This window comes from Lutra lutra, chromosome 2 (assembly GCF_902655055.1).
Source record: "Lutra lutra chromosome 2, mLutLut1.2, whole genome shotgun sequence".
Lineage (NCBI taxonomy): Eukaryota > Metazoa > Chordata > Mammalia > Carnivora > Mustelidae > Lutra > Lutra lutra.
Genome location: NC_062279.1, coordinates 119,852,539 through 119,924,627, shown reverse-complemented (window position 1 = coordinate 119,924,627; position 72,089 = coordinate 119,852,539). Strand labels below are relative to the sequence as shown.

At 38.8% G+C, this 72,089-nt stretch overlaps 1 protein-coding gene across 1 annotated transcript; it reads left to right on the top strand.

The window, feature by feature from the left end:
• Nucleotides 1–26,326: 26,326 nt before the first annotated feature.
• NDNF (neuron derived neurotrophic factor) lies at nt 26,327–68,833 on the top strand. Its single transcript, XM_047718344.1, has 4 exons — nt 26,327–26,878; nt 53,630–53,818; nt 62,540–62,664; nt 64,749–68,833. Exons 2-4 carry the CDS (start codon nt 53,631–53,633, stop codon nt 66,140–66,142), a joined length of 1,707 nt encoding a protein of 568 aa, XP_047574300.1. The 5' UTR covers nt 26,327–26,878; nt 53,630; the 3' UTR covers nt 66,143–68,833.
• The last annotated feature ends 3,256 nt before the right edge of the window (nt 68,834–72,089 follow it).

Genomic DNA, 72,089 nt, shown 5'->3' with positions numbered 1-72,089 from the left:
TAAGGCATTTTAACACAGCAACTGTGTGTGAAAGAGGATTAAGTTTGCTGAGGAGAAGAGACCATTGGTAGAAGTCGGCTTGGCCAAGATGGCGCCATGGCTTCATCATTGTTCGTGTGTTCTGAGTGTTCCGACCCACCTCCAATTCCACCTCCCACTCCCTGCTTTGCACATCACTTCCACCCTTGGCACACCCCATGCCTCTGTGCAAGCTACAAAAGAAAGTGATTCCTTTGAGCAGACCAATGATGAAAAGATACACAGGACAGACATTCTGCAAAGGGGCCCTACCAAATGAACAAAACAGGTGACTCTTCCTTCAGGTTAAGGTAGTCCTCAGGACTCAGGAAGTGAGGTAAGGGCTGGATTTCAAGCCCCCTTGCCACCACCACCTGTACTCAAACTTTGTTTCATGCTAACACTGCACAACCCAACCCATGGTGCTCTTGTCTTTTTCCCCATTACTTACTGCTCTCTCTGAAGCTGTGGTTCCCAAAGTATAATTCTTGGGCCAGGGCACTATCACCTAGAAATAGGTTAGAAAGACTAATTCTCGAACTGAGTTATAGACCTTCTGCCTCAGCAAACAGCAATCTGTGTTTCCATAAGCTCTCCAGATGATTCTGATGCACTCCTGACTTTGGACACACTAGAAGACACCTGGTATTTTCTATCACTACTGCATGACAGGTACTCAGTAAATGCATAGTGTGTTTATTGGTTGGGTGAATAAATAAATTTTCCATCAAAATTAAACTCGAGCATCCCCCCACCACCGCCCTTGAGAATAGCCTCCTTCAGCCTCCATCTTATCTGGCCGTGCCCCTTCACAGGGTTCTGTATCACTGTGTGATGAGATGTAAAGCACTGTAGAAAATCATTAGCTTACTTGGTTCTTTCCATGGCTTCAAATGGCACTACTTGAGGTAGGAACTGTGTTTCTTGACTTCATTTCTGTACCTTCAGCCCAGTGTTTGCTCCACAATAGTAACTCAATTCTCATGAAAAGAAGCAAAGGAGGAAGACACAAAGAAACAACCAGGCAGAGAGTAAAGTAGTCACCAGCCAGGAATTGGTGCCTCCCCAAAGGGTCCTGGACTAGCTGTTTTCTTTGTAAAAAATTCCAGTCAATTCAAAAACTCATGCTTGAAAAGGTCTTTTCTTATTATGCCTGAAATAATGTGCCCTTTCCTCTTGTTCAGTGGTTTTGCTTACTCTTAATTAAATAATAAAATTTGTTTATTAAAATATTTAAGCCCCCTGTGATTTGTCAAGGGCAGCATTTGCTTCCGTTTCTAGATCTACTTGGGAATAGGATAAAGGAATGAAGATGGCTGAACGTTTGAGATGCTAATCCAGTCAGCAGCAGGAGTCTAAGGGTACTGGAAAGTTGGCCTTATATGGGCGAAACTCTATAGAGTAAGAATGTGTGACACTTGCAGAAAATGGTCCCAGCACTTTCCTCTTCAGACAACTGCCTCTCAAGTCACCCAAAGGCCATTCTTATTAGCGTTATGGCCCTTCATTTCCCCTTCCATGGCCCTCTTCAGCACAGCATGTGAAGGATTAGCTCCTACATCTCTACAAGTATTCTACCATAGACCAACAATACCCCAAGAAACAAGGTTTCTTTACTTGTTTTAGTCCACTAGGGCCATCATAGCAAAACACATCAGAAATGCATTTTCTCAGAGTTCTGAAGATGAATGTGTCCATATGTTTGGTTTCTTCTTGGTTTGCAGATGGCCACCTTCTCTTTGTGGCCTCACATTGTCCTGCCTCTGGTATGTGAGCATCCCTGGTATCTCTTTGTGTGTCCAAATTTTCTTTGCTTATAAGGATACTAGATTGGATTAGGGTCCACTACAGTGACCTCAATTTAAATTAATCTCCTCTTTAAAAATCTTATCTCCACATACATTCATATTCTGAGGTACTTACTGGAGGTCAGGGCTTCACCTTATGAATTGAGGGGGAAGGGGAACATAATTCAGCCAATAACGCAGCCAAAAGCAGTATACCATTTCTCCTGTTCCTGGATTGAGTTGGAAGCAGGTTCAGCTATTAATAAGGATCTTAACAGGCAAATCAATACACTTTCTTAGGTAGATTGATGCCCTATTTGTCTACTCTTTTCCCTTTGATTATCTGTACTCAGACTTGGCTGAATCCTTGGATCCCAGCTCAGTCCCCAAAATTTTCAAGCTCTATCCTCTGACTTTTCTGGATATGTTACAAGTGCATAGTTTGCTCCAGTCCACTGCTCCTAATTTTATTTGAAATCTTTGACCATTCCTCAAAACTCCTTCATCGTCAATTAAGACTTTTATGTTTTTGTATGTTTGTTTGTTTGTTTTTTCTTTTCTTTTCTTTTCTTTTTTTTCCTAGAGAGAGAGTAGGCAAGCAGGGTGGGGGGTGCCGTGGGGCTAAGGGAGGGCAAGAGAGAATCTTAAGCAGGCTCCACACTCAGCATGGCACCCTACACAGGGCTGGATCTCACAACCAAAAGATCATGACCTGAGACAAAATCAAGCTTAACCAACTGAGCCACCCAGGTGCTCTTCTCTTTCATCTTAATTATAATAAAATACACATAACATAAAATTTACCATGTTAACATTTTTTAGTATTCAGTGTCATTAAGGACATCCACAATGCTATATAACCATCACCACTATCTATTTCCAGAATTGTTTCTATTAACCCAAACTGTACTCATTAAACAATAATTTCCTGTATCTCCCCATTCCCCAGCCTCTGGCAACCTCAATTCTGCTTTCAGTATTTGTGAATCTGCCTATTCTAGGTTCCTCAATAAGTAGAATCATATAATATTTGTCCTTTTGTATCTGGCTTAATTCACATCATGTTTTCAAAGTTCATACCTATTGTAGCATAAGCCAGAACTTCAGTCCTTAAAAAAAAAAAAAAAAAAAGAAAGAAAGAAAGTACTTCACTCATTTTAAAGGCTGAATAACATTCCATTGTATGTACATTCCACATTTGTCTATCCATTCACCTGTTGATGGACACTTAGATCATTTCCACCTTTTGGCTATTGTGAATTATGCTGCTGTGAATAGTAAAACTTTTTCTGAATAGAGTACTGCAGTGGTTTCAACTGCTTTCCATGAATTTCCATTAGTTTTATATATCAGCATTTCATTTGAGGGTGAAAATAATAGTTTCATTGGTAAAGCAGAGCAAACTAAGGATTTGGAGTGAGACAGGAAATGCCGTTCTGCCTCCTATTTTCTGTGTGAACTTGGGAGAGTAATGTAATTCCTATAGGCCTCAAGTTTTTTATCTGTTAAATGGATCAATGTAATAATTTCTGTTGCCCAGAGTGTCGTGAAATGAAGAAGACAACATATGGAAGTACCTGCTAGAATGTTTGGTGCCAAGTAAGGTAAGAGTGACTGGTAGTCATTGGTTTTCTTTCCAAATGGCCCTATACTCCAGTCCTTACATTTCTAAACTAACCTAGCTGCTTCCTTTATCCCATTGCCACAGGTTGGAGCTTTGTTCTCACTTTTTTCTCTCATCGCTCTTAAGAGTTTGATTTCAGTCTCTTGCATAGATCACAATAACACTCCTTAATTTTCTAACCTGTTTACCATTTCATTAAAAGGTCTAGCCAGCATGTTTATCTTCAAGTCTAGTTTATAAATTCCACTATAGAGAAAGATCATTAGAGAATATATTATAGAGATTCAAGACCATTCATGTCTGTCTGAATTATTTTGAGGCTCATATACTGAAAGGTACTTCTGTGGTATCAAAGACAGTTGGTAAGACTCCCTCCATCCTGGTGAAAGGGCAAAGATAGTTAACTTCTGAGACCCAGAGGGAAGACTTCCAAGGACCAAATCCCTAAACCACTGTTTTACAATTGCAAAGTGGCATTTTGTCACCACACAAATATATGGGAATCCCAGGAGGGCTACAAGCTCACATGCCTAAATTGAGAAAAACATCAGGAGGCCCTGGGATTGGTTCCAATGTGAACAAAAGAGGTACAGAAACACTACTTAACCTAAGACTACCTTGGTGCTCAGTTTGTCTGCTCTGGGTTGAGCCAGTGATAGTTAAGTCATAGAAGGGATAAAAGGGAGCCAGAAATGCCCTGCCTTAATGCAAAGAGCCTTGCACCTGAAAATACAATCTGCACATTTTAAAAGGTTTACTCAGACCTTAATCATTTTAATTTTTAAACCAAGCTAAAAGTAAATAATGATTCAATCAACCGTTTTGGTCTTTTGAAATGAAATTCATGATAGGTCTATTCACAGCCATTCCCAGAAGAGTCAGGTTTTAAGTTCAGCAGGAAAACAATGACAAGAACCGTGACTTCAGGCTCACTTTATTCCAAGTGCTTCGAAGTTTACTCTTAGGCCTTCAGTCAGCTTTTGGAGATCATGGAACTAACTAGAAGTGACACTGCCAGATCAATTAAAAAACCCAACGGTGTTAATACTTAAGAATACGTCTAGATGATTAATATTCAAATGAACCATCTAAATAAATTGGATATTTTGCTATTGTGTTGCAAATTAAGCCATTCTCAGAGGTCAAGTTTTTATATGCCCAGTGGTTTGTAGTGCCAATGATATTGGTAGGTAGACCCTCTCGTGCCCTAGGACTAAAGCAGGGGTCGGTATCCCAGGTGCTAGAAAGGGACCAGCACCTACCTGAAGTGGAAGCCAATAAATGCTGTTGCTGAAATGAATAAATTAATGAACAATCTCCATTGTTTTACGTTTGAAAGCTCTTGTACCAAACTCATCTCAGTCACTCCAGTGCTATCGAGCTCAGTCTTCTACACTGTTTAAATGAGTCCAGTCTTTCCTGGATTTCTCTTGTGTTCTTAAACACAGGAGAGTGTTTTCTTTACAAGTTAGACATTTTTGTTTTCCAACGTAATATTTGGTTTCTAGTTCATTGCTTGTGGATTTAAGGTTTTAAAACAAAGTATCTCTGCTATTATTCCAGTTATTTTCTTCTAATGCTGATCTTGTTAAAAGGGAAAACAAAAACAAAACCCAACATTTGGAATTAAAGGTTTGTTGCTAAGTAAAATGTCCACTAGATGGAACTATTGCTTCAAAAGAATGAGAGCAATGCCTAGAAAAGAGCCCATTTCTAAAAACTTTCTCACTGAAAGTTACATCATAAAAACTGATAATGCCCATTCTTTTAATTTTTTTAAACTGTTTTTTAAACAAAAACGACATTAGCACTTAAAATGAATGCTGTTTGACAGCTTAGCTCTGAAAACCTTTGCATCTGTAAGACTTTTTTAGTTAAGATGTCTCAATACTGAGTTCTATTTTTTTTTTCCCATATATTTCACCGGTTTAATGGAAATATCTTGGTTGTAAAATCTGTCTTAAAATAAGAAGCCTGGGAACTTGCTTAATGAGTCAGAAATAATTCACAGAGCTTAAATAAAAACGCTAAAGCTAAAGGGCTTGCAAAAATATATATATATATAAAACCCCTCAAGTGTGGGAACACACACACACACACACAGATTAAATGCGAGTGTCTATTAGGTATGTCTGTCAAGTGCTCAAAAACACAGTATTGTGCATTCACATACTCTTGTCCAGATTACACAACTGTATTTAAAGGGCCTATTTTACTATTTGCTAATGCAAATGGCATAGTAAATTGCAAATTATTTGTCCACTCCTGTTTGCAGTTGCTGACATGAATATAAAAATTCTCTTTATTAACTGAAATTTGTCATGATTTGCCCTTAGTTTAGTATACTTAAGGCAGCTTCCAAAGCATTTTTGTTATTTTCTTACTACAATTTTTATGACCAATATTTTTAAAGCATTTGCTTACTGTCTTATGGCATATTATGTGTTATATTTAAACATAGCTTTTTGGGTTAATTATTAACTTCTCTTTAAGAAGTGTAATTTGAAGGAAGCCAAGTTGTGATGCCATAGAAAAGCATTTTAGTTTGAGGCTTCAAACCTCCAACTTAATGACAAGCTTCCTCTACATGTCACCCCATAAGTGTAATACTTTCAACAATTGATAAAGAGAAATCAATCAGTCCCTCCACAAACTCTTTATAATCAGAAATATCAAAGACAGCAAGTCTGAGTCACCATGATGTCATTGAAAATAGTTTGGTTCTTTTTTCTCTAGGAAGGCAGAAGGAAGTTTTTTTAAAAAATTAAACTCAAATAGTTAGAATACCTTCTTTTTTTTTTTTTTAAGATTTTATTTATTTATTTGACAGACAGAGATCACATGTAGGCAGAGAGGCAGGCAGAGAGAGAGAGAGAGAGGAGGAAGCAGGCTCTCCACTGAGCAGAGAGCCCGATGCGGGGCTCGATCCCAGGACCCTGAGATCATGACCTGAGCCGAAGGCAGAGGCTTTAACCCACTGAGCCACCCAGGTGCCCCTAGAATACCTTCTTAAAGGGTTTTTCAAGACCCTCACTACTGAAAAATATCTTTAACGTTTTAAGAGTAAATATTCTTCCTTGGATAATTTACTTGACAGTAAAATTTAGTAAAGAAATGAAGGTTCTCAAAAACTAATATAGTAATTTTATATCCTTCACTTAAATCATTCGTCAAAATGAAGTTTCAAATATTAGGTTTTGATTATTATATGCACAAATACAAAAGCAGTTCACACTTAATTAAATTTACTTTTGAAACATTTAGAAGCTTATTTTCCAATCCTAAGACTAGCAAACTAAATTCACTTATGAGGGGATTGTGGGCCAATTTGTTATAGAAATGACTGCACGCCGTTGATGTTTGGTTTAAATAGTAGACATAGAGCTGAAGGCAGCCTCCTCACATGATTTTTAGTTATAAGTTCAAAACCACACACCCTTGATTTCAGTGTTTGAATAACTGCATTCCCTTACCTGTTGAAACTCGCAATCAGCCCTTCATTTGTTAGTCAATATTTCTCAAATTCCTAATATATCTCCTTTAGCATTCAACGTTTTACGTGTCTATTTTTAGTATGCTGTCATACCTTTCCAATATGATTTCCAAATATTCTACTTTTTAAACACTAAAATAAATATATCTTCTGTAACTTCCCACCGCTCACTGAAAACAAGTCCAACTTGGGTCTGATGTGAGTGGCTTTCTCCCACTTATATTTTGAGATTTATCACCTACTATGCGATGTATCTTACATTTCACTCAAATATTATCTACTCATTGTTCTCTAAACACTACCTTCACTTTATTGACATTTCCCTTTCCTTAAACTCTTCTCTTGCTAGCTAAGGGTCTACACCTCTGAGTTTCTTGCATACTTCCAGACGTATCTTAGATTTTACTTCCTCTATGAGGTTCTAGTCCATCCCAAATCAGAAGCAACTTTTTCAGTCTCTGAGCTACCATTCATTGCCTTAAGTAATTCATGTCATGTATCACTTTCTCCTTAATAACAGGTTTATTTGCATATGTTTTATCTCCTTCTTCTAACCTGAGAGAGGACTGAGATCTTGGCAAATTCATCTTTGTGTCTTGAAAGCTTTTACTACACTATCCTTTGTTACCCAACCATCTGGACTATCATCATTCCTTTCTCCTGCTACTTGGAGGGGATTGCCTCTTTGTGGTAGAGGCTAAAGCTTCCACCACCATCTCATACCCTCCCTCCCACTTTTTAGGGATCTCCTGCCACTGGCTATTCTCTTCTTTGCTGGCTTCTTTGCAATGGCATATATTTATGCTTAAGTCTTTCCTAAGCCTTCTTTTCAACCTCATACACACTTTCAACTAGCACTCTATCTCTCTTCTCTCCCTAAAAGTCAAACTTCTTGAGAGGCATTTCTACACATGCTGTCCCCATGATTACAGCCCCCACTCAGTTCTGAATCCTATGTGATCTGGCTTCCATCCCCATCACTCAGGTGAAAATGTTCCCACAGGAGAAACTGGTGACCTTCTGGTTCCTAAATCCAATGGATACTTCTCAAATCCTTCTTCATTTGGCCACTCTAGATCACCTAACACTATTGGCCATTCCTTCCTCTTTCAAGTGCCCTCTTACCTTGAATTTCTGTGACATTTTATGTTTCTGGATTTCCTCTTGTGTCTTAACCCATCTCTTAAAATGTGGACTTCAGTCAGTGTGCTGTCCTTGGTCTTCTGTTCTAAGCCTACACACTTTTCCTGAATGGTCATCTAATCCACAGCCTCAGGGGCTAGATTGGTGATTTGTGTATCTTTGTCTGACCTCCATCTTAGTCTTTTCTTCTGTGCTTTATACTCTCATAAAGTCTGCTGGATTTTTCTGTTTGAATGGTCCATATGCACCCAAAGTACATGTTCTAAGACAAACTCATCAAATTTTCTCCTTCACCCAAATCTATTGCTTATTTTTTGTTCCTAATTTCATTGAAAGGCCGTACCAATTATCAAGCTTCTCAAGCCAGAAACCAGAGTATCTTCCCTGGAGTCTTCCTCTCTTTTATTCCAAAAACTCTACCAAACACTAAGCCATACTAATTCTACCAAGTATAAAACTTTTGAATATGGCCCCGCTTCTCCAATCTCTCTCCCATTACCCTGGTTAAGACAACCATAATTTCTTACCTGGATTTTTACCATGTCTTCTAACTCACTCTGCCTCTCGTCTTAGTTTCCGACAATGCATTTTCCACACTGAAGGTTCAGTAAACCTGACAAATACAAATCTGATTATCTCCCCTGGTTAAACACATCAATCACTCTAATGACTCCTAGAACAAAATCCAACTTCCTCAAAATCGTTTATAATAGTGTCCATAACCTGAGCACTGCTCACTTCTCTGGCCTCATCTGTCGCCATACCCTTTCAAACCCAACATTCCAACTCTTCTAAGGTCTCCAAGTTCCCTCAATATACCATGCTCTCTCACCTCGGGCCCTTTCCACGTTCTGTTCCTTATGTCTAGATCACCATTATTCTTACCTCTTAACCTCTTCGAAAGGCTAATTCCTTCCCATCTATCAAGACTTTCACCTTATACATCTCTTCCCCCAGAACATCTCCATTTACCTACCACACCTGGGTCATACCTCCAACAGCATCTTACACTTTATAGATTATACTTAATTGTTCTTGCCTATTTACAAACACTGGTATGCTCAGAAATTGGTATGTAGGGGCGGTGTCTTATTTTTTGTACTGTCCTAACCATAGCGCCTGATATGGTACCTGGAACAGGCAGTGAATAATACATATTGAAGTGATTGTAGGTGCTCAATAATGTATATATGTACGAATTCTGAAAAGTAATCAAACCTACCACGCTGGGGAGAAAAAGGACATCTGTCGTTGGTTAATAGTTTTTGTGTGTGTGTGTTGCATTATTTGTTGTTGTTGCTGTTGTTGTTGTTTGCCATATGACTATCACTAGGAAAACAATGGTGATTTCATCTAAGAGGTCAACTACATGGTCATACACATAAGCTCCATCACAGAATAGTAGGGCAATTCTATCAACCTATACTTTGACAAGTACATAGATGGGCAGCTCCTACACAGGTTGCCACATCATAATATGTGGGTCATCCTATCATAATCAATAATGACCTCTAAGAGGATCAAAATAAATGAATTGGCTACGAGACAGTCTGTACACCCCATAAATTCAAACCCAGCCTGTGTATGCATTTATATATACTAAGATTTGTATTAAAGAAGCAATTTGTACAGGTTATACTGAATTACTGGAGAAATCACTTTACTTTGTGCTGGATGATTCTAACCATTCACAAATTAAAAGTGAATTCTTCAGCACATAGATTCACATGAAATCTAACATTTTTAACTATCTAAAATAGCTAACTGTATAAAAGAAGTAAATAAGTAACAGTGTGTTTTAATCCCAGAAAGTATTCAATACTTAATTTGCAATAGCTGGACAAGAAAGGGTCATCTTTCTCAATTTTCTCACTGTATAGATGAGGAGAAAGGAGTCCCAAGAGGTCAGATTTCATCATCCAGGTCACACCACCACATAGGAGCAAATCCCCATCCTGTTAGTAGGATCACAGTGGAAACCACTGTCACACCTTCCTACACAGGGCTTTTTCCATCACACTGTGCAATTGCTGACCTCCCTCATTTCCCTTCATTTGCGCCTCATGTGAATGCCCTCCTCCTGGCTCAGAATTTCTAAGTCTTGCAACATTGAGATATGTATTGCAATGACATATGTTGTCTAGCTGGGTTTGTAAAGAAATACTATTGCTACTAACAATAAAATCTTATCTGAAACCACAATGAAAAAAAAAAAAAACACAGATAAGATCAATGGATAAGTTTTCCATTTAAATCTTCACACTGTGCAATTTAAATCTTCATTGTGGAATCCCTGAAGCCTTTTCAAAGGTCTGAAAATATCTAGAGAGCAGAGTTGGAAAACTATTCTGGCCTAAGGGAAGTGGATATTTGGCAACAGGAGTTCTGAATTCTGCCATTCTCCTTGAGCTTGAAGAGAGCCCGCTAACATAGCAATTTGGCATTCTTATGTGCCTTAATAGTGTTGAGGGTTGTTGTGTTTTCTTTTGTTTTTATCACAAGCAAGCACTAAATAATTAACACAATAAAATATTAATACAACTCAGAGCTCATCCAAGACAAAATAATAGAAATTTGGGGGAGAGGGGCTCTCATGCTTTCTTTTCTTTCTTTGTAGCCTTACATGCAGTCATTCAACATTTTTCTAAAATTATGTTTGTTTGTTTGTTTGGTAGTCTTTTCCCCTAAGGGGGCTTGATTCCTAGCATCTCGGCTATTACTCCTGCCACTTAGAGACCTGACCTTGGTGAACCAACAGACAAATTTTTCTTTTTATTAACATAGTTTATGTTTCAGGCACTGGCCAGCCATAAAAACATTCACACACGTCATCGGCAATGCGTCACTTTCCTCCTATTCATGACTCCAAGTCCACTCCATATTTCAATTTCTCAGTCATTCTTCAACGCTTATTTTGCATTCCTAGCTCTCTCATGAAGCCATGTCCAACACACCCAAAGGAGGCTGAGATCGCTTCATCCTTTTTACCCCATGGCATTTTGCTCAGACTCCTTTTATCATATTTGGGTTCATCACACAGCTTTCCCAGTACTTGTCTTCTCTCTGCTCTGCCATCCACTCCTCTCCACAATGCTCACTTCTATTTTTTTTAAGATTTATTTATTTATTTGACAGAGAGAGAGAGCATGAAGAGGGGAGGGGAGGAGCAAGAGGAGAGAGAGAAGCAGACTCCCCGCTGAGCAACGAGCCCAATGTGGGACTGGATACTGGGACCCAGGGATCTGTGGCTAGTGGAAGGCAGAGGCTCAAACCAACTGAGCCACCCAGGCGGCCTGTACACTTCTAAGACAGTTGTGGTGTCACTTACCTATGCATCCACCAAAGCAACTAGCCCAGTGCTTTGAAAACAGAATGGGCTTTAGGAAAGACAAAATCCTAGCCTAAAGACAAATCCTAGCCTTATATATTTTTTTAACCTCATCTGTTGGTGATATAACTTTTCTGTATCTCAATTTCCCCAACTACAAAATGGGGAGAAGAGCTATTTATAATACTTTGGCTAAGACAGCAAATAATACATGTAAGGCATATCATTATTTACTACATCATTGGTTTAATTCACATAGTATGGAGCTTTGGTCTCCTTTCTGGCCTTTAGGTTACTGTGGTTGCAGTAACAGTCTTCCCTCCAGGCATCGATGGATATGTGGCCCAGAGATTGGCCTATAAACTCTGGTTTATAAAGGCAGATTTTTTTTTTTTTCTATCCAATATGTTTTTTTAATCCTTTGCACACCTAAGTCAGTGCAATATGATGGAAAGAACAATTTAGAGCAAGAAACCCTTGCTTTTAACCTAAGCTTTAACTGACTGCATGATGCTGAGGAAGTCAGACATTTGCATTAGTTAAAATGAGGAGAATCCTGCCATATTTACTTCACAGGCTTTTTGCAAAGAGCAGAGAGAATTAAGGAAGTTGGAGCCATTTGAAAACTGTAGAAAGCAATACAAATATGAATTAATTTTTTTTTTTAATTTTGAATAGGTAATATAAACCTTGCATAAAAATACAAATTCACAGTGACAGGCAAGTCCTCTCCCAGTCTTGTTTCCAGCCACTAGGATCTCTCATTCAGGATAAGAGATGTCTTCAGTTTTTAATTTATACTCCCACAGATATTATATTTATATGAAATTTATTATGTACCTTTTAATAAACTCTTCAACTGCCCCCCACACCTTTCTCCAACCTAAGGTTCCACTTAACACCTTTAAAGCCAGCAACACCCAGGACTGACACCTACAATTGGCCGACTTGCTCTGTTAACTGTATTTACTACTAAGAGTCACTCAGTCACTGAGAAAAATTCTGTCACAAGTCTGAAAAGACCATCAATTCTTGGCACACAATCCCCACAGGGAACACAGGGCCCAGTGAAGCCCAAAGTTGCTACCTCTTCTGTTCAGAATGGTAACAACTTAAATGGTCCCTATTCTCACACATTCCAACTGAAGCTGCAATCCACTGGAAATCAATTGTTTTACTTCTCTTCTACATGCCCTTGCTTAACTTAGATGTATATGAAATTATTTATTTGGATTATCCCCTCTATTCACTTGAAACAAGTATACCTGAAACCATCCCAGTCTTTGGCAGACACGTATGTGATATACCTCCTACCATATTCACAAGATTATTGTACTGATGAGCTGATTTAAGTGTCCCTATTACAGAGCGCTTCCAAACCTTGAGGTGAGAGGTCTGTATTATGTTATATAGTTTTCATATCAGAGGGTCTCCCTAATCTTAACCTACTCCAAAGGTGGTAAACCCTGAAACTTCTTCAAGATTGTATTCTTTAAAGCCTTCTGGGGGGTACATCCTGAACTGCAAAGATCATGCCTCAAATGATCAAGATTACTGTTATATTGTTATTTTATCATCTATGTTACCCTTCAGTCATTACCCTTCAGTCACATTACTGACAAAATTTCTTCAATAAGAATGGAGCCAATATAAAAATTTGAATTTCTTTTCAACCAAGTAATAATAATATGTGTCAATCAAGGTCCATCAGAAAACAGAAGTCAGATCTGAGAGAATTTAATATAGCCAAGTATGAAAGAATTGGAAAGGGCACACTAAGGGCAAAAAAAGGGGGGGGGGGACACCTAAGACTCAGGTGGCAAAAGAGAAAGCAGTGGGCTCTTATGGGCCCAAAGGGAAGAGGTGGAATTCTCAAAGCCAAGAGCCTGGAGTTGAAGTGGGGAGGCACGCCAAGCTATGGAAATGCCCACTCTGAGGGCGAGGCCCAATCAGGCTCACGCTGCCGTCATTGACAGATGGGAGAGAACGGCCTGCGAACCCTACTGAACCCGGACCCCCAGTCCCTGAGGACCCGCGGCGCTGGTGTCCCTGAGGGGGTGTCACAAGTCTGCCTCTATGGGCTAGGAACACCGTTACCTAGGACCAAGGGTTGCTACTGCAAAATCTGGCCACTGCCAAGGCGGGGCGGGGGGTGGGGGGATAGGGGGTGTTGCGCAGGCAGGAAGTGGTCTGGATGAGGCACGGAGGCACAGGAAGGAAAGCAGCAGGGGAGTAAAACAGGAAGCATTGAGGAAGGAATGTGCTCCTTCTCTCCCTTTCAGCTTTGCATGATCCCCCCCATCACTAAGCCGCTGGCAAAGCAGAAGTGGGTTATGCAGGGTCCCAGCCTCAACACCACAAAACGGGAGGGGGGGGTGTACAAAATGGAGTGAAAAGAATTTAATACCAGACACAAAATGATACATAAGCAACATACACACATATATTTGAAAGGGAGCCTCATCTATGTTTAGACTTCAGGAAAAGCATCATTTCCAAGCCGTAGCAATAAGGTAAAAAAATGAAAGTTCTCTCATTGTTTTAGGAAGATTTGTGAACTTTCCGCTGCTTCTTAAATATTGATCAATGGAATGTGTAAATTACTCTCTTCTCCACTTTTGAGGTAACAATAATATTCTAGAGGTGTTCAATAAAACACTACAATATTACTCTTAGTTAAGAATTAAGTGGAATGTAAATCCTTTCTCCATCTCCACTCGGAAGTGGAACTATTCTTCTACCTTAAATGAATGTTTGTTTCTTTAAATGCTTGAATTAGGTGTTTCACCCACAGAAAGATGTCATATAAAAACAAGCCACTTTGTTTTTCCTTTAGATTAAAATAAATTAAGTTAGCCTTTAATTTGGTTCTTCCCATTCATATTAGAAAAATGATTTTCTAATTCGGTGGAACAAAGATAGTGCAAGAAATCTGCAATACACCTGGAGGGGTGCGTGTTTACGTGAGTGTGTGTATTTATGTCCAACAGAATTTATGAGACTTGGCATCCCAAAATAAGAGCAAGAATTAGAATAAAACTGTCCATCCATAAAAACAAAAACAAAAACAAACAAAAAAACTGTCCATCCATTCCTCTACTTGACCTAATCCTGTAAAAGTCAGCCCCAAACATATCCCCAAAAACATGAAAATGAATTTCCAGATTCATATCACCTCTTTTGAATTATGTTGATGACTCTGTTTTTTGAGCCTGTGATTGAGTCAAGATGGATTAGAAATGGCCACAAATTCTTTACAGTTCATCCCACAAGGAATGGAGTCTACTTCCTCATTTCTTGACTCCCCAGTGGCTTTGTGAGGTGCTTTTATCAACAGAATGAGGCAGAAGTGACAGTGTGAGAGAGACCTCCATTCCAGATGTCAAGGGCCTTTTCCTCACTTCTGCCCCTTTTCTTCCAGGCCTTGGGGTTCACTGCCTATTGTTTTCCTATATTTCCTGTCTCTTTAGGATCTTTCAGGAACTTCCCAACACTGTGGATTAGACAAGATTTCCTCCTGCTTTCTTCTCAGCCTAGGACTATCTCATTTCACGTGCATGCAAAGCAGCAATGGCATGAGATATTACTTTAGACTGGTTCTATGACAAATATTTTATTTTTTTAATGTGTATGAGAAAAGAAGAACATAACCAGTATATGAAACAGATATTACTGTTTAGGTTGCTAATTTCCCTTTTAAATAAGCTATTTAGTAAAAAAGAAGGTCTGCAGTTTAAACAAATCAAGTAATAGTAGAAGTTATGTTTAAATACAGAAAACTTTGGGGAAATTCTGCTTTAAGGCAGATTGGCTCAAATCCCACTTGTTGCAAATATACAATCTAAATTACTTTCTCTCCTTTTCCTAAGAGGACTCCTCTACCTTCAAGATCTTGCCTGCTTCAGCTTTCTATCCTTTTCTCTTTCACTCAGATGGAAATCAAGCTCTTCTTTGAAGCTTTCCTAACTGGCAAGGAGATAGAAATTCTTGAAGTATAGTACCTTGCCCACACCCACCACCAGTAAATGTCATTGTCCCTACTTCATTTTGTTTTCCATTGTATAAATATTGGCACTATGATGTCACTCTAGATTTGGTTCTCAGTTACTCGATTTGGTGCTAGATTTTTTCTTCTTGGATTTCTCCACTCCTCTGATACATTCGCTCTTTATTTTCTTGCCTTCTTTACCTATTAAATCTTCTGCCTCTGAGCCCTCTACTACTGTCCTTCACCTTAACCATTTTGCTACCTGACTTTACTTTCTCCTGACTCTCTATTTTAAACTCTTAACCACTACCTCTTCTTCTCTTCACTGCTCCCTCTGCTCTATCCCTATTTCCCCACTGCCTTCCTTCTCCTTTCTTCTCCTACATGTGTCTTGCTGGACTCGCCTCAAAATAGAGAGGACGAGCAAGTAGGAGGCTCATAAATGTGTTTGTTCATGCAAAGATAGAGTCAGGCATTTTAGCACTTTTGAAGGTCTTTCTGCACTTGGATCCTGCTGGATTTGTATCACTTATTCCCTTAAGAACTTTCTCAGTCAAATTACGAACATTCTGGTCTAGAATTGATTGGATATAAGATTATCTTTAGTTTTTGAATGAGACTCAGTGTTTAACACAAATTACATATTCCTCATAGGTCAGTGTGCAATTTCCCACATAGATAAGGTCATTGAGAAGTTCTTTCAAAATCAGAATGATATTCCTATGTTTTGACAGATGCACAAATTAGTTTTTTGGAGTTTAGAAGTTCAAGTGACCTCTGAATTTCCAACCTATTTGAATGTTCATGATGTTATTTTCTTCTAATTGCAGAAAAGTGCTCAACCCTTCAGCTGCAGTTTCTTCATAATAGGAATTCCCTCCGATTTTGACTGAGCACTGTCAGGTTTAGGAACTGAAACGGATACAGCGCCATTATGATTATCACGCTAAGAGAGATATATGTACTTAGAATACAGACAGCTACTGACAAAAGGCTAGAAAGACAAAAGAGAAAAATTCAAGATTCTATATTGTTTATATTCTATGGGGGAAAATGTCATATAAGGATTAATCTGAAGAATGAAGATTATTTAGGTTAAATTACCTAAGCTTACATAAGCAAAAATCAGAATTTTCCTTTAGAACACCAGTTTCAGAGTCACATTGGGAGTCCATTGGAATGAAAGCTGTTTTCCCAAAATAATTCCAGTGATTCAATTACAATTTATTATCCAGAAAAAATGGCTTAACTCCTTTTACATGACCTGAAATAATTCAATCTTTTTCTTCAATAGAGCATAATGAGAGTTGAGAAGTTATGCTCAGAAAATGAGAACCGCCTCTGTTTCTCATTACCTTGAACATACAGATTTTCAATTTTACAGAGTAGTGATTCATATTTGATCTAGTTTTACAACAGAATCTGATTTGGCACACTGAAGGAAATATTAATACATTTCTTTCCTAGACATGGTGTTTAAAACGAGAAATGTGACAAAATCCAGCCTTAACTGCTCTAATCCAATAAGGAATTTAGTGTATCTGAGTCTGATAACACACACAAAGAAGCTTAATGGAATTTTTAAATAATGCTATCCTATTCAAGAAAAGTTTTATTTTCTCAAAGAGAACATATTTATAAGAAATAGCTGAAAATGGATGTGGATATAACTGGAGTTGACTTATTCTTTAATTATTTAGTTCATTCCCCACATTTGGGAGGCACCACCTCGAATCTATTCCAAAAAGGGAGAGGACAGTGTCATAGAAGAAATTGCTGACTGGGTTCCAATTTCTTCTTGGCAAGAAATACAACAAATTCTGACAGCCTCAGTAGCCACTTCTCTAAAATGGGCATCATGATATTACCTCTGGAAGATGGCTCTTGGGAGACTAGTGAGCAGTAACAGTAGAGGCATGTAGACACCACTCAGTTAATACAAGGTTTAGACAGTCAAAGGTTAATGAGGAGAGACCTTTTCTTTTTTTCTTTTTAAGTAATTGAGCTCTAGGGTTAACAAATCACTAGTAATGAAAACTGGTTGAATCAAAGGTATGTAAATCATATTTCTATTTTTTCTTATGAGCTGCACATGTTAAAATTTTTTAAATTTTATTAGGCCTCCTATCCATCCCATTTTTCATAGACAAGCTCATTTGCTAAGTACCCTGAGGGAAGGTCCTACACTGTGTCAGTTGGATGGAGTTTAAATGGTTGTCTAGTGAAAAGCTCAGGCGGCTAACTCAGTCTGGACTACTCCACCTCCGTCTGGTTTAATCTTCTAGACTTGGGACCTGAGAAGTTTGACACCAACTGATAAACTGGGAAACTTTTGTGAAGAGTATGTGTGGTTACATTTGCTCTTATGGAGTGCCAACAAGGAGCCGCCAGATCAAATGCTGTGGTGAGACCCTCTTCTAAAAACTGCCCATTAACCTGACAGCACCAAAAGGAGAAAAATGAATCTGAAAATAGTTGCCACAAAAGGCTCCAAATAATATAACAGCCTGGAGAGTTGGTTAAGTACAGAAGCTTTGGACCAGCCCCCAGCCTAGCCACTTGTGCCTCTAACTCTTCTTCCTCAGCTGAGAAATATGGAAAATTATGTCCTTTTCACTGGCTATTTTAAAGAATAGACTAGAAAGAATTTATAAAGGGAAGGGTACTAGGTAGAGTACATTTTGTCAAACACAAATCACTCATTTTGGTCATCCTAATGAGCAGGTTCTGAATGTTCCTTTCATGTTATTTTTTTCACTTAAAAAATGGCCTTCTGATTAGGTAGAGGCAAAGGATTTATGTAAATTGAATTTAAATATAAAGTGAATTTAATCCAGGGAGTAAGAACTGCCAATTATTTAGTATGTATTCTTGTATCAGGTACTTTACATATTTAAAACAGTCTAATTCTGACAACAACCCTATCAGAGAAATTTTATTATCCCCATTTTACAGATAAGAAAACAGAGCCTCAGAGGGATCAAATAATTTTCCAAGTTCACACAGTGACAGAGTTATTAAGAGGCAATGTAGGAAATCATACCCAAGACCTCTGACTCAGAAGCCTCTGTTTTTTCCACTCTATCTCATGCCATTTAAAAAATAACCAGGCTTTGTGTCTATGTGGCCTTAAGGCAGTATGATATCACTGGCATGGAACTATATGGTTGTTGGGTCAAACTGCCCGCATGAAAAAGTCTTCTTTTTAGCTGTGCCTAAACAAGCCATGAGATATAGAAAATAAAACAATTTTTAAACAATCCCACATTATAGGAACATATTAATCACATACCCCTGACTCCCTGTTATAGCTAAGACATTCAATAAATATTTATCTGCCAGATCCTGAGGATATGTTATTAAAAAGACAGAAGGTACCCATTTCTTTCAGCCCTTTTTATACTCCAGATTTTCTCTTCTATTTTTGTTTGCATGGACCTTTAGTATCCTTACAATGTTTCTGCGAGCCGAGGCTTGAGCTGTTTGTCACCGCTATATAATTTATCTGGTGCAGGGTGCTGAAAACAGCTATCCATGCTGATTTGGTCAAACAGCCTGGACCAAAGAACAGTGATAGGATACCACAGGCTGAGACTCAATGTCATGAGTAGATTTCTTCTTCTAGAACATAGGAGGTTCTCAGGAAATGTTTTCTGGATTGACATTAAAAAAATATTTTAGTTTTTCCAGTACATAACTAGTAAATATATCAGAAATGTTCCTTTTACTAATTGATATATTAAAATATATATTAAAATGCAAGGGTATATTGAAGTGCAATGAATGAACAGATATACACTTTGAAGTGAGACAAATAGGGGATTTTTTGTAAGAGGAACTCATCTACTATGATCAAAAGAAAGTGTCTTTTACAAACCAGGAGTGTTTTTTTTACAAACCAGGAGTGTTTTTAAGTGTAGCAAACGGTGCTTGCTTTAATGTTTTATTTATTTAAGTCTTCCTCATTGCCAAGAGGATCAAGTCCAAACCTCTTCTAACATGGCCACTCCAATCTGTCCAACCTATGTATCTAATTTTTCTGTATTAATTCCATTAGCCAAATCCATCCTAACCAAACTGTTCTCTTCCCCGCCTCTTAATGCCTCTTGGTATTTCCTTCCTCTGATCCTTTGCTGACGACATTCTGTGACTTCGATACTCTCACCCTCTTCTCCATCAATCCAAACCTTTCCCAAGGTGAGTAAGTTCTGTTTTATGATGTTTATTACTCCCTTGGCAATTACTCCCTTGGTGTCTGATGTTGTGACCGAAATTTGAAAACTAACTTATTTGGCATTATTGTGCTATAAGCTCTCTAAGGGCAGGGCTCACTTCTGTCTTTTTAATAACATATCCTCAGGATCTGGCAGATAAATATTTATTGAATGTCTAAGGAAAGGAAAGAAAAAAGTCTGAACTCTTCTTACAGAGTTGTCCTGGGCAAATATTATTCTATGTATGTTTTAGTATCTCTTTCAGTGGTGACCACAGTGCCTTGAACAAAGTAAGAATAAATTTTCTTTTCCATGTACTAAATTAATCTTTGAAAATCCATGCAAAACTATGTTTGAGGTTTTTAACAAAATTTCAATTTTTTTTTAGTCCAGTGATGCTTTTATAAGATAATGGTGATTCTGATTTAAGTTAATGTATTTAAATGTATTATAGCAATTTTTAAATATACCATTTTACTTCTCAAACAAACTAAAACACAAGGAAATTATGTTGATCAATATCTACACCTTTATAATTAAAGTGATTTAATTAAGGCAATTTTCTCTAGTAATGGCTTCTTTGTAACATTCCCTATATATGTCACTTCCTAAAGTAACTTAAGTCCCCAATAGGTAACATTCCCTCGATACGTTCTTTCTGTTCTTTCTTCCTTCGAAACTTCATTGACTTCACAGCCCTGTTCTGTAGCCCAAGATAACTGATCTATCTTTTGGGTATCTACTTAGATGTTACTTTCTTCGAGAATATTTTCCTGAGGTCCCATTCCCACCTTCCTCATGGGCATGCACAGAATACCGTCCCCGCTCCCCTTATTATATCACATGGTAATTACGTAATTCTCCACTAGACTACAGCTTCTGGAAAACACAGGCCCTGTCTATTCTTTTATTCTAGCAGCTAGCATAATGGCATATAGTAGGTGTTTTACAAATATTTATTACAAGAATGAATGCCCTCAGGAAGAATGAAAGGTGACTTGGGCTTAACGTTTCAACTTTACATTGGTTCAGCGTGTAAGAGTCATGAAATTAGAAGTAATCATTAATTTCCAAGGAACTTTAGAGAACCAATTCAAGAATTTCATAAAAACCTTTGCCATGGAGAGGGCAGGATGGGGTGGGAAAGGGATTGAAACTGAGCCAAAAGACAAAAGAATGCCCAGTACTGATTCAGTGGTATGGGCAGGACTAGGATACTGTTCTGTCCAAGCTCCAGGATCTGTACGATGGTTTCCACCAGTTCTTTTGTCCCAGTCCCCAGAGTGGAGATGTTAATCACAACACTCTGCGAAGTTACATATATGTCTAGAAACTGTCTGGGTATGTGTAAAATAAGAAATATGTTGTACAGATACAATTAAGCAGTGGCCAATCGGTAGGTAGAATACTCTAATAGTATCAATGACTTTCAGTCTATTTGATCTTTCCAACAGTCATCTTTCAGTCTATTGCTAATGTTTCAAAATCTATTTTCATGATCGAGCCTATTCCATATGACAGGGGTTCTCAGGAACACTTTATAGTCTTAAAATTATTGAGGATCCCAAGGAGCTTGGTTTATGTGGGTTATTGCTATCAGTATTCATTATGTTAGAAATTAAAACATAAATTTTAAAAATATTCATAGATTTATTTTAAAATAACTGTGGTATATCTGCTACATGTTACCATAACATTTCTTTCTGAAAATAACTATATATTCCAAAGAAAATAATTTAGTGAGAAAAGTGGCATTGTTTTACATTTTTGCAAGTCTCTTTAATGTCTGGCTTAGTAGAAGACAGCCGGATTCTCATATCACTTCTATATTCAATCTGTATTGCAATATGTTGTTTTATTTGAAGTAGATGAAGAATATTCCATTTCACACAGATATGTAGTTGGAAAATGAAGCAGCATTTTAATAACACTTTTAATAATTCTGGATATTCTTCTTTGATGCTATACCAAAATTCTACAAGTGGTAGTTTCTTAAATCTTCTAATTGCAGTGTGGAATACGAAACTGTGTCACTTAATTTTTCATACTCCATTATATTAAAATTCTTCGAACCATCTTGTACTTTGAATGGTTCTTTAACTTCATGAATGATTTTATAGCATCATCCATCATTGGTCATTTGGAAAATACTGGTTCACTGAGTCTTGTAGAGCTTCCAAATGTCAATATATTTCATTGTACAATATCAAAAACATATTAATTAAAATGATCACAACCTTAGTACAAAAGGCTTTGAATATAGGAAAGCTACCAAGCTCATGGTGGCAGAGACAAGTTTTATAAATTCTTTATTTTTTACTTGAAAGCCCATATTTTTCATTGAAAATAAATACTTCCAGTTGTTAACCTTGAAGTGACAGGCTCACTTAATTTGTTTTGAAAAAAAAATTTGCAAAACATCCAAGTGTAAATAACCATAGCTTGTCTGTCAGTTGTTCTTTCAAGTAAAAATATGTCTCATGGAAAAAAGCAGCTAGTTCAGCTCACAACCCAATTACCCAATGGTTTTAATTCATGACTAACACTGTGCTTTAGGATGCCACAGAAGAATTTTATGTGTGCCTCCCATTTTGCCACACAGAATATTAAAAAGACAGAGTGAAGGGTTGAAATTTAATAAAATGAATAAGTTTTACTGCTTCATCAAAGACATTCTTAAGTGAAAGTGACATTTGTGGCAGTGGAGACTACAACTACTAGGAAGTTTGTTTGGTTCCACTGTCTTGATCCATGCTAAGGTGATAGCAGTTTTACCCATCACTGCTTTTGTACTATTAGTAATGTCAACAAAGTAAAAAAAAAAAAAGAAAATTAACATCTTAGAACTAATATAATAATAACTTTGGCCTTGCAGAACTCCCTGAAAGGTTTCAGGAACCCCCAAGGGATCTATGGACCATACTTTGAGGATTGCTGCTTTAAGACACAGACTTGTACAAGGAGTTCTCTTACACAGACTTTAATTATATTCTTAGTTTTATAATCATTTTGGGCTTTCCTCTTCAGTTAAATAAAAATAAATGTCATAATCTAAAAGTAACCTCATAAATAAATAAATCTCTGCCAGACACTTGAATATGGCATACAACCTCATCCTCACAAAACATCTATAAGTCAGCTATAATTTGTTCCATTTTTATACTTGAAAAACAAAACAAAATACTGAAGCTCAGTAAGGCTAACCTATTTACCCCATAGCAAATAATTACCTGAGTCTAGAATTAAATACAAGTCTGTCTGACTAAATAATGCCTTCTAATATGACATATCACTCAAGTCTGAGGATATTTAATACATATATATTTTTTTAGAAGACAGGTATATTCATATATGCAAATCCTGATGTTCAAAACAGAAATATTTTTAGGGACTTTCATAAAAACAACCTTCACAGAGTTCTTCTAGAACTTGCCACATAGATTTAGTCTGTCATGAATTGTCTGTGTTAATGATAAGTCACTTTCACACCTTTTGGACTCCGTTTCTTTCTTTTTTTTTTTTTTTTTTTTTTTTTTTTTTTTTTTTTTTTTTTTTTAAAGATTTTATTTATTTATTTGACAGAGAGAGATCACAAGTAGATGGAGAGGCAGGCAGAGAGAGAGAGAGGGAAGCAGGATCTCCGCTGAGCAGAGAACCCGATGCGGGACTCGATCCCAGGACCCCGAGATCATGACCCGAGCCGAAGGCAGCGGCCTAACCCACTGAGCCACCCAGGCGCCCTGGACTCCGTTTCTTTCTAATGGCAATTTTAAAGCATTATCTCAATCTCTGGTTTATTCAAACTCCCCACTAATTCTGTGAAATTCATGGGCCAGGTAGGGTGCCCTGGGCATACTGAGGAGGGAACTGACCCTCAAAGAACTTCATAGACTTCTCAGCCTTTCCCTGTCCACCTGTTTTTCCCTCAGTATCATCCAATTAAGACCAAGTGTCTCGCGTAAGAAAGCAAACAAAAATACAACTTCTACATAAGTGCATTTCTTTTAATTTTTTCTCCTTTCCCTCAAGGCCAAACTGTTAGGGAAAAGAGTTGGTGTTCTCTGTCCCCATGATCCCACCTTCTCTACCTGCTATGATCTGGATCCTTCATACACATAAATTATAAACTACAGTTACTTAGGTGAAGATCACTGAGACATTTGTAAGGAGTAGCAGTTGCTTCTCAGGTTGGCTGTCTTGATCATTCTGCCACATTCTGCACTGGTCAACAGTCCCTTCCTCTATTGGCTTCATCAGCCTTGCTCTCTCCTAGTTTCCTCTTCTTTCTCTGGTCTTCAACTCTTCCTTTTGCAGGTTCCTCTTCTTCCATCTATCCCTACGTGAATGGAACATTGGTGCTCTGCCATGTTCCATCCTATCTCTTCCTGGCTGTGTTCGTCTTCTCCCTGGCTTTAAGAAATACCTGAAGGCTGATGATCCCTGATGGATCATCCATTTTGGATTTCTCTCTCCGGAACACTCCTTCCAACAGCTTACACAGTGCTGAGCTCAGATACCCCATTTGCCCCCAACTCAAGAAGCTTCAAACAGAACTCATTACATTCCTACCATAACTGCTCCTTTCTATATGTCTTTTCTCTTGGCAAATAGCATCATCTCCTGCCTTCTTGCCCCAACCAGAAATCTCCATGTCAGTCTAGACTACTCCTATTCCCCATTATCCTCAATATAAACCATTACGTCCTGTCTGTTCTATTTCCTAAATATCTCTAGAGCTGTCCTAACCTCCAGTTGGCACTTCCATTGCCTTAGTTGAGCCCTAAATTTTTCTCTAGAAATAACCTCCTCACTGCCATCTCTCTTCTATTTGTCTTCCACAACAATAGCAGCCATAACTTTTTAAAACTCTTACTGAATGACAGTTAGAAACCTTAAAAGCTGTCCTTGCATAAAGCCCTTAGTAGTTTCCCAGCCATGCACCACCTTCAGGAGAGTTTTGGCTCTTTGGGCCTGTAGAGCCTGGTGTGTCCTGGCCATGCTTACTTTGAGCCCCAATCCATCACACCTACCTTCTCCCAGCTCCCAGGATACACCAAGTACTTTAACACCTAACCTCCTCGCTTGCTTTTCTCTGTGGAATGCCCTTCCCTCCCCCATCCTTATCAGCCTGGCATTCTCTTCTTCGTCCTTCAGAAAACTCTACACTAAAATCTCTATCAAGAGCCAGGTTGTGGGTATTATGGAGGGCACGCATTGCATGGAGCCCTGGGTGTGGTGCAGAAACAATGAATTCTGTTACACTGAAAAGAAATTAAAAAAAAAAAAAAAGAGTACCTTCCAAAGAATAATTAGCTGTTCCCTTTCCAATGCTCCTACACAGAAATGTACCCAACAGGTACATTTATTATAGTGATAATTCCACTTCCATGTATGCCTCTGTCTTTCCACCAGGCTGTGAGCTCCTTAAAGTCAGCAGGCACTGTGTTTTACCTTGAAATCACAGCACAAAGATATACATAGTACACAGTAGACACTTAATAAATGTTTGCTAATGAATGCTCAATGACCAGCTCTGGGTCATTAAATGCTGCAGTCATTCCTCCTGATCTGAGCAGAGACCAAGAAATCCCCTTTTCCCGTCTCATTGTCTCATATCCTAAATAAATAAATAAACAAGTTTGCACAGTGATGTCAACATCTCTTTTAGCTTAAATATTCTATGGGTTTTACAAAACTACTTTGTGGACTATAAACAGGTTCATAAATCCATCTACAGCAGTATTCTGACCTAGAAGCCACAAAACTTCGGGAGCCTCATTGCACCGCCCTCTGTGACCAGGTATTTAACAAAAAGACCATAGTTGTTCATAGGACCTCCGTAGGGCTGATTTTCATCTTCTTTATCTTCATTTCTCTGCGGTAATCACAAGAGGGCAAGTATTTTTCATGCTTTCAATACTGACACTCGGAGAACTTAAAATTCGAGAGTATAAAAACCAGGTTTTCTGGAAACTAGGTTCGCATTTGGGAAAATGAGATCACTAAATCACTCAGTACTCCCCCCCCCCCTTCCCCCGCCTTTTTTCGATGCCCTGGCCAGGTTGCTAATTAGGTAACTTCTTATCATAATTACCTAGTCAGCCTTAATGGCTTCACACACTCTGCTCCGTCTCTCACTGGTCCTGTAGGGCCGCTTTTCAATTGTTAAAACAGCTGCTGAGTTTCAAGCCGGAGGAGGCTCGGTGTGCGCCGAGGGGGAAGCGCTCCCTGAGTGACGGCTGTGGTAGGCAGGCGGTCGGGTGAAAAAGTGGGACATGAATGCACAGTTTGCACACTCTGCTTTCCGCCTCCAACCTTCTGGATTTAGCTCGTCTCTCCACTCCCCCCTCCCCATCAACCCCAGAGTTCCCCCTTATTGTGCACCCGGGTCTCCCTGACAGTGCGATGGCCCCGCGTACGCCTCTCCCTAGGTTTTGTGGCTTTGGGGGGGTCTCGGTGGGCCTCCCTCTCCTTCCCCGCGACCGGCGGGGCGGTAAGGACAGAGGTGTGTCCCCTGCGATGCCGCCTGCGAGGGTCCCTGTTTGGGGAGTCCTGGGTCGTGGAGTGTGTGTGTGTTTGTGTGTGTGTGTGAGTGTGTGTTTGCGCGCGCGCGCGGTGGCGCGCAGCGGGAGGGAGGGAGGAACTGGGGGGGGGAGGCATCGGGCAGAGGAGGGAGGGGGCGGGCGGGCAGCGGTGGGGCGGGAGGGGGAGCGGCTCTGGGCTTCAGCAGTGACACTCGGGAGCGAACACACACACTCCCCGCTCGGAGCCGCGAGAGAGCGGAGCTTACCGCGCAGCGTACCCGCCGCCGCCGCGCGCCGGGCTCTCCTTGCGTCGCACTCCAGCCAGTCGCCGGTGCCCCGAGCGGCCGCCCGCGGAGCGCGCGACAGCCCCGCTGGCCTCGGCAGCATCCTCTTGCCGCCCAGCCCCCGCACCCTCCCCGCCTTTTAAAAGGACCTCCCGCCACTTCCCCGCTCTGTCCCGGGATCCCCCAGCCCCGGGCTTCTCCCCGCTCCACTCCGCAGCAACTTCGGCGGCCCGCGCGCCGCCAGCCTCGCCTGCCTTTGAAGTTTGCAGCGCCCACCGCAAAGTTGGGACACTTCGGCCGATTTAATTTTTCTCTTTTATCTGCCTCCTCCTCCGCCTCCCAGCCCCTTCGGTTCCTGAGTACTGGTGCTTAGCATCTTGGCTGGTGCCGGGGACGTGGACTGTTTCGCACACCACACCTCGGGGAGGGATTTTTCCTCTCACCCTCCCAGGAAAATCAAACAGATTTTTGTAAGGTAAGTAGCGAGAGGAAAGCAAACTTGTGACGCCTCGACGCCTTAGCCCGCCACCCCAAGACCTGGCACAGGGAGTGTTCACACCCAAGGTTTCATCCGGGGTGGGGGGGGTGGAGGCGCGCGTCCCCTAAGTCAGAGGGGCCCAGCGAGGTTCTCCGTCACCGCTGGACGAGGGCGCCAGATCCAGAGGAGCAGAGGGCTTTAGGGGCGTAGAGCAGGTCTCCCTCGGTTTTCCACGCTGGCTTCGTGGCTGGGCGGCGCGAACCGTGTTAGGAGGTGGAGAGACAGTTGCACAGGCCGGGGACACTAGGTTCCCGGTGCCCAGGGTGCGGCGGAGTCCGGGGAGCCACAGAACCTTTATCCCGGACTTGGCCTGGACACTTACTTTGCCCGCCTGCCTGGAGGGCTGCTGCCTCCCCCTCTGCTTCATGCCCTCTCTCTTCGCTAGAGAAAGTCTGCGGGACTGGGTGATAGAGCGGCGTGAGTGTGGGACGAAGAGTGGTCTGGGCTGCGCATGGACTTGCCCGCGGGCAGGACAGGAGCGGGTTCTTGGCGGGCGGCCCCCATCCCCGCAGCGGGGGCTCTGGGATCCCGGTCCCCTTCGGCCAGCCGAACCCCCACCGCTCTGGCTCCTCGTTAGTCCTCTGCCTGCTAGGCGAGCATCGTTAGAGAAACTTCCTCGAGCTAAGCAGGGAGGCCTGGGACCTGATCCTGCTTTTGCCGGGGTACTAGAACAGCCACCGAGGGGACCTTCCCTCTCGCCCCAGACCCAGCGACAGAGCGTCATGCCCCAGCCCTGTCTGTGCACCAGTCGGTGTTCGCTCTAGTCGGCGCTACCTTCTGTTCCACCGAGCTGAGAGTTGGGGCGGCCCCGACACTCGGGAATCCGAACGAGTGGTTCCAGGTCCCAGCTGTTCTCCCGGGACACTTCGCAAACTGCAGAATTTAGGGTGCGGTTTCGTTTCATTGTGCGCCCTTCCTGCCCCCCACCCACCCCGTACGCCCGCCCCGGGCTGGAGAATTCGCCGCTGCCCCCGCACCAGGTCCAGGCGGGTCGCGGAGGCCCTTGGAGTTTGCGGTGGGCACCTCTGCAGGGGCGCTGAGCTGTTCTTCGGGCCAGGTCGCGGTTCCCCTCCCGGTCCCCTTCGGGGCGCTGTCCATCTCCTGCTCTGGGTACAAGGAGCTCTCTGAAACCAAGACCTTGAGCGAGAAATGAACCTGAGAAACTGTCTCTGGGTTTAATTTTTTTTTTTTTAACATAGTTCCTTTTAGCAACTTAGTTGCTCTGGTTAATTTGTCTAGTTTTCGTCATCATTCGATCCTGCTATATCAAAAAACAATTTATTTTTTCATTCAGTCGCTGACCTCTCCAACCACACTACTTACCCCCACCGCCCTCGCCCACCCCTTCTTTTGCCTCGCTTCCTGAACCCTTTTTCTTTTCTGAAGGAGGGAATCTCCGCACCTCCTCCCTTTTTCCCCCCACCCGGTCCCTGAGCGCCTTTGAGAACCAGGGGAGTCGTCAATGGAAATAAATAAGACCCCCGCTCCATTCTCCGCCCCCTTTAAACAAGTAAAATCCTCCCTGGCTGGCAGAAGTAGAGATAAAACATCCCTCCAGAGGGAGCGGTTTTGAGGATTTGATTGGAATGAATTGTTTTATTATCCTGAAAGATGTGATGGATGGATGCTAGAGCAATACGGGTACAGATCAGAGTGTACTGAGGGCTCTCAGTATTTATTATTATTAATTATTGTTTATTAAGGGTAATAATAAGACCATACCCTAGCTGAAGACCATGTTTATATTTGGTTTTGATTTTGTGTCAGTCTCTTATTACAGTGGTTTCAGAAAGTGAATACACCAAAAGGATATTAATTTCTCACACCCATTCTGCATATGGAATTAATTAAATGTCAAAAAGATACTGTCATTTTACCAAAGTTTTAACCCATGAACTTTTAGAAGGTTGCATTCTTATGAAATGCCCTCGTTTGCCTCAGTCTGTCTCCTTAAAGTTCAAAAACTTGGCAACATAATTAATTATGGTCCCAATTCCCATTTTCAATCTAAACCTATATGCAGGATTACATTAAAATATCCCATCATTTATCCTTTAAAAGTGACTCTGATGAGTTTAAATTCTTGGGGAAGGGGAGTCAGCTGGGAATGAGAGGTCCAGAAGTTAGAAAAATTAGTGACTATTTCAGATTTCACTAAAAAATCCTTTAATTCCTCCTTTAAGGAATGAAATTAACAAGTGTTTTCTCTGCGTAATTCTGAACTTCAGCTAATGTCCTTAATCTTTACCATACACTAGAAACACAACAGCTTGAAGCTTTGTCTGTATTGTTTTCATTTTTATGTCAGGACGTTTTATTCATTAAACCTGTGTGTGGAAGTCACAGGCTCCACGTGGCAGCAACACTCTGTTTTAATTAGTAACTATCATAAAAAAGAAGCTAGAACTCTGTAATGGGCCTAAATTGCTAGGAATTATGTGTGGTTTAAATTACACATTTATTTCAGCAGAAATGAAACCATTAATACAAAACATCTTTTAATCACTTGCAGACACAGCTTTTATCTCTTAAGATGTAACAAAATATATAATTGAAAAATATCCTTCTAAGAATGAGGGAAGCCCTGACCCTCATTTTATTTGTCCTGGGCCTATTGAACATTCATGTGGTAACATGAATAGTAAGCAAAGAGTGATGTCATAACCTTGGCAATACCATGCTGAGGGAATGCTTACATTCAATGTAGCCATCGTGGATCAGTCTGCAGATGTAGCAACTTCTTCATCTGGTTTCATGAACCTGGTGATTCAGATATTAGTTTTCTCACTGGGATTTATTGACCAGACTCTCCATGTGATAAGGGAAAATTTGTGTTGTAGAACTCTAAATATTTGGAATGAAGGTGGGAAGATAGAAATAAAATATACCTGTCAGTTGTTCTCTTCCTGTATTCGTTTCTATAGTATTTTTATTCAGTGTACCAAGAGGCCAGAATTTTTATTTTCAAACTGATTGTGTTTTTATTGTTTTTGTTAGGACAGAACTTGTCCTTCATTTTGCAATGATGAATGAGTAGATCTGGAAATGTAAGGACTATGCCTGAGTTAACAGATAGAAAGGAGTAGTGTGAATTCCACAGGATGTGCACTAAAATTATTTTAGTCTTTCTTCCTTTAGTTATTCCAGTGACAGGGTGATTGAGTCTAGTGACCAAGCAGTGCTCTCACACTTTTTCTGCTCCCTATTTCTGTGTCAGGTCTTGTTTTGGGGAGCCCTCCACTCATCCTAACATCCAAGTTAATGAATGGAGCTTGGCAGCCAGTGTCAGCTGCCATCATCTTAGTCACCAGGAAGAAAGCATATCCTATAGCCATCCCTATTGGGTGAAAAGCAAGTGTAATCTACAAAAGTCGTTCAGATTATTCACTTGACCTCAAAACAATGTCTAGAACCTCTAAATATCTACTTTGGAACAATTATTCCAAAGAATATAATTTATTCATTTCCAGTTGATTCACAATCATTCAGTAGAAAAAACTAAACAAGTTATAGTTGAGTAGTAAACAGCAAATCATACTAAATCTTTACTTTCAGACTGACTTTAAAATTAAAGCCCTCCAGTATTTAAATACTCCATTTAAAAATGCTTTGCAATTTAACCCTGAGGTTAGGCTAAATTCTGCCTTATTTTAACATTACATTACAATACAAATTGACACCTATGTTACACACACTCATGCTTCCACTTTCACGAGTTAATTTTCAACTAAGAAGAAATGTAAATACTTTGCTGTTACTGCTAAAAAGAATCACATAGCATGACATAGAAAAACAAAACCGCTGATATTTTATTGTATCATATGGTGATATGCTGATCCTAAATTTAGTTAATATTTCTGAGAAGAACCACACCATTTTAGGATGAATGTGTTGGGATATGTATATAGATCTCTTGCCTCTTCTGAGAGGACACCTGGCATTTGCTTTCTATAGCCCACCAGCGCCCAAGCCAATGACAAATGCAGGTATATTCCTGGCTGCTTACTTCTTGAACACATTTCCTAAAGCCAAAGATGCTATAGTCACACCTTCCCCCTTTCTTTTGTTATGTTACTAAAAACTGCAAACCAACTAATCCATGCATTTTAATATTTTGAAATATTTAGAAATTATAAAATATATAATATTAATTGACCCAAGATTTTAAAAAACATTTCTAGTTTTACATTTAAAAAATTGAGAGTAAGGGTATTTGATCAGTATGGAATAAAAAGCAAAGTGGCAATATGTTTCTGCAAATTTTACCCTTTGGGATAGAGACAGATTTGACCACAGAACAGCTGGATATTGGGTCCTGTTACAATGTCAATTTTTTTTTTAAGAACTCACTAAACTAAATGTGATTTAAACTTTAAAGTCCACAGACCTCAAGTTTTTAAATCTAGAAACTTCCAAGATTACATGTCATTATTCCTTCAACAATTTCCGGATCCCTTGGAAACTGATTTATTTTAGTAAGTTGGTGAGTAGCTTTTGGTTTTGAGTTGTTAATTTTTCCATGTTTCAAATTTGAAAATGACACATATTTAATATTTTATATATTTCTCTGAAGTATTTATTTTTAGTTTCACTTGTGAAAACTCTGAATGAATCTTTAAAAAAGAAAAATGTGGCAGAATATATATAGTTAACTTTTCCAATGTCCCTTAATTGTTCTTTTGAAAGAAATTGCTGCTATTCTTTTGAAAGAATTGCTTCTATATAGTTATGAGAAAAGAAAAAAAACATTTTTGGAAACAGTGGGTTATATAGAGTTTGGAAGGAACTCAATAAAAACATAATTACACGATTAGAAATCGACTCATTTGAACAAACCTCTTAGACACTGCCTCTGCAGTGTGGAGGTTTTAAATATAATAACCAAATAACAAAATTGAGTTAGCAATATGTACTCAGATTTTCTAATTGGAATGATTACAGCCAATATCACAAATAGGGGTCACTGATTGTTGTGTATGGTAACTGTGCGAGTTTCTGTCTTCTCCCCAACTTGAAAGCGAGGCACACACTGTCTTCTTCCAGTTGTGTGCTTGGAGGACATATATTCCACAATCTAAAGACATAGCCAAAAAATATGGACTATATTCAAATGCGTGTTTTATCCATAACTAAAAATCAGAAGTACATAGATCTTGTTCTCTGAGGCAATTGTCCAAAAGCATACAGATCTAAATAAAATGAGACTGAATTTTATCCTTTTTCTAAAAGAAATAGTAAAACCTGAACCCATAATTAGAAAGATTTGTGAAGGGTGATATCTTGTTTTCGAAATCACCATGACTGTGGTTAAAGTTATAATATAGAAACTATGAGCAAGTGTTTATTTATGAAGATTGAGAATACTGTGTCTGGATAGTTGACAAACAAAATGAGGTGCAACATTGTGATGCTTACCTGAAAATATTGTATTTAAAAGGGGAAAGCTAGTGTGAAAGGGATTAATCTATTTAGGGTTAGTTTCTCTGACTTAGGTGCTACAAGTGTTTGGTGCCTCCTGGAGTATAGATGGTTACAATTTACAGCACATCGTAGTGAAAAATAAACCTCAGCAATCCATATGAACTTAGGAGATGGCTTTGATTACTCTCTTTTATTCATGTCATGTGTACTTAAAGCTCACCGGCATTGCCAAATGTAACATAATGCATTTTATTTCTGTAATAAAATATGTTTCTGATTAAATTATCAGTCATACAAAAAAAAAAATCAACTCACATAAGCATAAATGTACTTGATCCTTTTTAGTTATCTTGTTTAAAATACGTACAGATAATAAATACACTTTACCCATAAGAATACACTAGTAGATACGTCCTGGTTGAAATCTAAATATTATTCATATGTTGATAGCACTCAATAAATGTTGTAATTCATATTAAAGCCCAGCATTCACTGAAATTCACTGATATTATCAAAAGCTTTAAATTGGGATTGGTTCAGAAGTAACTGGATCCTGTAATTGGAGAGAGATTTGTTGCCAGCAGTGGTGACGGAGATCAGAAACAGCAGTGGTAGCTAAAACACCTGGGAAACTGAGAAAAAACAGCAATCATTTAGCTTTGGGTCTCCCCAAGTCTCAGATATTTTAGTTCTCAGGTGATCCTTCGAAGTTTGCTAAAATGTGCTATGAAAATATATTACTTTTTTTTTATGGAAAATGAAACTGCTCCCTAAATAGAAGATACGGATTTGACCCTCTGATGATCCCAGTGGCAGGCATAACTGTATTAGTAGGTGGACAAGCAGTCAGGTCTTATGGGAAATGGCCTGAGGTCCTGGGGAAGCCACCCTGCCCCCAAAGGCTACCAAGACCTCTTGTGGTACTAAAATGCTATCTGCAAAAAGATGATTTTTCGTGGTTTTTTTTTTTTAAGATTTTATTTATTTATTTGACAGAGAGAGAGCGAGATTACAAGCAGGCAGAGAGGCAGGCAGAGAGAGAGGGAGAAGCAGGCTCCCCGCCGAGCAGAGAAGACAATGCAGGGCTTGATCCCACGACCTTGGGATCATGACCTGAGCAGAAGGCAGAGGCTTAACCCACTGAGCCACCCAGCCGCCAACTGATTTTTCGTTTTTTAAAATAACTTTGTTTTTGAGTGTCCACTGTAAATATGAAAATGCCTCTAAGAGAGGAAACAGGGTAAGCTGCTGTCAGCTAACATCCTCCCAAGATGTTAATAGCTAGACAAAGCCAGACTAGAAGAAGGCTAGTTTAAGACAAATTTTTAGAGAAGGGAGATACTGACCTTCGGATCTCTTGGCCTCTTCTTCTTTGGACAGCCTCCCGTTAGAATACAACTATTCTTTTTTCTTCTTCCTCTGATAGTTGCTTCTCAGTTTCTTATACTCTAGAAGTTAGGTTTGTGGGCCACAGCTGGAATGACCCCCTTGCTTCGTTGAATGCTCTTCTGTCACCATCCTGAAATTCATAATTCTTGAACAAGAGGTCTTGCACCGGGCCCCACAGTTTTTCATTTTATACTGGGACTACAAAATATGTAACTCATCTTCTTTCTACCTTGATGTGAATTTAAGATATGGAATCTTGATGTTGAAGAACTGGTAAGGACATTTGATATTATCTTTGCAAGGTTAGGTCAAGTGAATATTTGTATCAAAAAACTTATCTTTTCAGTAAAATGAAAGAAACAATACTCTTTTAAACAATTGAGATACTGAACAGGTATCTAGTTTTGATAGTGCTGATCTTGTAAAGCAGAGGTCTCTAGAAGGGAGTGGTGTCTTTGCCTCACAAGACGTCTCCTTAAGATGAAAGGAGAAAATATCAAAACTCTATTTAAACTTACTTTTATGTATAAAGAAGGAAAAGAGTTTTGTTAACATTATGTAATATATTTATTGGCAAAGGCACTCTTACTCAGCATATCGGATGATCACTGAAAAATCAGTAATCATAGAGGTGACAGCTTCTGTGAAGTAAAAATAATAACAGGTGAAAATAATGACATTCTAATCAGCTCTGACGAGAAGTCAGCCCTACCAAAAAGTTAATCAGAAAAAAGATGTGGAGTATAGGGGTTTTTCCAATGTAATCAACTATGATACTCATCACAGTATAGAATGTCTCAAGTCATATGTGTGTGTGTGTGTGTATATGTTTGTGTGTACATATATATATTTTATTTTATTATATACATATTTACTTATATAAATAAATATGTATTTTTATTTATTATATATGTGTATATACACACACACATATATATAAGATATATATGTGTATATATAGACATATATATATATATAATCCCAATTCTAAAAGATTTGGAGATACCACATTACAGGGCCAGAGGTTTTCAATAGAAAGCTGAAAGAGCCCTCAAATAAATCAGTCATCATTATCTTCAAGTATTCTTAGTCATATGTATAAGCATTTGATAATTCCTCTGTTACCAGTAAATAGATAATACACTCCATTATGTTCTGAAAAATTCAGTATTCTAAGAGTTAAAAAAAAGTTACCTAACTTTAATGCTCTTGTAAAAAAAAATGTTGTATTACATTTTGAAATTTATATTTAAAATTTTATTGTCTCTCAGTAAAGTTGCCAGTTATTAATTTACACCAAAGTTGTTTCTATGCTTTGAATTTCACAACGTGAATGGAAATTATCCTACTTATTAACAGTATTAAAACTTCTTAAAACCCTCAGTTGTTCACAAGTTACTTCCACATCCATCATTTTCTTTAATCCTCACGGGAACCCAGTGAGGAAGATATTAATCCCCTACTGCTGAGAAGTCTGAAACTCCATTTCAGCTAAGAGAATAAACTACACTCACAACTTTTAAAATAAAGTGAGGACTCCTTGGTTCCAGAAGCAAAACTGATGGAAATGTCTAAAACTTTTAAATTGAGATTAGTTTCCAAATTAATTTGCAAGGACACAATTTACTTGGAATTTTTTTTGTTACAATTTAATGATTCAAAAAATCATTAATTTAATCTAAATTCACAAGACCTTAATCATAGACAGTTTATGTGCTAAATGTTTACTGGTTTGGGTCATCGTTAACTTACTAGGTAATTTTGTGGTGGAAGATGAGTACACTTTTTCACTTTTAAATCCATAGGTGTTAAGGTACAATACTGAAAAATTAGTAATTTGTAGACTCCCTTCTTAAATTAGTGGGAATTCTTAAGAATTCACCTCTAAAGTCATTCCAGTATTCTAATAATGTGGCATTTTTAAGAGATATAGATTTGAAGTTAGATTTGTTTTAAAAATGTTTAAATAAGTGATTCTCCCCCAGACTGGATGAAGTTCTACATTTCAATGGAATACTGAGAGTTGCTGTAGACGCATAGGCTAGGATATTCCAAATACCCTAAATACTTAAAGCCCTTTAAAACATAATGAGGAATAAGTGAGCTCCAACAGTGAAAATATTTATACACCCACACATATTAACACTTCAGCCAGCAAGTTCAGCCTATAATTGAAAAAAATATCTATATTTAAAGTTTTGTTCATACTTGCAAAGCAGTGACAACAAAGAGGCAGTTTTGAAACATCTTTTTCTCTTAGCAGGCTCTATGTTGTGTAATGACCGCTAATGACAGTTGACCCCCTACACTCACCAGCTACAACCTTTCCCTAATGCATCCCTTAAAAATTTTTTTCAAAGAAGAAAAACCACGCCTAACTGCGTATCTTACTTTTGGGGGAAGAAGGGGAAGGGATGAAATAATTGTGGTCAGGATTCTGTGGTTTGTCTTCTCTCTGAATGTTGCAGACTTATGTGTTTGTATTATAACATCATAATTTACTGTAAACTCTTCATTAAAAGTGACCATGGGGTTTGCCCGCATTATCTGCCTTTTGAGTGTCCTGTTCTTTAATCATCTCTTAATCCAGAAATAATAATGCAGAACATCCCAGGAACTGAGCCTGATCCTCAGCTCTCTAATCTCGACACGTGCATCTGAAATCCTTTGCTAGATCTACTGCCTGCAAAGCCTGAGCACACTCACCTTTGAATCCCTTTAATCCATCTTTGTTTGTTAAACAATATTGATGCCCTCAGATATGGTCTCTCAAGGCTAACAAAAAGAATATTAAGGATTTCCTACTGTTTGTGTGATTATTTTTAAAAACTCAACATCTTGGCCTCTCCTCTGTGTTTCTAGTCAGTCTTTGAGGAAAGAGGAACTTTTTATCTGATAGATTAGGTAAATTCAGATAGAATAGCCTGATGCTGAGATTCCTTCTGACACCTGTTTAAAGAGCAGGCCAAAACATATATCTTTTGTTGTTGAGTAAAATGTTGCAACTAGTTAGAGAAGCTGTTTTATACTATGTGCAGATAAACAGGACCTCTTATTTCAAAAGACCATTCACATCCACTATCTTAAACCTCATAACAACCCTGGGAATAATTGTCTCCATCGTGTAGATGAGGAAACGGAGACCAAAAGAGATTAAGAGACTTGCTCCCAGTACAAAAGGCAATAATGGTTTAGTCAGAACTTCTTCCCCTCACATCTTCTTACTCGAAGTCCAGCGGATCATTTTCGGTTTTACTTTGGCAACCTTTTAACTGTTCCCAAACTTGGAGACATGAGACTGGAGAGTGAACTGAAGAAAGAAAAGAGAGGGGAGACGTTAACTACCCTTTCTTTAAGGTTCTCTCAACTGTGAGATTGTCACGATCCAGTGTCCTTGGAGAGTATTATCTCATCTCTCCAAAGACAGGGCTCTACGTTTATAGTTTGTTTTTGGCCTAGGATTTTGTAAAAGGGGTCACAGAAGAAATACGTATTTGAAAACTGTTACTTTAACTTATTTCTTTTTACAAGAACAGGACAAATGCATACTTGTGTGCCCCCCCACTTTTTTCTTTTTTTTCTGGAAATAAGAATAATCTAGGGCTTAACTTTTTTAACTATTTAAGGTTCCTGATACATCTGTCCCACTCTTCTATCTTTGGATTATATTATCCTGATTATAGTTATTTTTATTTTTTTATTTTTTTTTTAAGATTTTATTTATTTATTTGACAGAGAGAGATCACAAGTAGACGGAGAGGCAGGCAGAGAGAGAGAGAGAGGGAAGCAGGCTTCTTGCTGAGCAGAGAGCCCGATGTGGGCCTCGATCCCAGGACCCTGAGATCATGACCTGAGCCAAAGGCAGCGGCTTAACCCACTGAGCCACCCAGGCGCCCATGATTATAGTTATTTTTAAATCAGTACCTTGATTTTGTCCTGTGTGTTGGCCCTGGAGGCTACCACAGAAAATCTGACAGCAGACAGGCTTTACTGCTGTCTTATCAAAATAAGTTCCAGTGGGTGCAGGGGAAGAGGCAAAGTTCCAGGACCATCATGAACTGGGAAAATATAGGATTGGGTCTGTGGAACCAAATGCCAATTCTTAGTCTATGGTATTTATTCTTCTATAGTAATAATGATTTCTTCTTGATAGAATCTTATTTCTTAGTATTTGCCAACTCCATTAAGTAGATGAATAAATTAGAATCTTGTCACAAACTCCTAAAAATTCCACTAGGCCATTATTGGGCTTTAATATAAACATAGACATATTCCCCAGAGCAAAAAACCTGCCGTCTTCCTCCTCCTCCTCCTCCTCCTCCTCCTCCTCCTTCTCTTCTTCCTCCTCCTTGTCCTCCTCCTCCTTCTTCTTCTTCCTCTTTCTCTTCTCCCTCTTCTTCCTCCTCTTCCTCTATGTAAAGAAGGTAGAGAAAAGAAAGCCGTGAAACTGTGTGGATGTAATAATAGTGCTCACAGTAAAAGGAGGAAAGGATGTGTATAATCTGCATGTCATCCATGCTGAATAGATGTTTAAAACATTAACATTTGGTCATGAGTAAAAATTGGAAACCAGGAAGTTCAAATAATGAGGGGAGGGGTGCCTGACTGGTTCAGTGGGTAGAGCATGCGACTCTTGATCTCAGAGTTGTAAATTCAAATCCAACATTGGGTGTAGAGTTTATTTAAAAATATATTTTTTTTTAAAGTATAAATGGTGCAAGTACTGGAGAAGAAAATCATAGTGCCACCATTATCAGATAATCGGTCACACGATTGGAAGAGACAGAGCTACTCGAAGTGCAGCCCACGAACTATCAGCATCCACATCTCCACGGAGCTTGTTAGAGAGGCCAAGTGAAAGGGCCCACCCCACATCTTTTGAATTAGAATCTGCAGCTTAATAAGAAAGCTGGGTCATGTGATTGTACATTCAAGTTTGAGAAGCACTGGTCCATAGCATTTGTTCCTATTTTCTGATCAGAATGTATCCCAACCAAACCATATTCTACATGTTTTCAGAGGAAAGAGGTCCTCTCAAGTAATGCACTATGTTATTCTTACTAAGACATGACTGTGTTTTTAAGGACAGAAGAAAATGCATCCTTCTACTAGGCTCCTGGACCATCCAGCATGTACCACCCATCTAATAGCAACCAGATAACAGGTTTCCATGAGGTCCACCTCAAAAGATTAAAGAAATACTTCCCAAGTTTTTGAGTTTTACAAAGTAGCCTATTTTATACCCATAAAATTGCCAAAAGCATCCATGACTTATTTCCCATTTAGCTTATAATATCTCTTGCGAAACAAATTCCATAAATCAGCAATAATAATCAATTTTCCTATTTTGGATTTTATTTATTTGTTACCCACAAAACATCACGAACACTGGCTTGGTGTTTAGGTTCTGTGATCAGCATTATACCTGTTGTAAAGATAGCATTGCATTTCCTTTCTGCAGAACATGGGCATCTCAAGAATATGTACAAACAGAAGTTAAAATGGTCTGCAGTAGAAGTACACACATTGGAAAACACAACTAGATTGCTCTGTGGTTGTAGATGCTTAAGTTGTGAAGAAAGAGTAGGATTCTGACACCCAGAGAAGCGGCAGAGACAAAGGAGGCCTCCAGTGCCCAGGGCAGGCAGCACATGCTGGGAAGGGGAAACCCCATGTGTGGAGTTGTAGGAAATAAGTTTGGTGGAGTGAGTTGTGAGGTCAGACACCTCATGGGCACAGACTTCGTCCTCCAGTTCATGGGAAATCATCTGACTTTTTAAATTTTTGTCAGCAGAAGAAGGAAACATTTTTGTTTTTAAGATAAGGATGTTGGTGCTGTGCAAATGATCAGGGAGAAATGCGGGCAATGGATGTGAGAAGCAGTGAGTGGCTCATTTGAAGGACCGGCAGTTTGGATAGAGAAGAGAGAACCAGTCTGAGGGAATGTGCAGCAGGTGGATTGGCAGGATTTGTTGGTTAGCGGGGGATGGGGATTGAAAACAAGCAGACGATGGTGAGGTTCCTAGGTGGCACCTGGCAGGCCGGTGCTCCTGAGTTAAAACTAGCATGTGCTGGTTTTCATGCGGCATCTGGTGACCCTGCAGCAGCCTTCCCAAGGACTACTCTTCCATTTCAGTGAACAAACACGGGAAGAAACCAAGGCAGTTCAGGAGTGGTCTCAATCTGCCCTTGGACTCGAGGGTGCAGAAGTGTTCTGGCAGAGGAAGGAATGGGGCCCAGATTCACAATGCAGCCTGAATCTGGCTCGGTGAGGCCAATGCTAAGCCACGTCACACTTTTGAGTGTTCTATCCTGGGCATCCGAAGGAAAAGTGAGTCTGGAGCCAAGTAAATCAGCCTTGAGGCCTCGGCAAACCACCACCCTCAATTTCCTTGCGTAGTCCAGAATCTGATGGGAGAGATTTCGGACCCCCTTACTCTTTGCAATAAACTTCTTGAAAGCAGTATAATTAAGCAAATATTTATTTAGTGCCTACTTTGTGTAAGAACCATAGAAGTCTGTAGAAGAGATAGAAAAATGAGTAAAAAAAAATCTTTCCTAAGGGTCATTTACTTGGGTAAACTCATGAAAGAGTCATGAAGAGCTTTTTTTTAAGGATGAGAAAAAATATTAAAATATCTATAGTTCAAGTGAAATAAGAAAGGGCCATAAGGATCGAAGCCTATGGTTTCACTGGAGGACCTTGATTCTGCCTCATCTGCCCCTGATGTCCACAAGGAACTTGCAGTAGGCACTCAAACACCAGTTCACTTACTGACAATGCACAGAGGGAGCTCAGATAGCAAACCGTCTAAGTAAATACCACACGGCTGCAATCTTGTTAAGAATCTTCCTGCAGATTTTGTAGTCCCCCCCCCTTTTTTTTCTTTTGGTATCTCACTCCAGAAAGTGAGGAAACATACTTCCTCTGTCAGAACACCTTCTGCTTTTTAAACTGCTCTGTTCAGTTTACCAGCTTTGTCAGAGAAGTCTATATTTTACTGAGTCCCAAACTCCTTCCTTATAGTCCCATGACAGCCACTGGGACTAGCTGGGCCAGCCAGTGCTTCTTATCCCTCTTTCATCTGATAATAGACCTTAAAACATCTGGTGTCACAGCCCATCCCCGCATTCCTGGATTTAACACTGGCCAGGCCTTCCTCACCAGATGTGATTGTGGCTCCCTCAGTTGAGTCAGGACTGTCTTCTGGTCTCTCTGCATTGGGACTGTCCACTTTAGTGGCTGAGGGTTGTGGTTAAGGCACAGGTGGGGCAGATTCCTGGACGTAAAGCACAGCAGACCAAATAGGTCCTTCCCCTCAGTCTCCCTGACTTATTCCTCTTCATTCAAGTCCCTGCTGAAATGTCACTTCCTCAGAGAGACCTTCCATGACCACTCAGCCTAGAGGGCTCCTTTCCCCCACCTTTCCTCCCATGGCACCCCTCCAGCCATTTCACCTACTCCACTTTCTGCTGGTGCTGCTGCTCTCTGGAATGGTTATATGTAGATGTTAGCTTGTTCATCCTCTCCCTTACCTACCGAACTCTAAGCTTTACAAGCACAAAGACATTACACATCTTGTCCACGGCTATATTTCTCAAGCAGTGCTTGGCACAGAGTAAGTGTCCAGTAAACATTTGTTGCATCAGCAGATGAATTCTGCAATTCCATCATGCTGGCTCTTGGAAAAAAAGTTCCTGTTGTCACTGCCTTGTTGATGAGTATCTTTTTTTATTACATCACTAGAAGCTGGGTTATAAAGATTTCTTTGATCAAAACTTTATGGAAGATTTGGCCCATGTGTTCAGCAGACATAGCTGGCAGAATTACCAAAGCAATTTTTGAAACCAGGTTTGTCATCAGAACAGGAATATCTTTGAGCCTGAATAATTAAAATACCTGCTTTTGTGAGTATGGTTAGGTAGAATGAAAAAAACTTTTTAAATTTTTAAGTTCCTTTGAGAAGATAGTATGTATTATCTGAGATAGATGGAAAATATATAAAAATGTAAGGTTATTTGCTGATGGATGAGTGAAGATAGATTATTTTTAAAATCTTTGTTCCCACTACAGTATTTATTTTATCCTTGTTGTCTGTCACCGGCACACAAAACTAGTAATGATCTTCGTTCAGAAGATATAGTGATTATTGAGTTTGGTCCACCGATTGGTTATTTAGTAAATCGTACTGGATATATTACAGAATGTCTGAAAAGATGGTTGACTTTTCTTCTTCAGAGTATTACACTTCAAAGTTTGGTGACCCCGCCCCCCAAGGACCTCTTTCCTTTCTCTAGCCCGCTTTTTCCTGCCTATCACTAAGCTCACCACCTGTTGGTTCCCTGCCCGCGCCTGCGCAGTTCCTCATTCGCTTATCAAACCGGCTGGCTTTAGGATTCCTCACTGGTCCGCCAGCTCTCTGCAGAAAAGTGCGCAGAAGGATCAGTTAAGTGGTATTGGCAGATGTGAGCTCATAGGAAGATTCCTAAGTTTTATTTAGCCTGTCCATTTAGACACAGCTTATGAAGAGTTCTGGTTATATGCCAAATTTCAGTGTGGTTTTTGTTTTTGTTTTTTTCAGATTTCCTTCATAACTTCCATATATGTTTCTCTTAGCTTCCTCCTCACTGACCATAAACAACCTCTTACCAGAACTTTTGACAAATCAGTTAGCCTCGGTTGTTACGCACCCTTCATCGGAAAACTAAATTCAAAGAAGCAGCTACTGGTTGTGCGCGCGCGTGTGTATGTGTGTGTGTGTGTGTGTGTGTACACATATACTTGTTGCCTTTCCCCAGTATGTCTCACCCACCTTCCCTGCACCCAGAAGATCCCCTTTCCCACCCTGACAATTGAAATCAATAATTTTGGCTTTCAAACTGCACATCTTGCTACTTTCCACCTTGGCCAGTGCTTCTTTATGTTTCTCATAACAAGAAGAGAGTGTCTTCCTTTTTTGTCTTTTCTGATACCTTAACCAGTATAAGAATTCGCTTTTAAAAACTGCATCTAACATTATCAGCAATTCATGTATTATTGGATGCCAACTGGAAATTCTGCCCAACTAATTTCATTTCTCTCTGATTTCTTCCAATGCTCTGTTATTTCATTGCCCCTATGTTCCTATAATCAAGGTGTTATCTTTGATTCTTCTCATTTCCTCACTTCCTGCCTCCAACTCACCTGTACATTCTGGACGATGACTGTAAGACGCAATGCATCTCTCCATTACTCTCCATTTCCCCCACCAAGTTTAAGCCATCACTGTGTCTGCCGTGGACAGCTGCAGTGGACTTCTGATCTTGTTGCTTTTACAAAAATGAGGTTGGTTTTTGCATTTCTAGTTATCATGTCTCTAACATCTGTTTTCTACAAAATAGAGTTATTCCTAAAAAACATGGATTGGATCATGATCCTGAGCTTTTTTTTTTTTTTTAAGATTTTATTTATTTGTCAGAGAGAGAGAGCTTGTGCACACACACAAGCAAAGGGAGCAGGCAAGGGGAGAAGCAGATTCCCCACTGAGCAGGGAGCCCAACGTGGGACTCTGTCCCAGGACCCTGGGATCATGACCTGAGATGAAGGCAGATACTTAATCAACTGAGCCACCCAGGCGTCCTGATTCTGAACTTCTTAAAGGTTTTCCCTCATACTCAGAATAGAATGCAAACTCCTTAATATGGTTTGCAGAACTGTATGTGATCTGCCCTTTGCCTTCCACTCTCCCCTCTGGCCACTTTGTTTCACAGTGATAGCCTTTTCTTCACCCATACTCACGTCTAGTGCCAACTTTGGGCCTTTGCACCAGCTGTCTATCTGCCCAGAATGCTCGTTCCCCTGACATCTCTTTCACTGGCTTCCTCTGGTTCATAACATCTCGGAGGAAAGGCCATTTCTTCCAAGAAACCATCTCTAAATCTTCCACCTAAAGCTGCCATCGCTTTCTCTCACACAGGCCTATTGTAATTCTCTATGGAACTGTGAATGCCAGCCACTGGTGTTTTGTTATTGATGTTTCTGTGTATGTGCTGTCACCCCCACTAGAATGTGGTTTCCTGAGATTATCAGTGTCCCTAGAGAGTGTCTGATATGTAGCAAGGACTCATGACAGACATGTTGAGTAAAAAAAATAGTGAGTGAATATACTGACATTATTGGATTCCCCTGCTTGGATATATACATTTTGTTTTTATAAGTAAGTTGTACATTCCTAGGATATGTCTTTTGAGTCTTCTTGTTACCTAGTTTGGTTTGGGATATAGAGGCAGGGCTTGGAAGATTCTTATTCTCTTGACTTTAGCTCTTTTTTGACCTTATTTAGTTTGGGCATCCTAAGAAGTCTGTGGAGGGTCTTACTGAAGAGTTCCCTTCCTGGTTAAAATAACTATAAAATATCAAATTCAAAATTGACATACTATAGTCTTAACCTCCAGTGAGTCTACAGCAACGTACCTCTATGGTCCTAAAGATTATTTCCAAGGGAATTGGAATTCAATTGGAATTGAATTAGTGGATTTACTCACTAATAGAAATTCACATTAATACTCTGGTGTGTGCTGTTACCACAGTTGTGATAACCCCTCTCCCAGGGCTAACTTACAGCAGTAACTACTCAGTACATGACATGGATGGACAGATTTCCATGAAAGTAGATTACTTTTCTTCACTTCAGTCTTTGACCTGTTCTTTTTTTTGTCTTAGAATTAAATACAGGGGAGCCCAAGTCATAGTTTGCATCTTTGTGAAACTTCGTCACTGCCTTATGTTGCCCGGTTTCCTAAGAGATATGATGCGCTAACCTCAACTCTCAGGGGTTCACAACTGCGGGGCACCAAGGAGAACATCTGGGCCAATAAGCCACCAATGTGAATAGTTCTCATGCTTGCACCAGAAGTGTCCTGACTCTGTGTGTGATTTTTCCCACTGAACCATTCTTCCTAACCTTGGGGGTGTAGGAGAGGGAAACTCTGTGTGGAAAAGAGAAGTTTTACAAATTGTATTCATTGAAAAAGTAGCCTGTTTTGAGGAAATACTTGTTCTCGTCTCCATCACCTTTCCCTGTGGTCTTAGGACATGATGTGGAACTGTAGGGCCCCTTTTCAGAATTCTTCCCAGGAATCTCAGCAGTTGCTAAGAAACATAGATGGTAAACCATTAGAAAACTACCTTTTAGCTTTCTAAGTTTTCCCATCCTTTATAAAGGGATATCTTGCTTTTATGAACCTTCACAATTAGTTCCCTACTGATCTCTCTTTATCTCTTCTAAAAGTATTTTCTTCCTCACTTCTTTCTAGACCATAAAGACCTCAAAAAGAGAGGGTGTCTTATGTAACTGGCACATTGTTCAGTGTCTTGCACAAAGAAAGTACTCAATTAACATTTGTTTATTAACTCTTACTGATACAGTTCTCTCTCTGTGCGTCAGCTCCTGAGCTCCCACCTCTTACCAGAACTTTTGACAAATCAGTCTCTCTCCCTTCCCCACATCTAGCTCTTCTCCCCTTTTCCTACTATCTCTCTGAGTCTTGCTCTGTCTTCCCTCCACCTCTGTTAAGCACTGACTCTATGAGCCACCAGTTTTCTGTTGGTATTTTGTCATTTTACGTTGCAGGGTACTCTTATCTGGAATTAATGTCCACTCAACCTAATTGTAAGCAGAACAGTCTGATTCTATATTAAATGTCTCTGCACTTTTAGTGTGTTACACAGAGCAGGGACTCAGTGTCTGTTGCCCATGACAGTTCATGTCTTATCTTCTGCGCTGATAGGTGCTGTTGCTAGATGCTCCTGGCATGTTGCCATGTTACATCTTAGCTAAATTTCAGCAGAGGATGGGGTGTGTAGTTTGTTAACTGCTTTGGAGAACATTGCACAGGAAGTCATTTTCATTTTGTTGCAGATCAACAGGAAATAAGGCTTAGTTGCCAAACTAAAGTAAGAAAAGCAACCAAGCATATTATTCCTCCCTTAGGGACTTTCATTGTTCCAGGAATCATTAGCTTCTCTTCAGATAGTGGAAATTATCCTGGATATCTCAGTTGCACATGCAGAGAAAAGTTTGATAGGAGGAAGATGTTCAGTCTTTTGTTCCAGTTTTACTTTGCATTATCTATACTCTGTTGCAGTTGAATTTATCATATCTTCTAATCACTTATCAGATAGATGCCTTTAAGGAGATCTACTCCTTCCTTTAGTAAAATGGGTCTGGCTTCCTGGATCAAAAACTACTCTTATCTGTAGTACACTTATTTTGGCCATTTCTCTTGCTCATTATTCTTTTTATTGGCATTAGTGATGGTGAGAATACAGGATTACTGACTCTAAAATCTGATCCTCTTTCAAGTTTATTTCATAGGCATGGCCATCTTTTAAAATTAGAGTGCCCTAACCTTGGCCCCACTGTGAACTACACACCATGAGGATCAGAGAGGAGGAGATGAGAGAATGGAAACTTTATTCAGATCTTTGGCATGTTTTAATTTTACGTTGCTTTTTCATACTAATTTAATTTCCTTCCAGAATGAAAGTTGGCAATCATTTAGAGAAGTGGTAGAGGAGGTTGGAATCATTGCCCTTGAAATGCATATGAGAGTCCCTAATCCATAGATTATTGACATAATGAACTCCAAAACTCTTAATAATCATTCCACTATGTAATGACAGCCTGTATTTAGAGAGCTTTAGCCAGTGGATCGTGTGCCTAACTCTGGCTCTGCTCCGTTGGGGTTCGCACACTGCAGCTGTGCCCCAGTCCCCTGAACAAGAGCTCACCTGCCAGAGAGTGCTCAGCAGCGGGAGCCCTTTCCTCCCACTGGCTTCATTTCACCCTTCGCAGATATAGAAACACCCCAATCCACAAGATGCCTTATTTCCCTCCAGTTTTCAACTACAGCAGAGGATATTTCTGTACGGATAAGAATGACCAACTAGTTTCTGTTACTGTTTTTCACATTTTTCATGTTTGCCATTTTCATTGTTTGCAAAAGACAATAGACAACAGGAGGACTCCTGGGAATTCAACTTTTTTCATTGCTAAATGTCAGCCTGGAGGGCATCTGTATGCCCTTGCTGGGCATCCTGCTCTTAGAGAGGCAGACCCCCTCACTCAGAGCCTGCTCTGTGACATGGGGGCCGGTCCCCCAGTGAACGCTATGTTTTTTCTTTACAGCTAGATTAAATGCTGCAGACTTATTATCAGATGTGGCGTGGATGATTCAAATGAAAACAAATGGCCTAGAGTTTAAAAATAGAAGTTGAGAGACTAAATATTTGCACTTTAAAAAGGAAGGGAAAAGAACAGAAATCACCATGGCCGACCACTTCTTGAAGTCATCCTCACTCAATTATAATTTGCACTTTCCACTCCCTGTAACTAAATATTAGATTTCATTTACTCCAGATGCATTTGCCTCAAGTAAATTCAGAATGCCATCTTTCTTTCTGATGATTGTAAATTTATTTCATGTTTGTGGCCTACATGTGACTGGGTAAGTGAATCTTAATGACATTATGGGGAGTTTTTTTAATTATTTGCTTGGTGTGACCTGTTTAGAGTTTTGCAACATTTAGTATCTATAAGAGCTTGACAACATTTTTTACAAATAAATCACATGTTTTTGCAAGGAACTTACAGGCCCTTGGTGGTTGGTGGTGGAGGGCTGGAGGGATTTGCTTTGAGCATATCTTTCACAGGTAGACTGAGCTATTCGTTGCTGTCTGCGGAATGTATGGTGCTGAGAAAGGTCACAGTGTCTTTAAAATATACATGATACCTTCTGTTCAGAGAGTCTTGGACAGTTGGTGAAAACCTGAAACAACTTTTTATTTAGCAGACTCGTAAATTCCTTACATTAGTGAGACAATATAGCTAAACAGTAGCCTATAAATACAAAAGCAAGCTTTTTAGTGGCCTGAAATATTTCTCTACCTAAGACAAGATTACCAATTAAGATTGTGGTTAAGTACATTTAATATATTTTTTAAAAGAAGTAAAAAATTAACGAGATTTATTTACTTATAATCATTGTTTACACAATTTCAAGCAATAAATTTTTATGTTCACTAAATGACCCAGTGGATTAACCAAGATGGTAAATTGACTAGCCCATCTTATGTAATTAAAGATAAATCTTGCAAAATGACAGGAGTGAAATTGCTGCAGACACTCCCCAGGGCAAGTTTTATTGTTTTTACGCATAGCTTTTGTGCTGATAGAAGTCATGCTGGGTGTTAGTTGATACATTGATAAATTATTTGAGCTCCTTTTTTTTTTTTTTTCCTGCTTACCACTAGACTATTTTACAGTTCTGAAACATTCACACAGGTTTGTGGTAAAAAGATATGCCAGGTCAGTTTGACTATTTATTTTTCACTGCACTAAAGGCTCCGTAGAATAAAAAGTTGAAATGAATGCTGAAAATAAAGTCTTGGGATGTGTGTCAGGCTTTCAGTTACCCATCATATGCTCTACTCCCTACCCCCTAGGAAACAACATAAATGCTTCATATCTCCTCCTTGGTGTTTCCTTCAAAACTGGTCTTGAGTTCATTCCCTGCATTCTCTACTGTTCCCCTGTCCCTTTGTGGGCTGGGGGAGCAGAGAACCCTGCAGAGACGGTGGAGGAGAAGAGTGAGAGAAGCAAACTTGGTCCTCATTCCTAAAACATCCCAAAGAAAACCACTCTCCACTCTTTTTGACCTGTAGCTTTTACCCACTCGCCAGCAAATATAAAAATAATTTATGATCTGTAAAAGTTCTTTGTTTAGATCCACTGCTAATTTACCTTTACTCTAACATCAACTAACTGGACTCATATAATGTTTCCAAATAGTTTAACCTCATATTTGTGTGTGTGTGTGTGTGTGTGTCCTTGCGCACCATATAAGTTAATTATATTTAAAGTTATTTACTTTATAGTGCCCAGATCTCTCTCTAACTTTGTAAGTAGAGAACACGTGGCTAATCTTTGGACAATTATATTTCAAAAACAATTGGGCCTTCCAAAGAAGGTAATAATTATGCAATAATCTAGATTACTCATAATCTAGACTAAAGGTTGAGGTTTATCAAATCATTAGATCATTTTTGTTTTTTCTCTTGGGGCTTGGCAGGATCTGAAAGTATGTGCCAAATATGAAGAAGCCTCTGACAACATGAAAACATCGGTTTTAGATTAGCATCTCTATTACTTGATTCATTAGAACTTTTTAACTGAAACAAAGTCAATCTTCTCAGGAATAGGATAACACTGTCTAGTTTTTCTGGGCTGTGAATAATTGTGGGACCAAGTTGATTGATCTGCCTAGAAAAATAAAAATATTTGCCATCATCCTAGCAACTTCCTACCTCTGTTGGAACTAGACCATGCATTATAAAAAGATAGTGTGGTTTCTTGCTATACAGATAGATTGCTGAGATTACTACCAGACGCCCATGACAAAAGAAATAATACCAAAAGAGAAATTCTGAGAAATGTTATTTAACTTAAATTTTAAATTTAGATAAGCTCTGGATACCTAGAAGTAACAAAAATAAATGAAAGGAAAAGTTATGCCATTAGAGGGCACTTTTGTAATCTTAGAAGAAGTCAGTTCTTATAGACCGGCTTACCCAAGTCTTATTCTTAAGAGGAATGTATTTTTAGTTGTTTATTTAAAATGACTAATTCTTAAGCTGAGTGTCTGAGAGAGAACATTTTACTGGTGGGGGAAAAAAATCTATAGAATCTTAATATCTAAGTAAACCTTTAAACCTGAATCATTGAATAGAAGTTGTAAAAACATGTACACTTTATCTGCATAATAGTTTTTTGATTAGCTATCTTCAGTGCTTCTTTTAGATACATTTTATTTAGAATAATTCTGCCTGTAACCTGATCAAATGATTAACTTTCCGTAATAACTGAGTATGCTTTTCCCCAACAGTAGATGAATGTTATTAGATAACATTTTGAAAAAGATAGTCCTGTAGAATATAAAGATCTGTGCTTTGGGACCATACTAATTTTTTCTAGTTTTATTGAAAAATAGTTGTTATATATTGCTATGTAAATTTAAGGTGCACACATGATAGTTCGATTTGTATATATTAATGAAATGATTACCACAATAGGGATAGCCAACATCCATCTTCTCATATAGATACAAAGTGGGAAAAAAAAAAAGGAATAATAATTTTAAATATTTTTCCAAAAAGTGTCTGTTTTGCCCATAATGTATAGCAATTAAAATGGTTAAAATTGTTTCAGAAATAAAAAGTTGATGTGATAGAATTTTAGCTGGAGAAATAATGATTTTTTTTTTAAATAAAGAAAGCAAAAAGATAGGGTTGAGTCTCCTCCCTGTTGGTGGTAATATAAATAAAAACTTATATTATTAATATAAAATAAAGTAGATAAGCCAGTAAAATAATTTAGTAAGTAAAACATTGTGTCAAGAACTGTGAAGAGTTTGAGATTTTACTCTGCTTGTAAGCGAATAAGTTAGCCTGTCATACATAGTTTCATTGATGCTAGATGGCATGAGACTCCTGGGTCAGAGACAAAAGCACTACTCAGAGCAACTCAGAGCCATCCATAGCAGAATCCACAGTATTATCATTTTCCCCCACTGACTCCCTGACCCCCAATTCCCACAAATGAAAAGCGGAACAGATAGCACCAGCCCCAAAATGGTTTTTTGGTTTTTTTTTTTTTTTACAAGAGGAGCCCTGAACTTGGGGAGCCCAGATCTTCCATGGTATAGTGATCATGCATGCTCTTGGCTCCAGAAACTTTATCTTCCAAGGTTTTTCATTACATAGGCATCCTTGAGAAGATAATGTAGAAGAACAAAGGCAGTGAATTCCTCTGCTCCCAGATGGGCAAAAACAAGCACAGAGACCCATGGAGAATTATCTTTCAACACCTACTTTATAGAATCCCATCATCTGAAGCTGTTCACTATTATTTATTTATTTATTTATTTATTTATTTATAAATTAAAAAATAGCTGATGTGGAGAATATACAATAATCCTATTTTCCATATTTAACTTGCTCATGAAAAATAGTTTGTATTTCTTGCATTGTATTATATTCACTATGTGATCTTACCTGTCCAAGCCTCAGTTTGATTATTTTTGAAATGAGAAAATCATAGTGCCTACATCATAGGGTTGTTGCTAGCATTATATGAGATAATACATATCAAGCACTTAGAAGAGTGCAGCATTTACAAAATAAAACTTATTAATACTGTTTTTAACTCAAAATTCATTTCTTATCACTTGCTGATTTAATAAAGAGAAAGTCCTTCTCATGGATGGCTGGAAAAGAGGAAGCTGGAAAGATCCCCACCGATCATAACTAGCTACCTCCCTAACTCTAGAGCTGACCTAAATGTCCCAAATATCCTGGGGCATTGGTCAGCGTGTCCTGCTTGGTCATCCCGTGGTACCATGCAGCTGACCACTTTCTGGGCAAACATAGAGTCTAATGAGGTAAAGCTGCCTGAGTGTGGTTCTAGGGAAAATACATCTGACTATATCATACCCAAGTGCCGCCATCACATATTTGGTCTAAGTTCCTAATAAGCATGGAAGGGCTAATTCTAACCATTTCTAAAGACACAGATTTTACCGTCTGGCTTCTTCTGCTCTCAGGAGGTAAATTTTGGGGATGCTGCTACAGAGTTAACTGGATATATTCCATTACGCTGAAATAATAATTATTTCTTAACAGGGACACCTGAGCAAATTCTAGCATATCAGATTACTCACTTCTGTTAGCAACAGGAGGAAGGGCATCAGAGGGGAGGGATTAAGGGTTGTGAGTAGAGGTCTCATTCCATTTAGTTAACCATGTCCGCGTTTGTTTCAAATGGGTTCGCTGGGTTTTGATTTTCATCCATCTCGCCATCTTTCATAGTTATAAGTTTCATCTGCTATTAGTAACTCACATGAGCTCCTGCTTTCCATGCCCAACTTTGCTTGGATTCTATTCTGACTATTATCTGGATATCTGAGGTTCAGATTACTTAATGAAACTGAAAAAGGCCTGGTCTCATTCCTCAACTGCTAGCTGGTTGGGAGGAGGAATTGAGGATTCAGTCTCAGAATCATCATTTGTTTTTAGAGATTATCACCTTAACCCTTGAGAAAACTGAGGTCCACCTGGACTGGTTAAGTGCATTGCCTTAGATACAGATCTAGTCTGTGCTGCAACTAAAAAAGTCAGATTTCTTAGTTCTCAGTCAAGTTTACACTCAATTACAATGCAATTGAGAATTAGAGCCTCTTGTAAGAAATTACGATGGCTTTCTTGAGAGATATTACAGAGGACAAATGTTTGGCCTCTGCAGTCAGATCCACCTGGATTTATAACCTTTCTCTGCTTATGTAAAAGGAGGTTTACTCTTCCATGAGAATAGTACCTACTTCACAAAGGTTTTTGTGAAGTTTAAATGCAATAATGCAGCTGGTGAATTTAACCCCTCATTTTGCACGTAGTAACTCTCAATTACTGCAGATATCTTATATGGAAAACTGCAAAACACATGGCAAAAAAAAAACAAACACCTTTTTGAAAAAGGAAGTTATGTTTACTTTTTGGGTAAGCTCAGTTTGAGAAAATTACTTCTCACATTATCATAAAAAAGAAAGGTTTATTCCCTTCAAAAAATATTTTTAGTTGTATGAATCTACTTTTGATAGCACTCTAAGAAAGATAAAATCAGTTAAATGATGGCTTAAGTAGAGGTGATCTCAGAGCTGTAGTAATGACTCTTTAGAAATAAAACTGGCTTTCACTTCATTTCAAATTATTGCAGATATTTTCATTCGACTTTCTCACTCTTTAAAGTACTTAAGTATAAACACACTGTTCCCTTAATGCTTGAAATCCCTGATGTACGTTGCCAGAGAGATAAGGGAAAACCCTCAGAGGAAGCAAGACCTTTCACCAGTACTTGACATCAAAAGAACTTGCCTACCTGAGGCTTCCTGTTAGGGACACTGAGTCATGTAGAAGATGGTGTCCTTGACAATATTCCCACAGCAACGTGCAGTAGAGAGTGATACATAATTATCTATAGGATCTTTGATGAAAGTCAGTTTGAATGCCAAAATGTAATTCAATGAAAATACTCTGCTGGAGTAGTAAATATATATCTGTGGTGGAGGTTAAGACAAATAACCTATTCTACAACTTTCCAGTGGTCTCACTTGATCTGAGAGTGGGAATCCAAGCCCACTTCTAATATAACTAAGGTTTACATTTAAGTGTTGTGTTGAAGAGTCTAATAATGAATGATAACTAGATATAAACAAATAATCTATCTTGTGATTTTGGACAAATTACTTAACCTATAACAAAATTAACTTTATCATCTCTAAAACCTTCTAATTTATGAAAATCTGATCTTAGAAACAAAAATAATACTATACATGTATAATCCTTAGTCAAGTCTCAAGGAAGCATAAAAGTAATTGCGCAATGGTAATTTTCTGGCTCTCAGTGAGTCTGTGTGTCTCTTTATGCTATGGTTCAATTTTTGAGACGTTTGTATACACATTTCTACAAGAACCATATTGGCTTCTGCCATATTGAAGTGGGGATTTTCTCTCTGAATATCTGGAGAAGTTAAAACACCAAGAGTCCATTCATTTCAAAATCTTTTTAATATCTGAAATGTTAGTGAATTTTTTATCAACGTCATGAAATACTTTGGGAACAAAACAAAACAGGAAATTTGTCTTCAAGACCATGTATGTATCCAAAATACATACTACAACTCTAACTTTCTGTCAAAGCTAAAATATTCTTAACCCTTTAGAAAGTCTGCAACTTGCCCAAGTGTCTACCTGCAGAACTAATGTAAGCAATCATTTCTGTTGCCCCAGGATGGTGCCTCTCCACTGGTGTCTGCTGTGGCTGCTATTACCACTCAGCTCAAGGACTCAGAAGTTACCCACTCGAGATGAGGAACTTTTTCAGATGCAGATCCGGGACAAGGCATTTTTTCATGATTCATCAGTAATTCCAGATGGAGCTGAAATTAGCAGTTACCTCTTTAGAGACACACCCAAAAGGTATTCTCTCTGCAGTGCTTTCCTTATCAATAAATTCATAAAGAATGCTAAAAATCAAAGTAAACATTTGGACTTAGATTAGATAATTTGCAATCAATATCTGAATAGTATTGCTTATTTTCCTCTAAGAAAAGAAAATGACAATGCAACTGCTAATCATTAAGTAGAGGTTGTTTGATCCTTGCTGATTGTGATCTCTTTTGGGATGGAGAGAGCAGTTTTTGCAGTTCTTACATTTTAGAATGGTTATTTTCTTGTCTTTGGGATAGCAGGAAATTTCTAAGAAGGATTCTGTAGGATTAAGATGAAATTAATCAAGAACAGGGTTCAAAACAGGGGCATATGAAGACCCTGAGCTCACCTCTGCCCATTGACACAGCAAAACTACAGCTCCATATAGAACAGTTCTCTCTGAAGTAGACATGAAAACTAAACAGTTTCTCCACACAAAGGATAAAAAGGCCACATAGAGATGGATAGGAGAGGCAGAGGCATGATCTTGCCAAAAAACCCTACATTTGGTGTGGCAATTCACAAACAGGAAGACTCTGACAAATACAGAGCACATCTCTGAGGAGAAAGGAGTTTGATCCCCACATCAGGCATCCCAACCCTTGGGACCTACACCAAAGAGACAAGCCCCCAAAACATCTGGCTTATGCCTGGGAGAACCAAAAGGCTATGAGAAAATAAGACTCCACTCTTTTTGTTCTAAAAGGTTTATTTATTATTTTAGAGAAAGCAAGAGAATTGGGGGGTAGTGCAGAGGGAAAGAATCTCATGCAGACTCCCCATTGAGTGTGAGCCCAACACGGGGCTCTGTCTCACAACCTGAGATCATGAACTGAGCCAAAACCAAGAGTTGGACACTCAACCAACTAAGCCACCCAGGTGCTCCTTAAGACTCTGCTCTTAAAGGGCATATGTACAGACTTCCTTACCCCAGGACCCAGTGCAAACACAAAAAGTTGAAAAATGCCTAGACTACATACAAAAGAGATTCATTGGCTAATCTTAAAGTGTCTGCTGGAAGGGCAGGGGTCTCTTAGAACTCTTTCAAGGCATGGAGGTGCTAGCAAGTATCATTTTTGCATTTTCCCTCTACCTTATTAGCACTGCTTGCCCACATCTAGGTTTTCCTATGGCCCACACTGGTAAACCTGACAGATGGGCTTGCCCCAGCCTGGCACACCCCCACAGCCCAACCAAAGCCAGCATATATGCATAGGCCACACAAGGGATTCCTGGCTCTGATGCCCAGGGTGGTTACATTTCTGAGCCCCCAGGATTGAAATAATTAGGGACACAGTTCTTGGCAGACTCTCCCCACCAGGATGCTGCAGAGACTAAGACTGAGACACCCCCAGGCTTCCTATAATCAATCCTTCAAGACTGGGAGAGATAGTTCTTTCACCTAATGCATAGAAACCAACATAGAGAGTTGAACAAAATGAAAACAAACAAACAAACAAAGGAATATATTCTAAATGAAGAACAAGATGAAACTCCATGTTGAAACTCCAAGATGAAACTCCAGAACAAGATGAAACTATCCATGTTCAGGAAGCCTAGAGTTCAAAATAAGATGAACCTAAAGAGATCCACACTAAGATATATTACATTAAAATGTCAAAATTCAAAGATAAATAGAAAATCTTAAAACCAAGAGGAAAACTTGTTACAAATAAGGGAACCTCCACAAGATGATCAGCAGATTTTTCAGCAGAAATTTTGCAGGCCAGAAAAGAGTGACATGATATATTCAAAGTGCTGAAAGCAAAAATACCTCCAACCATGACTACTCACCTAGCAAGATTTTCAGAATTAAAGAAAGATAAAGAGTTTTCCAGACAAGCAAAAACTAAAGGAGTTCACCACCACTAAACCAGCCTTGTCAGAAATGTTAAAAAGATGTCTTAAGTTGAAAAGGGGACTAACCAATACCAAGAAAACATATGAAAGTAAAAATTTCCCTCGTAAAGGTAAATATATATTAAAGGTAGTGAACTAATCACTTAAAAGGTTAGCATGAAGATTAAAAGGCAAAAGTAGTAAAAAATAACTAAAACTACAACAATTAGTTGGAGTACATACACAAAGTGATGTAAAATGTGACACCAGAAGTATAAAATGTGGAACTAGGAAGTAAAAATGTAAGGTTTCAGAATGTGTTCATACTTAACTTGTTACCAAATTAAAATAGACTGGTATATATACATATAGGCTTATATTTGTAAGTCTCATGGTGACAACAAAGCAAAAACCTATGGCATATACAAAAAGATAATGAGAATGGAATCTAAACATAACACTAAAGAAAGCCATCAAACCACAAGGGAAGAAAGCAACAGAAAGAGAAAGAACAGAAGGGAACGATAAAATGATTAACAAAATGGCAGCAGCAGTATACACCTACCTATAATTTAAACATAAATGGACTAAATTCTCCAATCAAAAGGCATGGAGTGGCTGAATGGATTTAATTCCATATGCTCCCTGACAAGAGATTCACTTTAGATGTAAGGACACACACAGATTGAAAGTAAAAGGGCTGGGAAAAGATGTTCCATGCAAATAGAAACCAAAAAAAGTTGAGGTAGCTATTATATCAGACAAAATAGCTTTAAAACAAAAGACTATAATAAAAGACAAAGACGGGCATTACATAATGATTAGGGGTCATCCGGCGAGAAGATATAACATTTGTAAATATATTTTTTTAAATTTTGTTAACATTTGTAGGTATTTATATACCCAATATAGATTAGGAGCACCTAAACATATAAACAAATATTAACAGACTTAAAGGGAGAAATTGAGAGCAATACAACTATAGAAGGGGAATTAGTACCCCATATTCATCAATGGGTGCTTCATCCAGACAGAATATTAATATCAATGTGGAAACATGGCCTTAAGTGAAACATTAGCCCATTTACTAGATATATACAGAACATGCCACCCATAAGCAGCAGAATATACATTTTTCTCAAGTGCACATAGAACATTCTCCAGGATCAATAATATGTTAGGACACAAAAAAAGTCTCAATAAATTTAAAAAGATTGAAATTACACCAAACATCTTTTAGAACATAATTGTATGTAACGAGAAATCAATCACAAATATGTGGAGATTTAAAAACATGCTACTGAACAACCAATAGGTCAATGAAAAAATTAAAAAAAAAAAAAAACCTTGAGGGGCGCCTGGGTGGCTCAGTGGGTTAAAGCCTCTGCCTTCGGCTCAGGTCATGATCCCAGAGTCCTGGGATCGAGCCCCGCATCGGGCTCTCTGCTCAGCAGGGAGCCTGCTTTCTCCTCTCTCTCCCTCTGCCTGCCTCTCTGCCTACTTGTAATCTCTGTCTGTCAAATAAATAAATCAATAAATCTTAAAAAAAAATTAAAACAACAACAACAACAAAAAAAAAATCTTGAGACAAATGAAAGTGTGAAAGTCACACACCAAAATTTATGGGACACAGCAAAAGCAGTTGTAAGAGAGAAGTTTTTAGTGATATAGGACTGGCTCAAGAAATCAGAAAAATCTCAAATAATTAAAATTTGATACCTAAAGGAACTAGGAAAATAGGAATAAATGAGTCCCAAAGTTAAAAGAAGGAAGAAAATAATAAACATCAAAGTGGAAATAAATAAGATAGAGACTAAAGAGACAATAGGAAAAAAATCAATGAAACTAAGAGCTTCTTCTTTGAAAAAATAAACAGAATTGATAAACTTTTAGCTCCACTCACTAAGAAAAAAAGAGAAGACTCAAAATCAGGAATAAATGAGAGTAAGTTATAATTGATACCAAAAAGATACAAAGGACCTACTATGAGATTAATATGAAGAACTATATGCCAGTAAATTGGACAAACCAGGAAAAAAGTGGATAAATCCCCAGAAACATATACTCTTTAAGACTGAATCATGAGGAAATAGAAAATATGAATAAACCAATTACTAACAAGAAGATTGCTAGTCCCAACAAACAAAAGTGCAGGACCAGGTGGCTTCACTAGTGAATTCTACTAAATATTCAAAGAAGATCTAATACTTATCCTCCTCAAAATATTTCAGAAAATTGTGGCCTCATTTTATGAGCCCAACACTACACTGACACTGAAACTAGATATAAGGACACCACAAACAAACAAAAATTACAGGCCAATATCCCTAATGAGCATAGATGCAAAACCCCTCAACAAAATATTAGCAGACCAAATTCAAATAATACATTAAAAAGATCATACACCACCATCAAGTTGGATTTATTCCAGGGATGCAAGATGATTCAAGATCCACGAATCAATAACTGTGATACCACATTAACCAAATGAAGGATAAAAACCATACAATCATCTCAATAGATGCAGAAAAAGCATTTTAACTCAACATCTATTTATGATAAAAACTTTCCACAAAGCAGGTATAGAGGGAATGTATCCCCACTTGATAAAGGCCATATATGACAAGCCTATAGCTAATTTGACATTCAATGGTGAAAAGAAGAAAGCTTATCCTCTAGGATCAAGGACAAGACAAGGATACCCACACTTGCCACTGATAAGTGTCATGGTATTGGGAGTCCTAGCCCAACCAATTAGAAAGAAAATGATATAAAAGGTGTTCAGATTGGAAAGATAGAAGTAAAACTGTCACTGTTTTCAGGCAACATGATTTTATATATAGAAAACCCTGAAGCTCCCACCAAAAAACTGTTGTAACTAATAAAAAAATTTATTAAATTTGCAGGATACAGAAATCAATATGCAAAAATCTATTGTTTTTTTAACACACCAATAATAAACTACCAGAAAGAAATTAATGAAAACAATCCTGTTTACAGTTGCATCAAAAAGAACAGAATACCTAGGAATAAATTTAATAACCAAGGAGGTAGAAGACCTGTATACTGAAAACTGACATTGATGAAAGAAAGTGAAGAAGACACAAATAAATGGAAAGATACTCTGTGTTCATGAATTGGAAGAATTAATATTGTCAAAATGTCCATACTACCCAAAGCAAACTACAGATTCTGTGAAATCCCTATCAAAACTCCAATGACGTTTTTCACAGAATTAGAACAAATAATTCTAAAATTTGTCTGGAAGCACAAAATCCCTGAAAACCAAAGCAATCTTGAGAAAGAAGGACAAAGCTAGAGATGCTATGTTTCCTGATTTTGAAATGTACTACAAAGGTATAGTAATCAAAACAGTATGGTATTGGCATAAAGGCAGATACATGGATCCATGGAGCAGAAAAGACAGCCTGGAAATAAACCATGAACACATGGTCAATTAATTCATGACAAAGGAGCCAAGAATATACAATGGGAAAAGGACAGTTTGTTTAAAACAATGTTGTTGGGAAAACTGGACAGCCATGTGCCCAAGAATGAAACCAGACCACTAAACCAAACACAGGCAGTAAGCTCCTTGATATTGGTCTTAGCAGTGTTCTGGGTTCTTTTTATTTTTCTCGGTTTGTTTGGATGGGTGGGTTGGTTGGTTGGTTGGTTGGTTGGTTTTGAATCGGTCTCCAAAGGCAAGGGCAACAAAAGCAAAAATAAACAAGTGGAACTACATCAAGCCAAAAAGTTTTGCATAGTGAAGGAAATCATTAACAAAATAAAATGCAACCTACTGAATGGGAGAAGATATTTGCAAATCATACATCTAATAAGGGGTTAAAATCCAAATTAAATAAAGAATACATACAACTTAAAAACACAACTAACTTGCTTTAAAAATGGGCAGAGGATATGAATAGACCTTTTCCAAAGAAGACATACATATGGCCAAGAGGTACATGAAAAGATGCTCAACATCACTCATCATCAGGCAAATGCAAAGCAAAACCATAATGAGATGCCACCTCACACCCTTCGGAATGATTATTATCAAAAAGACAAGAGATAACAAATATTGGCAAGAATGTGGAGAAACAGGAATCCTCGTGCAGTGTTGATGGAAAAGCAAATTGGTACAACCATTATGGAAAACAGTAATAGGTCCCTCAAATATCTATAAATAGAACTATCATATGATCCAGCAATTCCACTTCTGAGTATCAATCCAAAGAAAATGAGGGGATGTAATGTACAGCATGGTGACTATAGTCAGTAATATTATATTGCATATTATGTAACTTTTTATAGTTACAAGGGGGAAATAGATTCACTGTGATGATCATTTCACAGTGTATACATAAATCATAACTTTGTTCATTTGAAATTAATATATTTCAGTTGTATCTCAATAAAAAAGAGCTTAAGTAGCTAAAAAATATGAAATTAAATGAATACATGATTCCTCAAGGGTTTACATTGTATTATAAGGATAATTTTTCTGGGGTGCCTGAGTGGCTCAGTTGGTTAAGCATTGGACTCTTGATATCAGCTCAGGTCTTGGTCTCAAGGTCATGGGCTCTAGCCCTGTACTGGACTTCATGCTGGGTGTGGAGCCTACTTAAATTAAAAAAAAAAAAAAAAAAAGATAATATTTCTTTGAACAATATTCTTAGGTTCTGAGAATATTAAACCAAACTATAGTAAAAACTATCACAGTTCATTTACCTTTACTCCATCAGCAAATTGGGCTCACATAATGGTTCTAAATATTTGACCTTAAAAAATGATACATACTTGTTTATTCTTTCTTGACTTGACTTTTTTCTCCCCACAAATAATGATCAGGGGCTTTGATACCTACATTGGGATGAAATGTTACCTCACGTTGAGTTGAGAGTTATAGCAACAATAGAAACATCATTTCTAGGAGTGAAATACGCAGTGGGAGGCACCCATAGACATTGTTGATATTACAACTAATGGTGAAATTCCAGATAAAATTTAGCAGTAGCGGATAGCTTTTTTCATTGATTATTCTTATGTTTACACATAAGTTCCAAAAGCTAAATGGTTCATGGAATGTTTATCCCTCAGCTTTGGCATTATAATTTGGGGCCATGTTTTCTTAGTTGTTCATTGCATTTCTGTCTGCCTCACCAGCTAGTAAATAATCTGGAGCACATACATCATGCCCTATTATCTCTGATTGCTGTTCTCTTCTGAATTCTGGGTATGGTAGCCAACCAACAAATGTTTGTCAAATTGTGAAAGTTTATTCAGATTATCTTTTATCCCTAATCGTAAGTGCTTCCATATGAAAACGTTGAGTTAGAGGGACTCCCTGCTGTTTTATATGTATAATGAGTACCTTGTGGAATGCAAGAATTGTTTTGTCATTGGTTGCCTGTGGCCTGTATGTAAGTTAGTAAGACACAGTTACTTTGGGAAATAAGCTACTTCCTTGTTTGAAAGGAGAACAGAAGGTAGTAGATGAACTGACACATTGATTTCTGCTTCAGCAGGTGGCTCTGCTACCAACATAAAAATGAAACCCTAGAAGTTTTGAACACTTTTTTATTTACATGATGCCAAACAAAATATTTTGTTGTACCTATTTCTTTGTAACAGAGATGGATTCAGTTGTTTGTGTATTGTTAATATATCCAATGCAGCCTGGCCAAAGGAACAAAATTCTACTCTCCAAAAGTAGACTGAATTGGAAAATTAAGCCATCTGACATCTGTCTTGAAAGATGCATATGATACATATACCTTCCCACCCAGTAAATAGTACAGTTATTTTGTCTAGATGACATCTAACTTTATTATTTTCTGAATGAGTTGTTTTTACTTTTATAGAGTCTTGTCCTTCTACTGCCTGACCCCCACCCTTCTTCTTTTAATTCATATTTGAATGTTGAGGGGAGAAAGTACTGATAGTGCCATTCAGATTTGGTGTCTTTAGATAGGAACAGACTTGAGGTGTAAGGCTCCTAGAGCTGGAACAATAGGGTTGGTGTTAGGATTCTTGGGTTCTATTCATTAATTTCATAATTGATCATTCAAAAATATTTACCAAGTACTTACTACATGTAGAAATCAGTACTAAATGCTGGGACTACAATGACATGGCAAATGGACCCTAAGTGGGCCTTTGTTGAGAAAATGACAATCAAATAATACAAATATATAGTCACAAATTTCAATAAGCACCCCAGGAGAAAAGTACAGGACACTGAGAGTGCACGAGAACCTGACCCAGAATTAGGAGTCAGAAAAGGCAGCCCTGAATTCAGAGGTGACATGAGTAAGGGCAAAGGGGTGCATTTCAGGCATATGAAACAACATCCCAGAGGTTCCAACATAGGGCGGATTCTAGGAAACTAGGAGAGGCCCATGTGGTTCAAGCACGGAAGATGAAAGGCCAGTGAGGTAGGCAGGGGCCCCACCATTGAGGAAGTTTTAGACTCTGCAAACAATTAAGGACTTTTCCCCAAAAAGCTGAAGTCTAAATTTACTCATCAATTCATTCTACAAGTATTTATTGGGAATTATTTTAGTCTCTAAGTCTTCATCAATGAACCAAATGCCCATCCCTCTTACATCTTTCATTCTAGTTAGAGGAGATGGAAAAATAAAAAGGTAAACAAAGAAATATGTAATATGTCAGGTAGTGATAAGTGCTTTGAAGACAAATGAAGAAGTGTGAAAGAGAGCTTCATGGGTAGGAAGGTGGTATTTTCCATAAAGGGTCAGAGTAGGTATATTAAGTGAATAAAAAGAAAACCAGTGATTTTTCCAGTGACTTTTGATAAGTCCTAGAACCAATGATCTCAGTCTCAACTGGTCCACTTCCCCACAGGTATTTCTTTGTGGTTGAAGAAGACAATACTCCATTATCAGTCACAGTGACTCCCTGTGATGCACCTTTAGAATGGAAACTGAGTCTCCAAGAGCTTCCAGAAGACACAAGCGGGGAAGGCTCGGGTAAGCAGCATGTTAAGTCTGGCCCTGGACCCCTGAATGGATAACTAAAAGACCCATGACATAGACAGCCTTCTGTCTGTAAGAAAAAGAAGCGCGTATGCATAGGGGAAGACACTGGAGATTTTGCAGTGGGGATGGCACTGAATGACAGTGATCTTGACACTGTCAAAACCACTTGACAGTTAAGAGCGACAGACTCGGAGCCTGAAGGGGTGAGGAAAATGGAAAGGTTTGGACTAGGCTCTCTAGCTGTGGTTTGCAATCTCACGCAAAGATTGGAATCAGCACTGGGTGCTTTAGAAACTACTGATGCCTGGATCCCACCCTTAAAGGTTTTAATTGTCCTGGAGTATGATCTGGACATTGGGACTATTAAAATCTCTCCCTAGGTGATTCTGGTATGCAGCCAAGATCTCTGGGGAGTAAATGGTGGCACCGAAAAGAGGAGTAAAAAGGCTTTGAGTGCCATTGAAAAGCCAGGATGACAAGAAAGTCAGTAGGAAGGGTATGTTAGGCATTTAAAGAAGATACAGATTGTGGAAAGCAAATACCAAGATACAGGGAAGTGAGAAGAATCTATATGAGGCTCTGGGGTGACCTGCTTCCTTCAAGGGGTGAAGGCATCACAGCATAAAGGTGAAGTCTTTGTGACTGATGCCACACAAAGGATGCAAGCTAGATGTGCTGCTCATAGCGATGAGATGACAGAGTTGTAACTAGGAAAGTATGTCATCATGGGAGATTGAGAATAAATAACGGCATGAGATCGTTCATCTCCTGGTTTGGGACTGTGAAATTCTACATCCCTCACTCAATTTGCAGTAATAAGCTGAACAGGGTGCATTCCCACACTGGCTACCCAATCCTCCACCAGGTCCTGGTGTCTAAGCTTATCTGGTGTCTATGCGGTATCTGATATTAAGAATAAAAAGATAGAAAAAATTAGTTTGGTTTTAATACTTTCCTTCTATTATTCCTAGGCATATGTTCTCTACACTGAAAATTAGGTCCTCTTACTGGTACTTCATATTCTATGTTTTAATGAGAGACTGTCCAGTCCTGGTAACAAGAATAAAACTAGTGAAATAGATGGCCATCAAAATGCAATCAAATTGCAATCAAAATGCAATCAAATCCTTTTGATAAGCAGATTAATGGTAGGGATTAATCTTTCAAAGGCTTACAGTCTTTGACCTAAAACTTTCAGTAATTACAGTCAATTCTGAAGCCTAAATTTAAATTCAGAAAAGCCAACATGTATGTATGTGTGTGTGTGTATATATAGAAAGATAGATATAGATATATACATATATACATATACATATACATATAGATAGATAGATACACACATATATACATGGTACTACCTTAAATGGTCAAAAATTGCCCAACAGTATTATTTATATATTTATGAAAATACTGTTTTTTTACAAAATTATTATTTTATTATAAATTTTATTGTAAAATAATAATTTATTTTATAAAATAATAATTTAATTTATTATAAAATAATAATTTTAAGTGAGGAAGACAGGATTTAAAATGGAGGCTCATTTGGGAACATATATGTATGAGAATAAGTGTTATTAAGCTATAAAGAATGAAGAAAAAGAATAATATCAATTGCATAAAAACATGTAAAGGACTGAGTGGCAATGAATCAAAATATTAATGAAGGACTGTCTTGGGATCATGAGTTAATGGATGATTTTTTTATCTTGTTCTTTTCCTCTATTTCCCAATTACCTACTGGGAACATCATAATTTTTTTTAAGATTGATTGACGTATTTATTTTAGAGAGAGAGAGAGCAAGTGGGGAGAGGGTCAGAGGGAGAGGAAGAGAGACTCCCAAGCAGACTCCGCTGAGCACGGAGCCTGACTTGGGGCTCAGTCCCACAACCCTGAGATCATGACCTGAGAAGAACTCAAGAGTGGGATGCTTCACTAAGCAAGCCACCAAGGCACACCCCACATTATTATTTTTATAACAGCGCAAAAAGATCATCTTAAAAACAGAATCTAAGGTCGGCACGCCACAGTGCATACCCTGACCCGTAGCTTGTGTTTCTCTCCTGTCTTCTAGGTGAGCCCGAGCCTCTGGAGCAGCAGAGGCAGCAGATCATTCATGAGGAAAGCACGGAATTATTCTCCTACAAAGGCAATGATGTGGAGTATTTCATATCTTCTAGTTCCCCATCTGGTTTATACCAGTTGGAGCTGCTTTCAACAGAGAAAGATACGCATTTCAAAGTCTATGCCACCACAACCCCGGAGTCTGATCAGCCCTACCCCGAATTACCTTATGATCCAAGGGTGGATGTGACCTCCCTGGGACGCACCACAGTCACTCTGGCCTGGAAACCGAGCCCCACAGCCTCCTTGCTGAAACAACCCATTCAGTACTGTGTGGTCATCAACAAGGAGCACAATTTCAAAAGTCTCTGTGCGGTAGAAGCCAAACTGAGTGCAGACGATGCTTTTATGATGGCTCCAAAACCCGGTCTGGACTTCAGCCCCTTTGACTTTGCCCATTTTGGGTTTCCTTCAGAGAATCTGGGTAAAGAACGCAGCTTCCTAGCAAAGCCTGCTCCAAAACTGGGGCGGCATGTGTACTGGAGGCCCAAGGTCGACATTCAGAAAATCTGCATCGGGAACAAGAACATCTTCACCGTCTCGGATCTGAAGCCCGACACGCAGTACTACTTCGATGTCTTCGTGGCCAACAGCAACAGCAACACGAGTACAGCATACGTGGGCACCTTTGCCAGGACCAAGGAGGAAGCAAAACAGAAGACAGTTGAGCTAAAAGACGGTAAAGTGTCGGATGTATTCGTCAAACGGAAGGGAGCGAAGTTTTTACGCTTTGCACCGGTCTCTTCTCACCAAAAAGTCACTTTCTTTATTCACTCCTGTCTGGACGCTATTCAGATCCAAGTGAGAAGGGATGGGAAACTTCTCTTGTCTCAGAATGTGGAAGGCATTCGGCAGTTTCAGCTTCGAGGAAAGCCCAAAGCGAAGTATGTCATCCGACTGAAAGGACACAAGAAAGGGGCGTCAATGTTGAAGATCCTGGCCACCACGAGGCCGAGCAAGCAGCCATTCCCCTCTCTTCCTGAAGACACGAGAATCAAAGCCTTCGACAAGCTCCGCACCTGCTCCTCGGCCACCGTGGCGTGGCTGGGCACTCAGGAGAGGAACAAGTTCTGCATCTACAAAAAGGAAGTGGACGATAGCTACAATGAAGACCAGAAGAGAAGAGAGCAAAACCAATGCCTAGGACCAGACACGAGGAAGAAATCGGAAAAAGTCCTCTGTAAATATTTCCACAGTCAAAACCTACAGAAAGCAGTGACCACGGAAACAATTAAGGGGCTTCTGCCCGGAAAGTCTTACCTGCTGGATGTATATGTCATAGGACACGGGGGCCACTCGGTGAAGTACCAGAGTAAAGTCGTGAAAACCAGGAAGTTCTGTTAGTTACCTTGTATGGCGAGATGCTATTACATAGACCTGCAGGAGAGACATGGAATCACTTTAAGTATAAACTGACTACTCCCATGGCTGAGTGAAGTGACGACCAGTCCTTGGACTGTGGACGGAAGGATATCAACTTGTGTATATTGGTGTTTATAGGAGTAACTGTTGAGGAGTCTTGTTCTAGTGTGCCTCAGTGGTACCTAGTGTGTGTCTGCTGCCCGTTGCTGTCAGAGAGGGCATCTGGAAGGAACTGACATCCCTTGCTTTGACCACTGCATGAACTGCTTCTAAATTATTTTATTACCTGAAAATTTAAAACATGCCATTCATTGCACACATCCACAAATGCAAATCATTCCTCTCTATAGATGCTAGGATATATATAAATTATTTTATAAAGTCTTGTTTTAAATGTCAGTGTTTCTATGATTGTAAACTATTAAATTCTTTTCCTGTTAAAGTACAGATCTAATCTAAGTATATAATTAAGTGGACAGCCCTCTAGTCAATTATATTGCTATTGTAAATTCTTATCTGTTGAGTAAAAAGTTTAAATACTGTATGTATCTCATGTACAAAGTTGACATACATTATATTCATGTACATAAAATTAAAGATATTAGATTATATACTGTTCATTTTCCCAAGCAGCTACCATGGTGTATTCAATTTCTATTCTGTTCAAAAACTGCGCCTTTATATAATTTGGCACCAGAATCAACCTTCGTTGTAATAGTTAAGATAGCATGCTGCATCTCTCCAAAGTTACTGTGGCATTAGAGACACAGTTTGCTTTCGGACACTGATTTGGAGCCAGGTGTCATGATTGCTGAGAGAGTTCCAACAGACTTGTTTTAAAAGAATAAGCAAAAAAAAAAAAAAAGAATAGACAAAGTCAAACACTGTAGCTCAACAAGGATTCAACAGATCATTCTCAACAGCCTAAAATATATTACATTTATTTTAAAAATAAGCATCTATTTTAAGTACAAAGTTGGGATATCCCAAGTATTTTTCATCTGCTTGAATATTAGCAAGATAATGATTTTAATGTCTATCTGAAGTGATCTAACAACCACCAGTTAGGACTTTATTTGGTAATGAGGAGACAACAGAAGCTACTGTTTTGATAACATTAACAGTCTGATACTTTGATTTTTCACGAATTTTTAGAAAGTAATTTCAGCATAATTAAAATTTAGGCAAATAATAACGGAAACCATTTAGCAAAGATGGCGCCAAGAGCACCTTTAGATCATTTCATTCTCCACGGTTCTATACATGAGCTGTCATGAGAACATTAGATCAGGATTCAGAAGAGTGTAGAATTTGTGGTCACGTGAGCTATATAACTTTAGCAGATCTGTTAACTCCCACTGTCCCTCTTGCCCATCTATAAATTGGGTGGTGACAGATTTGGGTAAGATGACATTAGAAGATACTTGCTATTATTATAAGACATTGTCTTTTGTAGAATCATATGATTCTGAAATTATAAAGTGCTCCTGTAACTACAGGTAGGGACAGATGCAACCTCTTGACCTCTCCACTGTCCCCCACTTACTGGCACCAGCCTCCATGTGGCAGGCATGTGTCAACAGCATTCCTCTGGCAGGGAGGATCGCTATGGCTGAGGTAGTGTACATGGTGGTCATTTTGAAAGGTCCTCTGATAATCTGAGGATAAAACATGTCCCCTAAAAATCCATCATCCAACTCCTCTAGGTTATGATATCAAAAGAAAATTGATCACATCCATATAAAACAGTAACGGTACCCAAAAGAATGTTAAAAAAGGAAAAAAAAAAAAAAGACACGTGCCTAGTGGCCATGTAGCCAATCAACCTGGAGGGAGAACTTAAAATTGACAACATTCCAGAGATGCTACATCCTAAGCTATAAACGGGGTGCATTTGAAAGGAGAACTGACTTTCTCCTGTTACTCGCAAATATGTTTTTATAGAGCAGTGTGCTAAATGGAACGACAGAGGATCAAAGAGTTATTGCAGCTTCTGAAGAGGATGGACTTACTCTCAGATATTGCTTAATGCCTATGGACCCCTGGGAACCCAGCCAAGTCAATTTAACCAAGCTCTTACCTTTCAGCCCGCTGTGATGGTGGTCTCCATGTAGTCTGGATAAATTTGAGAATTCTTTCATGGCCCCAGTGAAATTTGCCTTTTAGAACTTACAGGAAAATTAAGTACACACTGTGAAACTTCTGTCACTCGTAAAGAAAGGGAAAAACCTATTAAAAATAAAGATCTCATTTACTAATGTGTTAGATTTTTAGGAGCACTCAGGTGAACTGGAGACAAGAAAGAGAAACTTGTTCTTAATTAACAAAGAAACAGAAAGTTGCTAATATGGAAGCACCACCTTGTGTTTGTTAAAATCCTAGGACAGCTGTTTTGAGAACAGAACGTTTAGTATCCCAAGGATAGCCACAGGATCATGGAGGAAAGAAAATCTTTGAGGACATTTAGTTCAAGGTCACAATCTTTATCTTTCAGGTGCAAAAGAAACTGAAGACCAGAGAAATAAAAATAAAGTTCTCATAGTAGAAACAGATAAGGAGTAGAATTGCCCAGATTCCAAAATACTTACCAGGATATAAATCACTAATTCTTGGCAGGGGGGGCGGAGTCACTTGTGGGTCACTTTCCTAAAGGAAATAAATTTTTTTGTCTTATTTATTATTGCAAACCAACTTACTCTTAAAGGCCATTTCAGATTTTAAGAAAGGATGCATAACCTATAACTGAGAACTTGAAACTTGTAAGAAAAAAAAATTATGTTTAGTTATTTTCAAAAACACAGAATGCTTTAGGTTTTCATGCACACACAAACCTGGGGCTTTAAGATCATTAATCAATTGTAATGATAAGCCCTGTAGTTTTTTAATCTAAAACTATCCAGAATCTATAAAAAAATTATAGCAGATGATTTTATTGGTTAAATTCCTTCACAATGTCTAGATTAATTTTTTAAATGTGCAGGCTTTAAAGAGTATGTGCTGGAAAGGATATATCCATTTCTTATTTTCATTAGAGTACCATTGAGAAAGTTATGATTTTATTATCTCAGAAAGCCAAATGAGGTAACTTCAATTAAAAAAAAAAATCACTTAACCAGGTGGTGGGTACTAGAGAGGGCACGGATTGCATGGAGCACTGGGTGTGGTGCAAAAACAATGAATACTGTTATGCTGAAAAGAAATAAAAATTTAAAAAAAAATCACTGGGGCGCCTGGGTGGCTCAGTGGGTTAAGCCACTGCCTTCGGCTCAGGTCATGATCTCAGGGTCCTGAGATCGAGCCCCGCATCGGGCTCTCTGCTCAGCAGGGAGCCTGCTTCCTCCTCTCTCTCTGCCTGCCTCTCTGCCTGCTTGTGCTCTCTCTCTGTCAAATAAAAAAAAAAAAAAAATCTTTAAAAAAAAATCACTTAGGTGAACTTTACAGTTTGAAATCAGCTTAATGGTTCTTAATAGATTGGGAGGTCCAGGTGCATTCAACGCGCGCGCACACACACACACACACACACACACACACACACACTTAGTTTTGTATATGATTTAATGGTTTGGTGGACCTGAAACCATTCAGGATCTCTTCCAATACTTTACCAACCCCTCTTAGAGATCATCTATTTCTACTACTTCATTTTACAGATGAAGAAATTGAGGCCCAACAAGACTAGAAACCAGATTCCTATACTCCCATTTTAACGTTAACCCTGAACATCCAGAAAGCATGCAGTGACTCACCCAGAGTATCCTTCTATGTCTTTCTTCTGTAGCTGGTTTCAAAGTAAAACAAAATAAGTTAGCATCTAACTTGAAAAACAAGGTCATTTGGAGCATCTCCAACCACTTCCTTCCCCACTCTGATATGGTGTGATAGAGATAAAATCTTCTGGGAACTTGACTTCAGATTTTCTCACCGGCACCCGGAGAAGTGACCAAGGCTAGACTTCAGCTGTCCTCTGTTTGTAGCTGTCTACAGGACCTGGGAGGCATCAGGGCACACTCATCATTGTGTTTTTTTCCCAGATCATTTTAGCCAGAAAAATAGACAGAGGTTTGGGATTTAGACCTTTGTTGTCACTTTGAAGGTGGAAAGTGGGAGAGAGGAGGGCAGGGAAATGAAATGGAGCATGGAGAAAAGTAGGTTTTTTTCTGATTTCTTTCTCTAAGGGGCCTGAGAGAACAAGGGCAGTGAGAGATCTCCTATAGCTTAACTTTATTAAGATTTTAGATTCTGTTTTTTATATGCAAAATTACCCTGGAAAATCTGACCTAATCACCATCCACTCTATTAAAATTGTATCCGCTGATTGATATTCTCATTTCCTAGGGAGGATCGATCATGTTATTTGGATAAGATTTTCAGTTCGGTTCATTCACATTCCTCCTTCTCAATCTTTGAGAAACAAATTTAGTAATCAAAATTTAGAGATAAAGTTACTTAGAATGGCTTTCATATCCACCCTTATACCTCTTTCAAAGATATTTTTAAATATGTTTTCAAAGTAAAATAAATAGAAGGCTATTGATTGCCATCACAGGCAAATAATTGGCTCCAGGATTGAGTGCATGGCCTTAGGCGCAGTTATATTGCCATCTTGTCATTATTCAGATACTACTGAAGACATGGCATCAGCTACCCCATGAGTGTTAGAGGGAGAGGAAAGTAGTTCGAGGAGGAACATTAAAAAAGAGAGACCAGGATGAATGAAATTCATCATCCCATTGGGCTACCAGGGAGAACTTTCAGGTAAGTATAAGGTTTTCTTGAAACCTGTCAGAAATGTAAAGTTTAGAGACTTCAAGCTGAGGACACATCAAGTACCCTCCCAGGATACAGACATGTCCCAAGACTTTAGAATTTGAAATAATATTTGAATTGAGACAAAGGTGTAATACCGAGAAGTGGGAGCACATCAGTTTTCAGTATGGGTGATGAGATCCAGACAGTAGAGTCTGGAAAGAAATAATCATCTTATAATAAGAGAGGTGATGAATGTGTTGCTTTGTTTTTGAGTCCGAAATTATTGTCAGAAACTGAGTTTTAATCAGCAATTTCTAAACGTTTCGGTTCTCTCTCTTCTTGTATAAATACCTGCCAATATTAATGTTGCCATAATTTGGAAATAAGCAAATCTCTCTATTTCTTGTCTATAGTTAGCTCTTGGTATAATCCTTCCAACTTGTGTAAATAAGGCAGCACAGCATAATATACAAAAGGTTTTAAATCAATTTTTTAAAGATTTTTAGTTATTTTAGAGAGAGAGAGAGAGAGAGAGAGACAGCGTGCAAGTGGGGGGAGGGGCAGAGGGAGAGAGAGAATCCTCAAGCAGACTTCACTGAGCTCAGAGCCCAGTGCGGGGCTCGATCCCACAAACCTGAGATCATAGACCTGAGCCAAAGCCACGAGTCAGACGCTTAACCGACTGAGACACCCAGGTGCCCCCCTATGCAGCGGTTTTAGGATCTACTTGACAAAACCCCAAATGTCCATCCTTAGTGATAACTCTGAAAGGTTTTTGTTTCTGAGAAAAACTGTTTATGTAACAAACAGAACCAAGTGCATTAATACACAGCGGGGTTAGGAGTTAGGCTGTTCAGTCTCATCCCTTTCTATTAAGTGAATTCAGACCTATTAAATAAGATTAATGTAATAGCTGCTTTTACCATTCAGGCTGGAAATGTTCCACACAGCCAGAACAAGAGCCGTTTTTAGAAGCAGCATGTTACCCTCAAGAGCCACAGAAAAATCACATAGTCCTCTGTGTTTGTCTGACCCGTTTCATGCTCATCTGCGGATCCATATGGCAAAGTAACTAGCTTGTGGCGTAACCATGTAATGGTTATAACAACAGATCTAGTCCGCTATATGAGCAATTTGCTAAGAGCAACTGGTATAGTGAAAAATACGGCCCGTTTCCAAC

Coding starts and splice junctions, on each gene's coding strand:
- NDNF (XM_047718344.1), top strand. CDS start 53,631: ATGGTGCCTCTCCACTGGTGTCTGCTGTGGCTGCTATTACCACTCAGC. Junction 53,819..62,539: donor TTTAGAGACACACCCAAAAG/GTATTCTCTCTG, acceptor ACTTCCCCACAG/GTATTTCTTTGTGGTTGAAG. Junction 62,665..64,748: donor CACAAGCGGGGAAGGCTCGG/GTAAGCAGCATG, acceptor CCTGTCTTCTAG/GTGAGCCCGAGCCTCTGGAG.